The sequence below is a fragment of the Castanea sativa genome, chromosome 9 (genome assembly GCF_040712315.1).
Source record: "Castanea sativa cultivar Marrone di Chiusa Pesio chromosome 9, ASM4071231v1".
NCBI lineage: Eukaryota > Viridiplantae > Streptophyta > Magnoliopsida > Fagales > Fagaceae > Castanea > Castanea sativa.
This window is the reverse complement of record NC_134021.1, coordinates 37861372-37915690: the sequence shown is the minus strand read 5'-3', so window position 1 is coordinate 37915690 and position 54319 is coordinate 37861372. Positions and strand designations below refer to the sequence as shown.

The window sequence follows — 54319 nt, the reverse complement described above, 5'->3', positions numbered from 1 at the left end:
TTCATAGGTAATTTCTCCATTAATACGGTTAGGGAGGTAGGTGCAGCGTCTTTAATGCGGTGGTAACAGCCTTTTCTCCTATGATATTTCTCATACATTCTTCCTTCCAATAATTGTGTGGATCACGCCTTTACCCAACAGATCTTCTGGAATTCTCTCTCTAAACACCTTGGCATGTCTTATGACCTTTACTTGACCCATCCGAGGAGGTACTCCTCCTCGGACAGTTCCTTCAACCCTTGTAGCATGAACTGGCTTGCGGGCCTCAAAGGCTCTACTTGGACAGGCTTACTCCACCAAATTAGGCCCAAGGCCCAAATACATATTTTATTCATTTTACCCCCACAAGTGATATATTTTAACTTTTAGTTTTTGCAATTGTATTTTTTCATTATTATTATTTTATAACGATGCATATATATATATACATATAGAAACTTAATTATGAGATTTTGCTAATAATGATTTATTTGATAATTTTTTTGGGTGGATGAATTTGCAATTTCTGCAATTAAAGAAAATAATCTCAATAGATTATTAATAACAAATTGTTTTCTAAATCAGTCCAATTAATATTTGTTAAGTTTTATTAAATTTTTAGATATGTCTTTCGATGTTTTTGGATTGTAGGGTAGAAAAATAGGATTTGAGAAATTTTTTTTTTAAAACTAAAAAGAACAATTTACTCATTATAAGACTTGAAACTTTACATTTATTGAAAAGTCAAGCATCAACCTCATTAAAAAAAAATTTTTTTTTTTATTATTCTTAAAATATAAAAAAAGTACTGTAATGAACCTATGAAGGTAATTTTTATTCTAAATCACAAAACCGAATGGGTCACAACACCTATACTTAGATTACATTAAAACAAAGAATTATATTAAAAAACATGTGAAATAAGAGCATATAAAAGTGTTGTAAAATTAAAAAAGTGTCCCAAGCTTTTATATTCTAAATGGAATACCGAATCTCAATAAGAGCATGTCCAATGGTATATGTAAATGCAAAATATTGTGTATAATAGAGAATGAGACCATAAAACTAGCCTTCAACAGCTTCTCTATACTTGAATTTTTTTTTTTGCTCATGAACAGTAGCTCATCAAATCTGATGGGCTACTATTCATTCTTCAAATGTTTTTTTCTATTATAATAATCTGATATTGAATAAAAAAAAATGTTGGAAGATGTGTAGTTGTTAAAAAAAGAATAAAGAATGAATGAAGAAATAATATTTAAATAATATTTAATCGTTAAGCCACAGTAGGATGTAAACCACTAGACAAGGAAAGGATGACTTAAAATAGAACATTTTATAAAATTTAAGGGTCAAAATAATATTTTCTACTCTTTTTTTATTCAATTTTTTTTTTAAATAAAAAAACAAACAACTTCATAAATGAGAAAGCAAAGATTACAGCTTGGAGAAGAAATTGCTCAAGAAAGGAAGGACTTTAATCTAAGTTGAAAAATCAACAATGCAAACAGCATTTTTATTCAAATTAAATAGCAAATTCAAAAAATAATAGTTCTTTTGGATTCACCATTTCGGTATAATGCAAGGTAGAACATAAGACTATTATACGTAACTCAATATGAAATCATTATATAACTATAAGGCATTAGGGATTTAGAACTAGGGTAGGGAATTACCAAAATATTTTGTGAACCATTTTGGAAGCACAATATATATATATATATATATATATATATATATATATATATATATATATATATATATATAAAAGTTGTGTAAAGAACGAAATTAGGTTAATTAATACATGAAAAATTGGAATCAAAATAGACAAGAAGATACATGAAAACAGAACAGTGGGGGCAAAAACCACAGCTTTGGGGTTTAATTGGTATTGTTGTGACAAGGAACAAGGAACTTGTAGCAGGTCTTCATTCGTAGCTCTTCAAATAAGTGATGAGCAACGGAGTTTTCCCCATGATTTTAAAATGGACCAGGTTAACATCTAATTGGTCAATAGTCCAGTTTTTAAAATCAAAAAAATAATATTTTGGCTTGTATATTTTGTTTTAGATTTTTAATATATAATTTTTTTTATGGTCACTAAAATGTGGAAAATGCTAGAGTTAAAAACTTTTTATGAATCGCTGAGATAATAAGTGGTTATTAGTTGGTACAAATGATGTAAGTAGTGGGCTTATATGCAAACCAATAAGAATCTGCAACCAAAACAGTTCGTAAAAAAGTTTGTGAGTATAGCATTACTCTTAAAAGAATCAATGGTATTGTTAAGGGGAGTAAAATGTAATTTTATAAAATAAAATTGCTAAAATTTGTGCACACATACAATAATATTTATAAAGAAAAAAAATTAGGGGGGGCTGTTGCCCCCTAGTCCAACAGTGGCTCCGTCCTTGGGCATATCAGAAAAAAGAAAAGAGGGATGTAAAATATTGATCCTATTAAATAGAACTTGTTTTTAGTTCAAAGAAACTTAGTAACTATCACATTATCAAGAAGATAAACTAATATGAATATGAGTGTATTTACTTGAGCATACGTAGAGCTAATAAACACAGAAGTTTTTCAAATCTGGAGTCTTATGGATAAAAGATTGAACATAGACAAAAACAACGAGTATTATCACACAATTGATCTCAGAATACATATACAAATAGCATAAGATAGATCCGGCTAGTTATATAACAAAAAGAAAACAATAAAAGGCACAAAAAGAAAACAATATAAGGCCCTGTTGGGAATGAGCATAGCTTTAGATGTGCTTCTCATAAGTTTTGTGAAACTGCTTCCTTCTTCATATATCCCAGTGTTATATTCTCTTACTAACTTGAGGTTGAACATCATGTAGTTGATATAACCTGTTATATAAATGTAATTGAGAAATTAGATTTATGGTGAGTTAAATGAGACTATTTTCATCACTTTTATACTTCTACATATGATGAGGAAAATGGAAGCTTAAACTATAATGATTTTGATTAGTATACTCTTTTAAAGATTTTAACTTTTCTAGAATGTGATGTTTTGTTCTTATAATATAAGTATAAAATTAGAGCAAAATTAAAAATATTATGTTATACCAAATATGAATTTTTATATTTTATAGCAGTATCATTCAAATACTCTAAAAAGGGGATATAAAGGTCTCAGAGAAGCCAAAACATGAGAATGAAAACTATTAGCTCACAAGAAGTTAGTGCACAAGTAATTGTCTAATAATTAACAATATATATGTCTTTATATTGAACAAGATGCATTGGACTCATTGTTCATTAAATACTTTTTTTGAATGCCAACTGAGTATGGTAAATAGATTGGTTTCAATTGTCCAATAACTTGATAATTAAAGTCAAGTTGCATTGTGATTGTGCCTTTTTTTTTTTTTTTCCAAGTGTGCTGAGAATGGTTAAGAGATTTAGTTGGTAATAAGTATAAACATAAGGGCAATTGAATAATTTTTGATTGAATGGATGGTCAGAAGCTTGCTCGCAGACAACTTATATAGTGTTCGTTTTGATTCTTATTTGAGTCATTTTTTATGTGCACCACAACCCCACCAATGCATTGAGTTATGAAAACATTGGTTAGGAAATCACGGTATTAGTATATGATATTCTAGTAGATCAAAAGAAAGCCACATACCTAGATTTTGAAAATCATTGCAATTGAATCATATATAGAATCACTTTATCATTAAGCCTACATAATACAACTAGTTCTACTTCTAATTAGCATCTTTCTTTCTTAAATAAAAGAAAAGGAAGAGTGATCTTTCAAAACAACGTGGGATTTCTAATTCTACCAAACTGTAGATGATTGTTGACCACGAAAATAGTTCTTAACAAGTGCTTCAAATGGTGTGCCTTATATATATATATATATATATATATATATATATATATATATCTGTTTTTAATTTTTATGCATTTTTGGATACTGACTAAATACTAAACTGATATAGGAAAATGTAATGTGCTCGCTCACCTATTGTATGTCTTGCTCAGCATCACATATTTTTCTCAATAGTCTCAATTTGCTTCTCTTGTTGTGTCTCATGATTCGCCTGCTTTTCCTGTAAGAATAAAATATATTTGTGATTTAAGTAATCATACTATTTGCTATTGGAAAAAATGATTTTTACTACTATATTTGATCGTAAGTGAAAATGTTATTGTTCTTCAAGACATTCATTTTTTGTATATGTAAATTGTGTTTTGCCTTTCTTTCTATCTTTATTTTTTCTTTTTAATAAAACTGGGGTCTAATTTTTCTACTAATTAATAAAAGCTTAAAGTATTTGCAGATTATATGGTGCGATGGTTTATACAAAGAGTTAAAATTCACCCATTAGTGAGATATTTGTGGTGAGAATGTGCCATACCTTTCCTTTGAAGATGTGCTCTATGGTGGCATTCAGGTCTCCCTTCCAATAACACGTTCTTTCTTTTTTCCATGAAGGTTTATCGTATACTCCCTCTAGCTTAGGTGTGTTTAGATTAGATGGAATAAACGTGCTTAAACTAGGACATTCCGTCACCATTATTTCCTCCAGAGACGGCCACTCTAAAGCATTAGTTTCAGAGCAAAAACACTTCAGATTTTGTAAGTTATGAAGCGAGATTGAGTTCACTTTGTAGAACAAAACGTCCTTTTTTTCCTCTTCTTCTCCTGCTTTTGCAAGGATTTCTTCAATTTTCTCAGAGTCACCAACTTTAATTTCCTCTAACATCACAAGCAATTTTGCTATGGATGGTGAGAACAAATATGTCAGACTGTCACAGCGCCATACAGCTAACGATCTCAAGTTCCCAAAGCCCAAGATCCTTTCCGGACCCTTCTTCCATATGTGCATCAATTTTGATAAACCACTTAGATTCAATTCCCATAACTGATCAAGTACTGGGGCCATGTGACTTTCCTCAACATTTAGTTCCTCAAGTTGAAATATCACTTCCAGTGAACGGAGACCAGCCAATGCAATCGATTCTAGATTCTTTAGGCACTCAATTATATGAGATGGAAAAAGAGACCATATCTCTGAGGCATTCTCGCTATCACTAACTTTTGGATCCGTCGGCTTACTCAAAGTATCCTACAAAAAATCAAGTACTGATAAACAAGTAAAATAATAATTTCTTTTCAATTATTAATTGTATTTTTTTTTATAGAGAAAAAGATGGTATAAAGTATAAACAGATCAGGGGATAACTAAATTAGAAAAGCAATCAATGTCTTTTTTTTATCTAACTGCGTTGAATGCATTAAGGTTATGGCCAACAATTGATTGATTGGATATCTATATGACAGTCGGTGACCTTAGTCCACCGGGATAAGTGCATGAATTTAGAACTTGTACGTACCTCTTTCTTCACAGAGTAGCTTCTTTGGGATTTATTGGTGGTGCCTTGGTCTGACACAGCCATCAGACCATAATTTTTGCGACGTGGTACACACTCAAGGCATCGCCGAAGGAAACCAGGGGACCAAAGTTCATGCTCATTGGGTCTTGAATCCAATTCCCCATTGACTTTCTTTTGCTCTGAATTTCTGAACCAATTGTTTTCAATTTGCCACAATCTACCAAATAAATCTCCTTAATGGATGACCATTCAGAAGAATAAGCTTCGATACAGAAACTCATCATATTTGGCAGGTCTCGTAGTCTCAAGGAACTAACTCTAGGGAATAGGATGTTATCCGTTGCCTCTTCTTCTCCATCTCTTTGAACAATGTTTTCGATTGCGTAACATTCATTTATCTCAATGCTTTGAAGTTGCACAAGCAGTTTTGCAATAGAAGTTGGGAATAAATATCTTAGAGGATAACACTTACTTACTTTAATGGATGTTAGTTTTTGAAAGCCTTGAATTCCTAGTGGAACATTCTTCCACACGTATCTCAGCTGAGATAAATTTTTTAGCTCTAAAGTTTTCAACTGAGCAAGCACTGCAATTCTCTGGTGATCTGTGTTGGCCTTCGGTCCTTCAAGATCAAATACCACTTCTAGTGAATCAGCTCTCCCCAATTCAAGATTTTCTAAATTCGGTGCCCACAAGATGGTGTTGGATGAGAAGAGTTTATGTTGTTGAATGTCTGTCATCTTGTGCTTTTCAACATTGGTCACTTCATCAGTGCCGATCCTTCTAACCTGATGAATCCATCAAATTATTATTAGCATTAGCGTTCAACTTTTTCAGTTTTATTAGCATCAAATCCAGGCCAGAACGAAATGTTAAAAAAATTGATAAATCAATTTGATAAACATAAAACAACGAGCTTTTAAATGGTTTAAGTTAACTATACAACAATTTATTAAATAATAGTAATATTTTACAGAGAGAGAGAGAGAGCATCATACATACCTCTTGATTCAAGGACGGTTGGACAAGCTCAACGGGACCCACGCCTGTGCAAAAGCCAATGAGTCTTGGTAGATTCCTTAGTCGAAGAGATTTGAGGTTGCCAAAACAAACACGGCTAAAGGATCTCTCTAGGAATTGGCTATGATATATCTCTTTTAAATTAGGCAAATTCACCAGTTCCAATGACTCCAGGGTAGGGAAGGCAACACAAGGATTCTGATCTGATGTGGCGTCCATTACACATTCTAAATCATCACTTCCATAAACTTCTAGAACCTTCAAGCATTGAAAACCCTCTTTGTCTAACTCATACACAATGTTTTTTAAATATTTTATTCCTCCCAAGTTTAAAATTTCAGATTTCTTGAAAAGTTGAAGAAGTATCCGATTCTCCGCAATATCAGTTACGTCACATCTTGCTAGTTCCAAACCATTTTTGATTAAGTAATCATTGTGCATTTGTTTCTCATGACCAAAAAAATAATCTTTAAATCCCAGAGATATCTGTAATTTTATCGTTTCATTTTTGAAGGGCAAGTCTTTTGGCAAGACCTTAATATTTGGTATTTGAATTTTTAAAGCCACCAAATAGGACAAAGACATGAGTTCAGTAAGGCTTGCGTTTGCTCCCTTTTTCTCTTCTTCCTCTTCCTCGTCCTTTTTTTCCTCTTCCATAGGTTTCCACTTCACATCTACTCCGAACATGTACAATTCTTCTAGGTGAGATAAACTCGATAGGAGATCAGGAGGAATTCGCTCAAGAGCATAGCATTTTGTCAATTCTAACAACTTTAGACAACTAAGATTTCTCATTTCTCCTGGCAGCTCCTTGATTCCAGATTTAGTAAAGCTAAGAATTTCTAGTTTCCTAAGTTCTCCAATTGCTGACACATCTGTTATCTCACACTGATCAAATTGCAGGGTCCGAAGGTTTTGAAGGACATTGATTGATTGTGGTAGTGATGGCAAGGACAAACCAACCAGAGACAAAACCTTTAAACCCTTCATCCCTTTAAATAGATTGGGTGGGAGTGGGGGCGAAGTGTAGCAAGCGAGAATCTTCAATTTTCCGAAGTGTAGCTGCAAAAGCTCAAGTTTAGGACACTCCAAGCCATCAGGATGCCTTTTAAATTTTGTGGATGCAAGCGAAATTGCACTAGAACACTCGCATGAATCTTTCTCTGGCCATTCTTCCATTTTTTCATTACATCGTACCAGAAAACCATGATTTTCTGCAATTGAAATTGCAACATCACGTACAACATCATGCATTTTCACAAATTGTTCTCCTTCCTCACTATCCAATAGTAGAAATGATCTTTTGAGATTCTTAGCTATTGCATGGACTCTATTTCTTGCATCTGCCACAGTATCAATCTTTGCAAACAACCTTTGTCCCACCCCATACCTGACTAAATCTTCAATGGGAATATCATAATCTTCTGGAAATAAACAGCATAGCAAAAAGCATGACTTGGCTTCATCATTTTTTAAGTACTTGTAACTGAACTCTATGCCAGAATAGGCCTTTTGATCCAGACTGGGAATCCATTTTGGGATTGCATTTTTAAGCAATTGAAGTGCAGCACTCCACTCACATTCACTTTTGTTTTCTAGGGCTCTTCCAACAGTTACAATAGCAACAGGTAGACCTCCACATTCCTTTGCAACCTCTTTTGCTATTGGATGTAGACTAGGAGTATCGATACAATTACCAGCCATCTCCTTGAAAAGATTCCATGCTTCTTCTTCAGATAAGACTTTGATTGGAAAAATCTTCTGAGTTTTCATCTGAGTGCAGGCTTCTTCACTTCGTGATGTCAACAAGATTTTGCATCCATTGTGCTGACCTCTATAAGGAATTCCAACAGCCTCTAAATCAAATGCATCCCAAACATCATCTAATATTACAAGAACACTCTTACTATCCATTAGTCTTTTTTTTAATCGTTCTGCTCTTGCAAGTGGATACTTTTCATCAAATTTCAGTCCTAGCATCTCAGCAATTTGACCTTGAATCTTGCTCAAGTCTAGAGTCTGGGACACCACTGCCATCCCGACTTCATCAAATAACTTATCATCTTTTGCTCTTTTCGCTACCTCTTTTGCCATTGTTGTTTTTCCTATCCCCCCCATACCGCATATGGCAATCATATTGATCTTGTCAGCTCTTAGTGCCTCTAAAACTTCTTTCTTCATTTGTGTTCTTGACTCAAAATCCATAATACTTTCTATGGGTAAATATCCTATTCCCAGCGGAGGAGGAGGAGAGGACACTTCACTAAATTGTCCATCATTTAGTAGTTCATCAATTTCCAGAGTCTTCTTCTTAGCTTTCCTACTCAAGGAATAACGTGGACACCATCCATCTAAGCCCTTCTTATTTGCTTCGGCATCTTCATTAAGGATGTTGCGTACCTTTTCTACCCACCTCTTAACCATAGGTAAGATTACTTGTCCGTTCCTTTCTGCTGCGTCAATTTTTAATTGCACCCCATCTATGTTGGCATGAAGTTTCCCAATTCGATCTTCAAGATTCTTGATGTTGCTATTGTAGTGAAACAGATAGCCACAATGTTTTTTGATTGGGTCCACAAAGTGTCCTCCTATGGTTACCATAACTGAAACAACATCCATTTCTTTGCTTTATTCTTCTGGATTCTCTGCAAGAAAAGAAGAAATTTAAAGATTTAACTTTCATTTATTCAAAACCAAAAAAGACAAAATTTTAAGTATTATAACTTTCATTTATTCAAAACCAAGTTAGAAGTGATGGTCGCACTGAAGTGGACCTACTGATTAGATAGTTTTAGTGCTGCAATTACCGCCGATGTTTTTAGAATGGTGTTCTTTAATCCAATAAACATGTGATAAGTAAGTTGGTGCTACGTGCATTTAGAATTTTGTGAACAAAAAAGTTTGATGTAGAACCATTGGAATTGTCAATTGTTTTATATTAAGCAGAAAAATATGTTAAACCCAAGAAGATTAATTTTACAATTGAGATCAATCCAGAATATACTTAATGTGAAACTCACCACACACCCACATAATACACAATTATCAAATTATGTTCCTTGTTACATATGATTTCTATAAAATCTCCGCCTTGCTATCCTTCTATGAGCCAGCTATGGGTCCGCTGTGGACATCATCAATGTCTAGTTCAAAGGCTACGATTTGCAACACTTGGGTATTTAGTTTATAAAATACTAGCTTCATCCCTACGCAGGCTCTTTTTTTTTTTTTTTTTTTTTTAAATGTCAAAAATTTTCACTCATCCCAATTCATCAGGTTTAAGCACTTGCCAATCACCAAAATAGATAGGAGTGTGAATATAAATTGTTTTATTTTTTCTAGAGTCTTATTTTGTTTTTAATTCATTGGTATCAAAGCGTACTTGTGCTCATAGGATTTTTTTTCAAGTTTTCCAGTGAACTTTATGTGTTTACTAATTACTGAAATAAACAAGAGTGGGATGAGACATTGTCCTAAAAAATGACTCAATGCTATTTTAGTGTTCATTTCTTGAATTTAGGTCTCATCGTACTCAAAGCTGTAATTGGCAAACACAACAATCTCACTAGACAAATGCATAACCTCGAACTTGTATGAACATAAATTTGTGACATTTAAAAAAAAAAAAAACGTGTCTAATACCATAAGTGTGTCTAATGCTGTGGCTTGTGTGATGAAGCTTGAATACCATAAGTACAATCCATTTTTTCAATGGTGTCTAATTTTACCAATTAAGTATTTTTTTTTTTAATGTAATGGTAATGACATTATTTATGGTACTATATGTCTTTGGTTCAAACCCGTCCTTCCTCTCCTTCCTATTATTATGTATTAAAAAAAGTATAAAAGTATAATAAAATTCAAAAAAAAATTAAGAAAAAAACAACTTCTCTTCAGATTTTTTTAAAGAGTTTTTTCAAAGTATGAATTTCAAAACGAGTGTATGGGTATAAGATTTTGGATATTCTAAACCACATTTATCAGTTTATGTAAGTTTTATTAACGTATAATTCTATCCACATTAATAAATACATCAATCCTTTTAAAAAACAAAAGCTGTTAGTTTTTCTATACAATCCTCTAGTGTATAAACTGATCGGGTAAAGTCGTCACCTTTATATACGATATTATTAAAGACTATAGATGCATGCACAATACATATCTTTCTGAAAGAAACCTGAACAGCAAGTACGTAGAATAGTAAAAGAAAAGAATATCACGGATTTTTTTTTATTAAGAGTGTTGATGCCCAAAATTGCAAATATCTTGGGTCAAGAGGTAAATCCCAAGACCCAATGAATTCGGGCCTAAGGGAGTAGAGAATTGAGCTCAACGTACATAATGACATTAAGGGAAGGCAATTTGGTAATTACACTCACACCCCATGGGCAATTAAATCAAGACACATGAGCCAAAGTGTCACGCCCACCAAATTCCAATAGTTCCAAGCCTTTCTGTATAAAAGGAATAGAAGAATGGAGAAAAGTCAAGACTCCTTGGGTACTTCTACGGATAGAAAAAGAGTTAAAGATGAAAAACTCAACACATTTCTTCCGCAGAAAGACTTCAGCAGATTGGGGCAAATTGGGTCAAAGACCCTTTTGATCGAATAAAGAGTATTTGACCCATAAAGGCCCATGTCCTTTTGTATAAAAAGATACGAGCAAGAGAAGCCAAACATATCCCTAGCAAAGAGACATGAGGAAAGAAAACAAAAGCAGCAACAACAGATAATGCATGAGGGAGTAAGAAACCAAAATCAAAGAAAAGACAAAAATAGCAAGGCAGGTGAGTAAGGTAATGTCTAGGCTTTGCCCCTTCTACATCCTAGCCATGTAAGGGAGTAGGGCTCACGGTCGACGAGGTGCAGAGGGTGTGATTTGGTGGGAGGAGGGTGGGGGGAACCTATAGTTGGTATCTTGCCGAGCCCACTTTTTGGGAATTTGCCTTCTTTCTCTTATTCAAGCCCACAAAGAATTAATAAATAAAATAACATTATTTTTTTCTGCCTAATAAAACTTTGTGCTATTTTTTAAAAATCTAATATATATATATATATATATATATATAATTTCATGCATTTTTACTTACTACAACTCAAAAATAATGGTTTTCTTTTTTCCTTCTGATACTCATCCAACAACTATTCTCATACATTGCACAGGTTAGCGACTAGTGTATATATATATATATATATATATATATATATATATATATATATATAAAATGAAAATTGAGAAAAAAAATATAATTATATTTTAAATTGGAGCCTAATTTTAAGCCATGTGTCCCATCCAATTTTCTTAATTTTGGTGCAACTAATTACTATACTAAAAAAATTAAGGAGTCCAATATAATTTCTGTAATTTTGTTTTTTCTATATGAGTTATTAAGTGAGTAAACCATAAAATCAATTTAATAAACCTTATTATCTCAAAAATAATTAATAAACCTTAAAAAAAATGTTATATCTACGTCATTTTCACAATACTTTCATAACAAATCCTAAGTGTTAAGTTGTTATTGGTTGTTATGTGTGGACAAAAAAGTAATTTAAGTGATGAATTCATATTAAAACTAGTAAGAATCTACCACCTGAGATTTGTTGGTATCCTGCCGAGCCTACTTTTTGGGAATTTGCCTTCTTTCTCTTATTCATGCCCACAAAGAACTAATAAATAAAATAACATTTTTTTTTTTGCCTGACTAATAAAACTTTGTGCTATTTTTTAAAAATCTAATATTTATATATATATATATATATATATATATATATATAATTTCATGCATTTTTACTTTCTACAACTCAAAAATAATGGTTTTTTTTTTCCCTTCTGATACTCATCTAACAGCTATTCACATGCATTGCACAAGTTAGTAACTAGTATATATATATATATATAAAGTGAAAATTGAGAAAAAAAATATAATTATATTTTAAATTGGAGCCTAATTTTAAGCCATGTGTCCCATCCAATTTTCTTAATTTTGGTGCAACTAATTACTATAGTACAAAAATTAAGGAGTCCAATTTAATTTCTGTAATTTTGTTTTTTCTAAATGAGTTATTAAGTGAGTAAACCATAAAATCAATTTAATAAACCTTATTATCTCAAAAAAAAAAAAAAAATAAACCTTAAAAAAATGTTATATCTACTGTAAGTGCACAATTGCACTTGGACCCAAAGAAAATTATGGGTTCAGGCCCAATGAGCCTTAAACAATAAAATTTGTAGAGCGTGGGCTTGAAATCTAGATTAAAGGTACTGAGAATTTGATAACAGGCTTTGGTGTGCAAACACTTGTAAATAATGAATGATAATTGCCGATGGACCTCCTCGGACGTGAGCCGAGGACTACTGCTATATTATTTCTCTTTATTTCTTAAAGATTACAATTCTTAATCTCTTTCCTAGTTACAGACTGGGCCCCTTTTTCTTTGGCCTTCACCCCCCTTAAATACTTCTTTTCCTGATGCTTTATCCACGTGTTGCTCAAACCCCCTCTCCCCTAGATATTTCTTCTCTCAGTGCCTTTGAATAGTGACCAGAAGTTTCAGTTCTACTGTTCAGGGGTCACTTCCCCATCAATGCGGCCAGGGAGGTAGGTGCAGAATCTTTAATGTGGAGGTGGCAGCCTTTGCTCTTGATATTTTTCTAACACCGGTGTATCTAGAAGGTTCAGGGTTTCCCCCTCTTAACCAACAGTCTTTCCAAAGTTCTGCCTTGACCTTCATAGTGAAAACTCCGAGTTCTCTTGGGTCTATCCGAGGAGAAACTTTCCATCGAACATGTCTTCGGACCCTCGGCGTATGGGCCGATTCACAGTACTAACAAATCCTTAGCTCAAGAACAGATCGACCTATCTTACTAGAGCCCAAAGGCCCAAATGCCTACTTGGGTCCTTTACTCCCCACAATAGCCCCTCAAAATTCTATTTTTCAGCATCCGAGGAGAAAAATAGGGTTTTGATCCAACGAGAACTTACCCCACACGTTTTGTAAATAACTGCGCGTGTGGAGACCGTTTCGTGTTCCAGAGGATGCCACTTAGCGGTTTTATTTTCACAAACGTGCGCCTTTATTACCGTAAGTTACACCTTGTCTCCCACGTTCAACGGTGAGATGAGCATCCAACGGCCCTTGTAACCCCCTGAAAATTTGGGCGGGACGAATGCAATTTCGAGGCTGCTTCCCGCACGTTGTGATGCTTTGGGAACCTGCGCCTTCATTTATTTCTTGAGAGGCTAATCCCATCAAAACATCAGTAATCACCTTTTGTCTGTAGAAATCCGTGAAAATTCGCACAACTTCAAATTTGTAAGTTCTTATTCTTTTTCCTTAACCCATTCTCCTCGAATCCTGTCCTCGGCTCCCCTTTTAACCGTTCTTCCTCTAAAAATTTGATCTTTCATTCTTTTCCAATGGAAAAATTTAAGTGTCTAGTTGACACCGCCGCTGGGATGGAAGGTTTCAGAGCTAAGTATCACATTCCCAGCGACGTAGGTTTAAGATATTGCCCGGTGGAAGCCGTGGCTGGGTCTAGGAAAACGGGAGAGGTTATCATTCCCATGATTGCCTTCATAGAAGGTGGGATGACCCTCCCTATGAAAAGCGTGACCAGGGAATACCTCCGCAACCAACAGTTGTGCCCCGACCAGTGCGCTCCCAACGTCTTTAGAGTCCTAGGAAGCGTCGACGCTCTAAACGAGCAGATGGGTCTGAACCTTACTTGGCACGACGTCGTTTTTATGTACGAGTGCCATAAACTTACCAACGTAGGTTATTACATCAAATCCCGCTCTAGCGTAGTTAGGTTAATCTCTTGTCTGCCCAAGTCCAATAAAGGCATGAATGACGACTACCTCATCGCCTCAGGCAATTGGCACGACGGCCCCTACTGCCCAGTTGAGTGGGGGGATCTAGGTGCGACTTAGGATCTAACTTCCCACCCTATAAATCCATATAAGCATCTTAGAATGTCATTTGCATTTATAAACTATTTGACTTTAATTTACCAAATGTCTTAAAAGTCTGATCATGTTCGCCTGTCCTTAGTGTCTTTCTTTGCAGATAAACAACCCGTGCGCCCCCGCTTGAGTCATTGCAACGTTGCAGATTTGAACCGAGTGCTTCGCTCAGAGGCGTTAGTGAGCGCGGACTTACAACTGAGAGCGGCACATTTGATATTAGGGTACGACCCTATCTCCTCAGACTTCCAGGAGATTGAGAACGCCATCGTTGCGGGTGACCGGAGGGGAAGAAGGATTCACATGGCCAAACTGCACTTCTTAGCTGACCACGACCTTCCTGACGACCTCCACACAATACTGTACACACAGACCATTGCAGCAATCCCCCTAGCCACGCACTTTCAGGCAACAGTTGTCCCAGAGGAGCAAGTGTCTTCATCGAACACGTTGGACGAGGAGATAGATAAGTTCCAATTTGAAGACACCCAACGACCTCGTGGAAACCCGTTCATTGTTCTTTCCGACGAGGAAGAAGAGCCAGCCGAGACCTCTAGGATCACGGGCCTAGTGATAGCACGTCCAGAAGACAGCTCCTTTGAGGAAGACATGGACGAGCTTAAGGGCCTTATGACCGCAAGAGGGGCAAGAGTGGCTAAAAAAGGGACGAGGGGGTCTCAAGTTCCCCCAGCGTTGCCATCACCTCCTCCTCCAACCGACCCCAAGCCTCCGGCCGAAGATCCAAAGAAGAAGAGGAAAGTGGAGGTTGAGGGGGCTGGTGGTGAGAAGCAAAAGAAATTAAAACAGCAGCCAGCGCCGGCCCAGCAGCAGAAGCTGTACAAGGGCAAAGGGCGCTCTCGCTCAGTCGAGAGTAGGGAGATTAGAGACATGGCCGAAGTGCGCCGAGCACCGGCTACCTGGTCTCCTGACTTAAGACTGGATGGCGCACCAATCTCCTGCCACTCCAGTATTAGGGCAATCCAACAAGGCCACGCCTACCACTTAGCCGAGACATTGGAGTGCCCTCTTCTGCTGCCCAAGGACATGGAAACCTTGGAGAAGATGGGCCAGCCTCAGCTGTTCCTTTCATTAAAAAGGGATTTAGCTCTGGTAAGTTCCACCTCACACTTGTACTCTAAATTCATTTGTAAACACTTTACCATATTTAACCTCCTGACATTTTTTTTGCAGGCCATCCAAGAAGTTTTCGCGGCCGAGAAGTTCGTAGAGGATTCTCAGAAGCGCGCTGAGATGGAGCAAGAGCTACAGCAAGAGGCAGAAAGGTCCCTAGGCCAGGTCCTAGCAGAGAATGAGAGGATCACATCGCAGCTGGCAGATTTAAAAAGAGAGAAGGATGGTGCAGAGGCCAGCTTAAAGACGATGGAAAACCAAGTGGAGGCACAACGTAAACTTCTTCGCCAAAAGGACGAGGAGCTCTCTCAAGCCCAACGGGCACGTTCTGATTTGGAGAAGGAGCTTACGCGGGCGAAGGAGGAGGCTCGCGCCCACAAGCACGCACTAGAGGCCGCGAAGAAGGCCAGCTATCAGGAGGGAGTAAATGCAACGTAAGAACTGTTGACAGAAGCCTTTGCGGCCTTGTGCCGAAAGTACTGTCAACAGGTCTGGAGAGAGGCCATGAATGTAGCAGGGGTTCCTCAAGCTTCCGAGCTGAGGAAGCCTGAGAACATTTGGCTTCCTCTAGACATACAGAAGATAGAAGACCCTCCTGTTGTTTCCTCCCCTGCCCTTCCTCCTGTGGTGCAAGAACTCGCTCCTGATCCTACAGAACCTGAAGGTTCCCATAAAGAGAAGGACGAGCACGGTGGTGCCGAGAAGGAGCAAATTCAGAACGTGGAGCCCCTCGTTCCTTCAATAGACAAAGGGAAGCAAGTTTTGTCTACCTTTGAGCTGGAACTGAAGAGCACTGAGGCTGGCAGCAGCTCCCTCCAAGACCCCCCTCCCCAAGCTTAGGGCCTAGCATAGGACTTTCATGTACTCCCTTTTTTTTTTTGATGATATATATAATTAATGAAGAACAATTTTATTCAACTTTCACTCATGTTGTATTTGTTTTACTTTATTCTTTTTGTGCTTGTCATGAAAATTCTCACTAATACATAGTTAAAGGAAGAACAGAATAAATAAATCTAACTCTAGGAGTTGCACAATTATAACCTCCAAACAGCCATGCGCATATTTGCTTTGCAAAGTAGAATATTTAAGAACCTGACAGAGATTAACTTAGTTTGGATATTAAACAATGCCTTAGTTAAAAAAACTAATATGATGGATAAACTTTTGTAATTTGAGGTATTACTTTCAGTAGGATGTAAGGTCCGAGGGCCATTCCTTACAAAAATTTGTTTAACACTTGAAGATATAGAACTTAAGATCTAAGTTAATGAACGGTAAGATATTGATTTCCACAAAGCGTGTGATAAGAGTAAGAACAATGACTAAGGTGCTGTTTAACAAATGAGAAGATATCAATTTTCACAAGGTTTGTGGTTCGAGAACCATACTTAACCAAGTTTCTGTTTGACATTTAAGAATAGTAACTTCAAATGTTAATTTCCCCAAAGTAGGAGGTCCGAGGACTCGGCATAACTAAGGTTCTGTTTAACAAATGTCAAGATATCAATTTCCACAAGGTTTGTGGTCCAAGGACCATACTTAACCAAGTTTCTGTTTGACACTTAAAAATAGTAACTTCAAATGTTAATTTTCCCAAAGTAGGAGGTCCGAGGACCCATCATAACTAAGGTTCTGTTTAACAAATGACAAGATATCAATTTCCACAAGGTTTGTAGTCCGAGGACCATATTTAACCAAGTTTCTGTTTGACACTTAAGAATAGTAACTTCAAATATTAATTTCCCCAAAGTAGGAGGTCCGAGGACCCGACATAACTAAGGTTCTGTTTAACAAATGACAAGATATCAATTTCCACAAGGTTTGTGGTTCGAGGACCATACTTAACCAAGTTTCTGTTTGACACTTAAGAATAGTAACTTCAAATGTTAATTTTCCCAAAGTAGGAGGTCCGAGGACCCGGCATAACTAAGGTTCTGTTTAACAAATGACAAGATATCAATTTCCACAAGGTTTGTGGTCCGAGGACCATACTTAACCAAGTTTCTATTTGACACTTAAGAATAGTAACTTCAAATGTTAATTTCCCCAAAGTAGGAGGTCCGAGGACCCGGCATAACTAAGGTTCTATTTAACAAATGACAAGATATCAATTTCAACAAGGTTTGTGGTCCGAGGACCATACTTAACCAAGTTTCTGTTTGACACTTAAGAATAGTAACTGTAAGCCCCTGAGATATTTATAACTCTAAATTGTTAACTAAGAAAAGCACATTTTATTAATAGTAATACATTCGAAGGTTATTTACATTCCAGGGGCATTGTACAATTCTTTCATCTAGATCAGCTAGACGATACGACCCTTTGCCAGCTACTGAAACAATGCGATAGGAACCTTCCCAGTTTGGTCCTAGCTTACCCCAAGCCGGGTTCTTAGCGGTGCCCACAACTTTTCTTAGTACAAGATCCCCAGGTGCAAGTGGCCTTAGCTTCACGTGGGCATCATATCCCCGCTTAAGCTTCTGTTGATAATAAGCCATTTGGACCATAGCTGCTTCGCGTCGTTCCTCAACCAAATACAGGCCTTTCTCTAGGAGGCCATCGTTATTCTCCGGGCTAAAAGAACTTGTCTTTAGGGTGGGAAAACCAGATTCTAGGGGTATCACCGTCTCGGCTCCATAAGTCATAGAGAAGGGCGTTTCTCCAGTGGACCTGCGCGGTGTAGTCCGATACGTCCACAGGACGTGTGGTAGTTCTTCTACCCATCTGCCTTTCGCATCGTCCAACCTTTTCTTGAGCCCACTGACTATGACCTTGTTGACGGCCTCGGCTTGCCCATTTCCCTGAGGATAAGCTGGGGTGGAATACCTATTTATGATGCCCATATCACCACAATATTTTCTAAAAGCCTTGCTGTTGAATTGAACGCCGTTGTCTGAAATAAGCATATGTGGTATTCCGAATCTAGTGACAATGTTTTTCCAAACAAACTTCTTGAAATCAACGTCCCTGATATTTGCTAAGGGCTCGGCCTCAACCCATTTAGTGAAGTAGTCTGTCCCCACGAGAAGCCATCTTTTGTTTCCTGCAGCCCTCGGAAACGGCCCTACAATGTCCAATCCCTATTGTGCAAAAGGCTAGGGACTGGAGAGAGGATTTAGAACCCCTCCAGGTTGATGAATATTAGGGGCGAACCTCTGGCATTGGTCGCACTTTCTGGCATAGTCCTGAGCCTTCCTTTGCATATTGGGCCACCAATAACCCTGAGTCAGAGCTCTATGGGCTAAGGATCTTCCCCCAGTGTGGCTTCCACAAATCCCTTCATGCAGTTCTTCCAAAAGCGCTTCCGTTGATTCTGGGTGTACACATAACAAGTACGGTCCCGAGAAGGATCGTTTATACAGTTTCTGATCCTCGGACAACCAGAAACGTGGCACCTTTCGACGTATCTTATCTGCTTTAGACTTGTCTTCAGGAAGGATGTCGTTCTTAAGGAAAGATATGACCGGGTCAATCCAACTAGGTCCAGGCCTTATCAGATGGATGCGAGCTGCGTTGACAACGATAAGAGTTGGCTCTAGCAAATCCTCCACAAGGATAATCCTGGGCAAACCCTGGGCCAAAGATGTTGCTAACGTGGCCAAAGAATCTGCATGGGTGTTTCCACTCCTAGAGATGTGAGACAAGACAAAGGAATCGAATTTAGCTTGCTGACGCTTGAACTGGGCCAAATATTCCTGCATTCTTGGGTCCCTAGCCTCCATGGTCCCCGTGACCTGGCCGACCACTAACTGAGAGTCCGAGAATGCATGGACTTCATTTCCACCCATCCTGTGTACCATGTTCATGCCCACTAAGACTGCTTCGTACTCGGCTTCATTATTAGTAGCCGAGAATGACAGCCTTAGAGATTTTTCGAAGACAATTCCCTCAGGGGATATCAGGACAAGTCCGACACCAGACCCTCTCTGATTAGCTGCCCCATCCACATACATTTTTCAAGTCGGAGGTGCTGCGGCTGTGATCACACCAACTGATTTTCCATCCATGTGTGCTTCTTTCAAAGTTTCTTCTAGCAATGGTTCGGTAAACTCTGCCACCAAGTCAGCAAGGACCTGGCCCTTCACGGAGGTGCGAGGCCTGTATTTAACGTCAAAGGCTCCCAAAATGGTTTCCCATTTTGCCACCCTGCCAGAGTAATCGGCGCTGCGTAACACCGCTTTGAGAGGCAATTGGGTCAGAACTACCACAGTATGAGACTGGAAATAATGAGGAAGCTTGCGCGTGGCATGAACTATGGCCAGAAGTGCTTTCTCCAAGAGTAGATAGCGCACCTCGGCCTCATTCAAAGACTTACTAACGTAGTAGATCGGTCTTTGCACCCTGCTTTCATCCCTTATAAGGACCAGGCTGACCGCGTAGACGGCCACTACCAGATAAGCAAACAAGACCTCGTCCGCCTCGGGGCAAGACAAAATGGGTGGCCGAGAAAGATATTGCTTAAGCTGTTGGAAGGCTAACACGCAGTCTTCGGTCCATTGAAACCCCTTCCATTTATTCAACAACTGGAAGAAAGGACGGCACCGGTCAGCTGACCGAGAGATAAATCTGCTCAGTGCGGCAATCATTCCGGTCAATTTCTGGATTTCTTTTGGGTTCCGAGGTGGCTGCAAATTCTGAATAGCCTTGACCTGCGCTGGGTTTACCTCTATGCCTCTATGAGTAATCATATATCCCAAGAACTTTCCAGATCCCACGCCAAAAGAGCACTTTGAGGCGTTAAGGCACAACTTGTACTTTCTTAGCACCTGGAAGGTGTCGGCCAGATCTTTGACGTGTGAAGGTATTGTTTTACTCTTCACCACCATATCATCCACATATACCTCAATGGTCTTCCCTAGTTGCTGTTCGAACATCCTGGTCATCATTCTTTGGTAGGTAGCCCCAGCATTCTTCAACCCAAACGGCATGACCTTATAGTAGTAGTTCCCTGTTGGAGTAATGAAAGCAGTCTTCTCTTGATCCTCCAATGCCAATGGAATCTGATGGTAACCCTGGAAGGCATCCAAAAAACTCATACAAGGATGTCCGACAGTGGCGTCCACAAGCTGATCAATACGCGGCATTGGGAACGAATCCTTGGGGCAGGCCTTATTCAAATCCGTGAAGTCCACACATACTCTCCACGTTTCATTCTTCTTTTTGACCACAACCGTATGCGCCAACCATTCGGGGTAGAAAACTTCTTTGATAGCCCCAGCCCTTTTGAGTTTGAGCACTTCCTCCTTGACAGCCTCGGAATGTTCCTTAGAAGAACGCCGAGGTGGCTGCCTCCTCGGAACAATGGCGGGGTTGACATTCAAATGATGACAAATGAAGCTTGGGTCCACGCCTGGAGCCTCATAGGGGTCCCATGCAAAAACGTCAATGTTGTTTTTCAGAAACTCCAAAAGATCCATCTTCTCCTGGTGTGGCAAGCGTACACCAACTTGGAAGAACCTCTCAGGGTCCTCGGCTATCAAAAACTTTTCTAGATCCTCACAAAGAGCCTCCTCTCCTGTCACCGCATCGGGCGCATCCGGAGCTGTTAATTGCTATAAGTCTTTGGTGATCAAAGCCGAAGACTCGGCCTCTGTCTGGTGCAGCACTGCAGCCGATATGCATTGTCTGGCCACCGATTGACTGCCGAGGATCTCTTCAACATATTCCCCCGAGGGGAACTTGACCTTAACATGTAAGGTAGAGGAGACTGCTCCCAGAGCGTGCAGCCATGGCCTGGCGAGGATAGCAGTATATGGGGAGTACGCGTCAACCACAATGAAATCCACCTCAACCGTTTCTGAGCCAGATTGAACGGGCAAACGAATCTGTCCCTTCGGCACAACGGCTTTTCCTTCAAAGCTTATAAGTGGCGAATCATAAGGAGTAAGATCTTCCAGCTTTAACCTTAGCCCCTTAAATAAATCAGGGTACATGATATCTGCACCGCTGCCCTGATCAATCAACACCCTCTTCACATCATAATTCCCTATCCTGAGAGTGACCACAAGAGCATCGTCATGGGGTTGAATGGTACCAACCTTATCCTCCTCTGAAAATCCCAAGACGGGTAAATTCACCTTCAACCTCTTCGGCCTGGAGCCTGCCTTTTCGGGCTGAGAATGGGAAACCGCCATCACCCTAGTGGGACCTGAGCCGGTCCTGCCAGGTGTAGCAAAGATAACGTTAATTGTTCCCAATGCCGGCCGAGATGGATTATTCTTCTGATTGTTTGAGCCAGATTGACTGCCCTGCCTATTAGGTTGACACATGTGCTGCTTTAGTTTTTCTTCACTGACAAGCTGCTCCAAGTGGTTCCAAAGGGTCCGACAGTTCTCGGTAGTGTGGCCCACGTCCTGATGGTACTGACAAAAGAGGTTCTGATTCCTCTTCGCGGGGTCTCCTGCCATCTTACTAGGCCATCTGAAGAAGGGCTCCTTACGAACTTTCTCCAATAATTGGTGTACTGGTTCTCGGAACACAGTGTTCACGGCCTGAGGTACTGCCAAGCCGGACTGCCCAATGTAGTCTCTCCTCAGCTTGTTGTTGTGGTATCTGTCCGACCTGAAATCCCTTCTCTCCTGCGGGATAACCTTCTCCTTACCCTTTCCTTGCTGCTGGTCTTCCTCTACTTTTTTGTATTCATCAATACGATCCATAAGGCGACGTACACTACGGACGGGCTTTTTGGTCAAGGACTTCCTCAAATCGTGATCAGTAGGAAGACCTACCTTAAAGGTATTGAGCGCCACCTCATCAAAATCACCATCTATCTCGTTAAACATCTCCCAGTACTGGTCGGAATATGCTTTCAACGTCTCCCCTTCCCTCATGGTCATGGATAACAGCGAGTCCAATGGCCAAGGCACTCTGCTACACGTGATAAACCGCGAAGCGAATGCTCTAGTAAGCTCCCCGAACGAACCTACAGACCCCGATTTAAGGCCGTTGAACCACCTCATAGCAACAGGTCCCAAGCTAGAGGGGGAAACTTTACACATCAGGGTCTCGTTATGAGAGTGCACTGCTATCCTCTGGTTAAAGTGACTCACGTGCTCCACCGGATCAGTCTGGCCATTGTAGATGGTAAAGGTAGGCTGGGTGAATCTCCTGGGGAGCCTCTCCTTCTCAATCCTCCGTGAGAATGGAGATTTGGAGAGTTGGTGCAACGCCCGACTCATAGCATCGTTCTCCAAGCCCCTGGAAGGAAGTTTCTTGCGTCTGCGAGCTGGCGGGTCGTCCTCCTCACAAGAGGACATTGCGCTGGGGGGTGAGCATGACCTCGAGCTGTAACTACCTCCCCGGACCTCCGCTGAAGAAGGATTAGATGAGGACGGTGAGGACTTACGTCTGGCGCGGTGCAGCTTTCTTTTCAAACGATTAATCTCCTTCTGCATGGCTTTAACACCATGCTCGTGGGTGGTGCTACCCCCGCCATGAGTATGGCTAGCCCTAGGGTATTCTGTATGGACACTTCCCTCACGATCCCTTTGAAGCTCAAGATGCTCGAAAAGATCCTCCGGTTGTGATCCTTGAGACTCTGCATGGTGAGAACCTAGGCTTGCCATAGTATCCCAGCCCCTTTTCAGACTAGATCCCCACAGACGGCGCCAATTGTAAGTGCACAATTGCACCTGGACCCAAAGAAAATTATGGGCTCAGGCCCAATGAGTCTTAAACAATAAAATTTGTAGAGCGTGGGCTCAAAATCTAGATTAAAGGTACTGAGAACTTGATAACAGGCTTTGGTGTGCAAACACTTGTAAATAATGAATGATAATTGCCAATGGATCTCCTCGGATGTAGGCCGAGGACTACTGCTATATTATTTCTCTTTCTTCCTTAAAGATTACAATTCTTAATCTCTTTCTTAGTTACAGACTGGGCCCCTTTTTCTTTGGCCTTCACCTCCCTTAAATACTTCTTTTTCTGATGCTTTATTCACGTGTTGCTCAAACCCCCTCTCCCCTAGATATTTCTTCTCTCAGTGCCTTTGAATAGTGACCAGAAGTTTCAGTTCTACTGTTCATGGGTCACTTCCCCATCAATGCGGCCAGGGAGGTAGGTGCAGAGTCTTTAATGTGGAGGTGGCAGCCTTTGCTCTTGATATTTTTCTAACACCGGTGTATCTAGAAGGTTCAGGGTTTCCCCCTCTTAACCAACAGTCTTTCCAAAGTTCTGCCTTGACCTTCATAGTGAAAACTCCGAGTTCTCTTGGGTCTGTCCGAGGAGAAACTTTCCCTCGGACATGTCTTCGGACCCTCGGCGTATGGGCCGATTCACAGTACTAACAAATCCTTAGCTCAAGAACAGATCGGCCCATCTTACTAGAGCCCAAAGGCCCAAATGCCTGCTTGGGTCCTTTACTCCCCACATCTACGACATTTTCACAGTACTTTTATAACAAATCCTAAATGGTAAGTTGTTATTGGTTGTTATGTGTGGACAAAAAAGTGATTTAAGTGATGAATTCATATTAAAACTAGTAAGAATCTACCACCTGAGATTTGTTGTAAAAATATTGTGAAAATGTTATAAATGTAATACTTTTCTAAGAAAAAGTCACATTCATTTTTTAATATTATTATTATGCAAATAGTAGTTGGTAAAATTTTATATGCTTATTTGTAAATGTATTACATGCATATGCACGGATTATAAGCTAATATACTTAAAAGTTAAAATGAAATTAGTAGTGTCCTTTCAAAAAACCTAAGAAACCAAAAAAAGAAAAGAAAAAGAAAAGCCAAGCGCATGGTGATGATCTAACTGAAGTGAACCTATAACGTATTAGAAAGTTTTAGCGCAGCAGTTATTAGTTATTACCCCACTTTTGAGAATGATGTCCTTTAATCCAATGTGCATTTATAATTTGTATTAGAATGTTTCTCAAAAAGAGGAAAAAAATAATTCAATTAGAAAAGTTGCTTCACAAACTGATCGATTTTGACTTATTCTTCAACACCCACGAGTATCCAGTTGTCACACTTATGACTTAATTACCAGTTACCACAAGGAGTACTTATTAAACTAATTTGATTAGATTACTTTTTAAACTAGTTTGGTAGTCCCGTTTCTAGTTCAAGAACTTTTATTAGATTTTTTTTTTGTTAGGTACAAGTGCATTGATTAGATTACTTTCTTTTTCTTTTTATTAGAGTCCATTAGATTACTTTTTATAATTAGAGAGAGATTAGATTTTATTTTTTATGGTTAGCACATGTTTTTATTTTTTATTTTATTTTATATAAGATAGAAATTTTACTCTAATCTAACCTAAATGTGTATATGTGTAAAACTCTCTCCTGGAGTTTTAAACCTTGGCCCTTACCCTCAACATCTTACAAGTATTTATACTTGTTGGATTACTTAAATATTTGTTACAATAAATACTCAAGAATTACAAATATGATATGCATTCATTATAATTAAAGTGCCTTTAATTTCTCAGATTTAAATTTATTGGTATGGCTTTTGCTAAAAAATATGACCCAAAAAAAAGACATACTCTCGACCATGTATACCATTTATAGATGGTAGGGTTAACATTAAATTTGGTGTAACTTTTGATAATGTTACACTACTTAGTAAATTTTTAAGGTGTATATTTTGACAAATTTATTATTAAATTACATTTGCTCTTTTTACCTTCCATGCATACAAGATTTCAAATGATAAAAAATTTGGTAACTATTTCATTAGAGAATGTTTAAATTTCAAGTTTTTTGTATTTAAAAACTATACACAAAACATGAGTTTATGAATTAAATGGTAAATCTTATATGATAAATATGAATTTGGTAAATGTTAAGAAGAACGAATAAGTTTAATCCAACGGTAGAATATTTAAAATTTCAGTCCAAAAAAAAGTATTTTTTGCAACAACAGTTAGGTTCAGGTTCTTCTCCTTAATTTTTGCAAGATTTTTTTGTTCACATATGAAATCTTAGTCATTTTTCCAAATTCTGGTTCCTTAAAGTAATGCAAATTGAACGTTCCCTACCCTACGTTGCTAATTTTGTTCCTAGTGGTTGAATAGGAGTTGGGTAGTTGATTTTGAGGGTTTTTGTGTAGTTGCTATATTGGCCTTGGTCGTTCACGGTGATCTTGACAATGTGTGCTCATTAGTTAATGATTTTTTTTTTAACTTAAAATAAATTTTTGTAGTTTTATATATATTTGTTAAAATGTGAATCGTATTGTAAATCGATTTTTTATTTTTCTGTATTGTATTGTATTGTATATCATAAGATGCATAAATACTTGGTAAAATTTATAAAAAATTATAAATATTCATATATAAAGTGTATATTTATTATAATTTTTTAATATATTCAACTAATGACTAATATTTATTCATCACCTATGTAATAATATTTATCAAGCTAACTAAATAAATCAAACTAGCATGTGTTTATAACATACACATTCAAATTAATTAAACAACCCAAAATAATAATTTATTTTCATCATATTTCTTAATTTACTCCATCTAAGTCAATAGTATCATCAATTTCATCATTTTACAAACTTATTTCTTCATAAAATTTTCTTCAACATTTACTATTTCTTCTTGTTCTTTTATTTTAATAATTAAAAAAAAAATATTCTTCTTGGCAATCAACTTTCTTAGACTTACAACAATAATGACAAAAATAAAAAAATAATTATATTATCAAATAATGCCTTATTCAAAGTGTATAAAAGTAATTTGTAAATATAAAGTGAAGTGCCAGTGTGTAGTTCAAATTTTGTAGGAGAAAGATTAAAAAAAAAAAAAAAAAACTTATGGACATGTTATTTTATTAGGCTAAATTAAGTAACCTAATAATTTTGTGTTAAAAACAAGTTTAACAACTTGTTAGATTTGAATAAAAGTATAAATATTAAAAAAAAAATACTCATTTTAAAGCATTTTTTTATGTATCGTACGATATATCCGATTTTATAATACGATATGATTCATACGATACGCACGCTGTATAGTACAATACTAACAATTATGGTTATATATATTAAAGATATACATTTTAATGGTTCAAAATATAGGCTCTTAAACAGAAGGACCAAATTACAATGAATGTAAACTTTAAAGATAATTTTTTGAAACAAAATATAAATTCTACTCTAATCTAATCTAAGTGTATATGTGTGTGAAGCTCCCTTCTGGATACTTGAACCCTGGCCCTTGCTCCCTACACCCCGCAAACACTTATACTTGTGAAGTGATCACCGCACCAAGGATACGAGATGGTAATTTTAAAGATAATTGATAAAATAAATTAAAGATAGAAAATGAAAATTGACCCAAACTTATACAATGTAGTATGGATTTTAGTCTTATTATTACTATTATGAAAGATACCTAAATTGGACACACGACTAAAAAAGGAAGGTAGATGTGTGGAAGTAAGAAGGGGAGAGTAATAATTAAATCCCCCCTATCCATCATAAAATAAAATTTTATTTTTATTTTCTTCCTTTTTATGATTTTCTTTATCTTTTTTTTGTTCATTTATATCATACTAATGTTGAGTTTTGTGGAATTTAGTTGTGTTTGAACCAGATTATGACCTGACTCGAAATAATATTATATGGTTTTTAATGAGAGATTTTTTGAGACTTAGTCCATGGAGTGGAGGCTTGGGCCAATAGGCCCTGTGCGCAGAATAGAAAAACTGTTATTTTGGAGATTAGAGTTTGAGATTGTTTTAGAAAGAGAAACCTGTACTGCCGAATCTTGTATTTTTTCCATGAGAATAGTGAAATCTCTGCAACTCCGTGGACGTAGGCAAATTGCCGAACCACGTAAATATTGTCTTGTGTGATTGTTTTCTTTGACGTATATTTTTCTCTATTTTTTACATCTCATAGATCTGGGAATTTCGTTGTAAATTCCCCTTCAACTAATATATATTTTTATGTAAATCTCATTCAAAAAAGAGAAGTAAAATATTAATATGTGAATAGGAGTATTAGGTGTAACACTAAAGCCTTCATAGAAAATTATGTGCAATTTTGATGGAAATTCGTATTATTTGGGTTGTGTTCATGTCATGTCTAGTGAGAGATATTCATATATGGGCCAACCCAAACATGATTTATTTTAATAATCATGTCTCAAAACCACTTAACACTAACATGACCCATTTATTAAGCTAGTTGACACAAAACAACCCAACCCACATAACATACTTAATAAATATGTTGTCTTGGATTGACATAGACATGACAAATTTGACCCATTTATTAATATAGAGGGAGTATTAGATGAAAGGGAGTCAATTCTACACCAAACCAACTAGTACAACTGGTATTTGTCATACTGATAAGTGAATTAGTACAAAACACTCTTATAAGTCATTCTTACTAGCTAGACCACCATAAAAGTGGTCATTTCTCCGCCATGGCTCAAGCCATTTACTTTCCTTGGCACCAAGCCACTAGAGTAGATCCCACACTCCACTTTCAAGAGTGGGATTTGATGAACACTGTTCATCATCTTCAACCTTCAACCATAATTTTTCCTAATATCATTTAATTTGACCCTAATTTTTAAAAGACCATAACTTACTCATTTGAAGTCCAAATTAACTTGTAAACTATTGTTTTGAAGCTTATGAAATATATTATCAATCCTTGTATACAAACTTTAAAGGAAAATGAGTTTTAGCGATTCAAAATTGGCCTACAATTTGGGGGTTTTTTACCAACTTTCAAAACTAGGTTTTGGATTTCTCTCTCCACATGCCATAACTCGCTACCATATTTTACAAGCATGCTATCATCATCATTAGAAACAATTTCATATGATTGAATCATTCATTTTCATGCCATAACATGCCTCTTAATATTCATGCATATTGGATTTTTTAAAATGAAACAAAGGTCATGGAATTTTTAATCCAAAAGGGAAAACGAGCATGCATAGCTTTGATATCAATGTTGAATATATTAAATGGGACATATATTCACATACCTTTTTAGAACTGATTAATCAATTCCCAAATTGTTGTCCTCCTTGCTTTACAAACTCTCCTCCACACGACCTCTATTGTTTTTGGATTACTTTCTTGTCATTGGAGAGGCTACCAAAGTCTCTTCCAAGTCTCTTCCGAGATTCCCATGTTCCAAGCTCCAAAGTACTCTTGATGGTGTTCCTAGAAAGAAATGGCATGCTTGAGAGAACACTTAGGAATTATATGTTCATTTTTCTTCTCACAATTTCTTAGTTGGTCCCTTTTTTTTTCCTTAATTTTTGTAGGATTATTTAAATACAAATAAGAATAAACCCACTATCAAGATAAGTGGTCTTATAATCACTTAACCCATCGTATATCACTCCACTACTGATCTTGACAACTCATATCCAGATCAATTTAAATTTAAACTCAAATTTAAATCCACTTATCAGATAGTCCATGGATAGATACCCATGTGGATGATCTATGATCCATGTGGATAGATAGTATTAACAATTATAAACAAATAAATTCCAAAAAAATTTATTCCACGATAACATCAATTAAAATACAAAGAGAATACAATCTAAAAGTTTTGATTTCAATCAAACCAAACTTAATCGAGATATAGAAATAAAAAATCTAAGAATAATACAATGAACATGATAGCTTTAGCTTTATTTTGGTGTTTAAAAAAATTAAAATAAGATTAGTAATTCTAGGGTTTCAAATGAAGAATTAATTGTATAACCATTAAAAATTCAAACTTATGTTGGATAAAAATGAGATGCATTATTATATGGGTTAAATTGATTTGTTAAATTGGGTTAACTCATCTTGAAATAAATAATGAGCCAGATAATTTTTGGTTGATTATGAGTAAAAGAGATTAAGAAAAATTTGACCTATTTGTTACCTGCATTAAACTGGGTTGACCATAATTTGATATGAATTCGTTTATACTAAACATTAATCTCGAAAAAATTGTGTTGCAATTTTGGGTTGAGTTATCCATTGCAATCCGTACGGCCACCAAAGATTGAGTATTTAAAGACAAAATAATTTATTGGTCCCTACATTTTGGGGGTTATTGTCAATTTGATCCCTACATTTTTGTAGCAATTAATTTGGTCCTTATTATTTTTAATTTGCAGTAATTTGGTCCCTATTATTAACACACTAACCGAAATTGACTGTAAGTTGAAAATAACATGGATTAAATTGATAGTGATCTTAAAATATCATGACCAAAACGGTATTTTCACCATATTTAAATTATTTGAAACTTGCACTTACAATCTCACTGTTCTTATTCTTATATAGATTTTTTTGTACATCTATACTATATATAAGAGGATTCCTCCCTTTCAACTGGACTTTTATGCGGTTTAAAAATACTCTCATTAATGAAGGGTGACTTCATTTAGAAATAGAGTCATAAATGTCAAATAATAAAGGCATAAATGCACTTTTAGTCCCTATATTTTGGCGTTTTTTCATTTTAGTCCCTATATTTTATTTTTACTACTTTTAGTCTCTAAACCAATTAGCGCGTCTCATTTTAGTCCTTTTCGTCAGCCAATTAGCGAAAAAGGCTAACGTGGCTGATGGAGCGAATAAAAAAATAATATATAAATGCCATGTTAGCATCTAATTTTCTTTTTTAAATGATTTATCAATTTTAACTAAATTAAAAAAAAAACAGAATTATAAAAAATAAATTCATCAATTTAGATATAATTAATCCTGAACAAGAACACATTAAACATCAATGCAAGAACATAAGAACACAAGCCCAGAACCAAACACAAACTCAAAATACTGAGAATGAGAAAAAAATAGAGAAGTCAAATCCATAAAATCATACACAAACCCATCAAGAACACACAAGAGCACAAATCCAAAAAAATCATACAAACCCAGAAATCAAACACAGAAAAATCAAATGCACATCATATTAAACACGAACACATTAAACGTTTGAACAAGAAGACAAACCCAGAAAATTTAAAACCCAAAAAATTAGCATTGGATCCACATCAACACAAAATTAAACAAGAACAAATCCAAAAAAATGTGGGACTTGATTATTCTGTGGTACCCTGCCATTGATAATCATATTTTGAGGTTTCCTCAACCTCCACGGGATGCAAAGCAAATAGGAAAATCTTATTTGGGAAATCCTGATTGAAGACCATAAAATTTAATATCTTAAGACACTTAATACAGTAGAGAAAGCTTTCATGTTTTTGCTCATTTTAGGCAATAAAGTAGTTCAATGCTGAATTATCTCTCTTCATTCAAGGCCAATCCTAGCTAACTAACACTTCCAGTTCAGTGATATATTGTTCTATTACCCCATAATTACAATCTTATTCTTCCTTTAAATTTGTTCTCTGTAATAATGGTTTTTGAACTCTTTAAAACTTGTTCAACCTTTTGACACGAGACCAAAAATTATCAGTAATCATGTTCATAAGGACTTAGACAAAGGACGAGGATCCCAAGTAACATAGTGATATAGTTTGATGCAACTCTTCATTGGTAATCTAAGTACATAAGTGTTGTAGTAGTGCCTTTTTCCACAGAGTTGTAGATTTTAAGCAAACTATTTTTAATCAAAAGGAACTATGTACTTCATTCTTCATTTGTTGTAATTACTTCTTCTTCTTTGTTTCCTCCATTTATTTAAAACCTCATTAAACAACACTTAGCCTTTTTTTTTTTTTTTAAGGAGACAGGATATGTATTCACAATTGATAAGACTATAGGAGAATGACTGGCAAGAAAAAAAAAAGTAGTACGAACTCAAAAAAAAAAATGTATTGTAAATATATTTGTAAAGTCATTGGCAAAAAAAGGAATATATGTAAAAAGTTTTAAATAATAAATAAGGAGAGAGAAGCAAAATTGCTATTAATTAAGTGAATGAGGTGTAAGTCAATTAGTATTTAATAATATTTTTTTAACCATTAGATCAATTACAAATCTACGGTTTACAAATGGAGTTGTTAAAATAATATATATATATATATAGACACACACACAGATATATATTAGTATAATCAACATTAAATTTTTCTGCTATCTTCCTGAGGTTGTTGAAATAATTTGTAAAGCTTCTAATTATAGATTTCAATTATTTGGATCACTAAATTTAGATTAAAAATATATGATTGAAATTAGTATCTCTTTACCTATCCATGCAAAGTACATGATTTGTAGAGTTTGTTATGAAAATGTTATTAATGTTACTATTAATGTGATTATTGGTGGCAAATGTATTATTTGGGGTTCTCATTCTTTGGATGGCCAAATACCTTTTGCGACAAACTAAGGTTGTTGTGATTATTGATGGCCAAAACGCAGAGTAATTGTTCGGGATCTTCAAATCATTAGGGACTAATCCATTAATTTTTCTTAGTTATAGATTACAAATGCGATCACTAAGACATGATACAAGGTCCAAATGAGCTAAAAAATTACAGACTTAGATGACTATTTAAGCCTCTAAGACTTGCAAAGTTTGAATTCTTTTGAATCCAAGTATGTATTGTAATGGCTGTTTCTAGGATACCAGGAGATATTCCCCTGTTTTCCTTGAGTTTTACAGAGTTTTCTCTCAATGATTCTACATGATTTTCTTACTGCTGAATGCCCCTTAACGTTGGCTGCTCCCCCCTTTTATAGTGTCACATTAGGGTTTCGAGGTACCATTGATTCTTCCCCCTTGGCCCCCTGGGTACTAGAGCCCCCTGTTCATCTGAGCTCTTCTGACGACTGCTACATTCCTTATTTTCCATAACTTCCTTCTTTTGATGTTTTTTTCTTTGAAAGTGTCTTGCTGACTTTCTACTCTGAGACACTTTTGCCTTCCAAGTCCCCTTTTTGTCTGTCTTCTCTTTTCAGGCTCAACCCCTTTTAGCTGCCCCTTCCTTTTGTCATTCTCCCAGTAAGTGAAGTCTTCTTCTAGGAAAACCGAAGGTTTCCCTAACCATTTCCTTTTGTGGGTTTCTTATTTAGGGTTCCCAAGACACCGACTTCCTACCCTTGAGCCGTTGCTTTCCAGATCTTCAGGCCTTGCGTTGTATTAATGGTCGCTTCGAGAAGAAGGCCCATCTGTTTCTTGTTTTTGGGACCTTCTGAACTGTCTTAATCCTCCTTTAGCCATGCTGTACATCCAAAGGTCTCAGGCAATCCCCCCGGTGTCCTTCCCCAACTCATTTTCTTTCTCTGGTCTTGGCAGGCTGAATTCTTTTCTTTCCCCTTTCTGTTTTTCCTAGGGGCTTCTTGCTCCCTTTTGGGCCTTAGGTCCATCATCCCTTTTTCCTTTGTAGCCCCAATCTTTCTCTTCCTTTCCAATTTTTTTATTTCTCACGGATTGGCCGAATGTACCACCTCCTTTGGCCTTTTACCATGCTTTCTGTATACATTTTAGACCTCAACATTTAGCCCCCCGAGTTTGTGAGTTGCTTGTAGTCCACGCGTGAGTAATGTGGAGTTTGAGTTCCCGTGGGGTTTCCCTCTTTGTTCTTTCAGAGTCCCGACTTCCTCGACCTTGGAGTACCCTTGTCTTCTTCGCACGTTGTAACTCTCTTCCTCTTCATACGGGATGTGGCAGTTAACTTCTCCTTCTTCTCTCTTTTTTTTTCTTTTATTATTTTTTTTAAAAGAGTGGGAAAGAAAAACTCCCCCCCCCCCCCACTTTTCTCATTTCCTGTAACTCCCATTAATAACTGCCAATAAACTTTCTTCCTTGAAATTAAATTTGGCAACTGGCGCGTCTTTCCATACATTGTCTTCCCTAACTGCCTTTGGTGCCATTATTGCAATTGCTTCATACATATATACATTGTCTTTTTTCTTTTTAGTCTAATGAATAAGTGTTATGTCCACAACATTTCACAACAAATTATGAATAGTTAGTTGTTATTAGTTCAAATTTGTATCTACCATTGAAATTATTTTTTTACCCTAACAATAACAACTAGTAATAATCTACCACCTATGATTTATTGTGAAAATATTGTGGACATATCATTTCTCATTTTATAGTGATGTATGTTTTGCAGTTATTTGGCTGCGTTTTGTTCGCTGGGTAGCTGTGCTCAGGGGTTTATACACTTTATATACCTTTTTATATATCAATAAAGTTTCTATCCTTTATCTCAAAAAAGAATATGATAACAAGTGCTAATGAAATCGCATAATTAATGAATTGGTCTTAAATCTTAATTGTTCAATCAATTAAAATTTGGAAGGAATCCGATTTAGGGTTTAAACCGTTAATCCATAAATTACGTCTATTTGGGTTTTTCACCATCAATATTAATTTTATCAATAGGAAAGTTTTTATTTTATTTATTTTATTATTTTTTTAGAGCCTTCACAACACATTTTGGCCAAATCTTCAACATCCACAGGTATCGAATTTTCAAATTGTCTTATGCTTGCACTTACATTCTCACCCTTCTCTAGTCTTCTTCTTCTTTTATTTTATTTTATTTTTGTATTTTTCTATTTTCTTCTTGTGCGTGTATTTTTGTAAATAAAGCTTCTTGTTTAAGATTTAGAACTTCAAGTCCACAACTACTTAACTAAAACAGAAAAAATAGAAAAGTAAAAGGATTGTGAAATTAATGTGCAAATTAAAGAAGCATTACCAGCCGTATCAATGAAACGTACAAAAGGATCCTCTGTTAAGTTGCGGGATATGCAAATATATGGTGGCATCTTCCTTTCGGTGTCTCATTTGGTCCCCGAGTGATTACTGATTAGGCCTGCATTCCTTCCTGCGTTTTGTTTCCTCTCTCACATTTGCATTTTTTTTAATACCCACTACTTTGTTATATTACACTTCTGTACTCACCCTGTATTTTTTACTGTAACAACAAAAAACAAACAGACAGAAACATCATGATCGAAAAATATAGCAGCAACTTCAACTTGAGGTCAAAAGATGTTCAAGAAATGTATATTTTTTTTAAAAAAAGGAAAAGTTTTTTAGGACATACCTTAGTCTTGTATAAAAAGAAAAGAAGTGTATTATTTAGAAATTCAGCAGTAGGATGAAGTAGCAGAGAGAGGTTAGCAAACAGAAGAGAAGCGCCACAGCAAGTATAATCAAAGAAGAATCACAAGGAAGATAGAAAAGACAAGAAGCAAGTAATGTTATTAAATGAGTGTGGGAAAGGAAGGGATGTTATTCTTCTTTTCGCCATTGATGTGGTTCCTTATCCAACAGCAGCATGTGGAAAGAAACCATTTCATTATAATCAGTCAACCTTTTGGAAAAGAAAACCAAAAAAAGAAAAAAGATATACGTAAAAGAAAAAGGAAAAAGCTCAGCGCATAACAATAGTGATGGTGTCATTTCATTCATTGCCCTATCAATAATGCAGTTTTGGTGAATACTTGCCAAAAGAGAAAAGTAAGAGGTGGGTTTGATTGGTCTGCAACAGGACTAAAGTAAAAGCAGATGACATTAGTGGTGGTGTCGTGACTCTCCTTGTGATGCCACACAGCTGGATTGAGCGGACCTACATTATTATTGCCATAACAATAATGGAAGATTGCCAAAAGATAAAAGAAAAAATAAAAATAAAAATAAAGTCTTTCGGCACTTCAGTATCCGTTTAGTAAAGATTATTTTTGTCAACTTATTTTACTGTTCAGTCAATTTTTGGAAAAAAAACCAAAACAAAGAAAAAAGATATACATAAAAGAAAAGGAAAAAGCTGAGAGCATAACAATAGTGATGGTGTCATTTCATTCATTGCCCTATCAATAATGCAGTTTTGGTGAATACTTGCCAAAAGAGAAAAGCAAGTGGTGGGTTTGATTGGTCTGCAACAGGACTAAAGTAAAAGCAGATGACATTAGTGGTGGTGTCGTGACTCTCCTTGTGATGCCACACAGCTGGATTGAGCGGACCTACATTATTATTGCCATAACAATAATGGAAGATTGCCACAAGATAAAAGTAAAAAAAAAAGTAAAAAAAAGTCTACCGACACTTCAGTATCCGTTTAGCAAAAATTATTTTTGTTAACTTATTTTACTATTCAACTTAATTTTGTTATTATTCATGATCCCACTACACTTTTTGTTACTATTCATAGTTCTACTACACTTTTTGATACTATTCATGAGTCCTACTGTACTATTTTAACTAACTTTTACCTTTATCAATGGTACTTTCTTCAAAAAGTTTTAAATTTTAGCAAAATAAACGGATCTCAAATAGACCTTGAGAGTTTCACATTTTTTTTTTTTACCTTATACGGTAAGTCTATGTGAATAAGGTGTGAAAAAGTTGTTATTTTTTGGTGCTTGGGGTAAGACTGGAGAGATAAACTAGAGGAAGAAAGGCGGATTAAATTGGTTTGCAACTAATAGATGAATATATGCATTTTTATCAAAATGGATTAACCTTGTCTTGACACGAATAATGAACTAGATCATTTTGGGATGATTATGGGTTAAGGAGGTCAGCACAAAATTGACCTATTTATTAGTTATGTAAACTAATTGAACTCACTTTGACGTGAACTCATTTATACTGAACACTAATTTGTAAATAATTGTTTTATATTCATGGATCATGTCATTTATTGCCACCCATACCCACAAGAGATCAAATAATAAAATTGTTTTATTCTTGCATTTACATTGTTTTCACCTATTTTTTGGGCCAAAATGAAATGAGACACGGTATGGTCAAGGTTAGTTGCACTTTTTGTATTATTGATCTATGAGATTTAAGAATTGTCCAAATTAATGCCTTTATCTTAGTTCTGTTAACTGTAACTAATAAAAAATTATCACACGGTATGTACATGACTACTTCACTATAAAATTTATTTTAAAATAACCACTACAAAACACGCGGGTCTTAGGCAGTGTTTTTTTTAGCCGCGTTTGCAAAAATGCGGCCTAAGACCTTGCTTGAGCCACGTTTCAGTGAAACGCAGCTACAGCGCCAGACCCTCAACCGCGTGCGTTAAACGCAGCCCAAGATCAAGTCTGTGGCCGCGTTTATTGGTGTTCTAGCTGCGTTTTTTTGGGTTGGGCTTTGGCCGCGTTTTTAAAATGCGGCTTTAGACCCATCTGAAATGTTTTTATTTATTTATTTAAATATGTTTTGAAGCCGCGTTCAAAAAATACGGCTATAGGTCTATCCTAAAGCCGCGTTTATTGAAAAACGCGGCCATAGTCACCCCTGAAGCTGCGTTTATATAAACGCAGCTTCAAGCACCCCTGAAGCTGCGTTTATGTAAACGGGGCTACACCACCGACTATAAATAAGAAAAAAAAAACCCTATGGCACAAAGTAATTTTTGCCAAAAAAATAAGAACTCCCTGTCTAAAGCCCTTCAAACGTACCTAAGCGACTCCCAACAATCTCCACCACCGATCCTACACACTGGTGCCGACAAAGCCCAGTCCTCCATCACAGGCACTTCCTTGGGTCTATCCCTCTCTCTCTCCAACTTTCAATCTCACTCAAGACACTGACTAACAGTAAGTTTTTTAAATTGATTGTTTTGATTTTTATTTTAGGGTTTCCATTTTTATTTTAGGGTTTTGATTTTGGGTTTAGGGTTTCAATTTTAGGTTTAGGGTTTCCATGTCTCTCTCTGTAAATCTCTTTTATTTTTTGTTCTTATCGATGTTTAATTTTTATTTTTTGTTCTTATCAATTTTGGGTTTAGGGTTTGGATTTTAGGTTTAGGGTTTCCACGTCTCTCTCTGTAAATCTCTTTTATTTTTTGTTCTTATTGATGTTTAATTTTTATTTATTTTCCATGAATGGCCAATGCATCTGGGTTCTTTACTCCTTCAGTTCCCAGCTTCAGAAGGAGGATTCAACCTCCAAAAGGGATTTCCAATCTCAGTCTCGGGTACCCAGGTATGTTTCATTTTTTTTTAATTTTTCTGTATTTTGATGATTGATCACTGATTCTTCAGTTACTTATGCAAATGGGTTAGTTAAGTTTGTCAATTGGGATATGTTTAAGGAGTAGTGGTTGGGTATTGATTGTACTATCCATATCTAATATTTGTGCCAATCACTTCCTTCTTGTACGATTCCCTATTCCTCTTTTTTCAATTCCATCTTTTTCTTTTTTCTAATCCGTCTTTCTTACTTCTAAACTATCGATCTTTGTAATTGCTTATCATTCTTTTCACTTTCTTTCTTTGCTTCTTTGATTCTCTATGCTTCTGCTCTGTTTGCTTACCGATAAAATGTATTAAAAGAAGACAGCTAAGAATTTGGAAGTTTGTGTCTTTAGCTTATTAATTTGATCATCGCTCACTGATTGTGGGGTAAAGTGTAAATTTTTAATTTCATATTTGGGAGCAAAGAAACTTATTAACCCTTTTCACTATAATTGTTCTTATTGGATTTTTTTTTTAATTTCAAGTTGGGATTTAAAAGAATTGAAAAAACAATAGGATTTATTTTATTTTATTTTTTTCCTGGATACACTAAATAGCAAGTTTAAGGAAAACAATTTCTTGATTGAATAATGTAAATTTTCAGGACTGCAAGTGGCACATTTCATGATGGAAATTTTTTCTTGAACCAGAAAGGGTTGCGGCTCATCTCTGAAGAAAAGGTGTCCCGTGTAAGTATATCTTGATTCGGTTCCTATCTTGTGGGCACTTGTGTTTTGGCTAATCCAACTATTGTTTATTGGTTGATTCGTTTGATGTTACCTTAAAGCAGGTACTGAATCATATGTGCTTGTTTTAGTTTTATCAGTAATATATGATATATTTTACTTTTAATGTGTGTGAATTAAAATTATCGGAATTTGGAGGAGTTCTGCAGTGATAAAGAGTCTCTTGATGAGGTCAAAGTGCTAATGAGTCTTGTAATGAGGTCTAAATTATACAATAGTACTGCAAACTAAGTTGCTACTACTAGTTCACTAATCCTCTAACTGCCTTTTGCTGTCCCAATATTTTGTCTCTTCTACCTTGGCGAATTACTTTCCCTTATAAGTCATCAACTACATTTCCAGGAATTTGAACGGGTCATGTTGAAGTTAACCCTGCAAAACCTTAATCTTGGAGAACTGGGAAAGCCGCCCTATTGGTCCAAATTTAAATTTTTACAGTTCAGATACATTTTTTTTTATTGGGTAGTTTTCTTGTTCTTTTTCCAATTTAACCTTTTTTTTTTCATCCTTTAGGAGGTCATGCCAGCCTTTCTCTTTTTGTAATTATTTAGTGAATAGGTATTGCAGATTAATTAGATCCCAGCTGCATGAACTACTTAACTGTTTTGTCTTGTATTTCCATATTTCATATTTGTGCTTTGTGTGTTTGTAATAGTACATTGTACTTTAAGTTGTTTTCTCCTAGTTTAAGATTATGTTGTGGCTTTTGGCATATATTTGAATTCTCTGCACTATCTATTCCATTGTTCCACATCTAATCATCTATGGAAACTTGCAGGAAGCTGGCTTTTTGATCTTATCTATTGTTGAACTTTATATAATTAAGAGAGAAATCAGAGATGTCTTTTATGGCCAATTAATTGTATGGCTGTTACTTGTTTGTCTAGAGTTACCAAATATGAGTTGCGCTATCACGTGTGGACAAAGAGGGTTCCTTTTTGAAATGTCCAGATTTTTAATTTAGTTGCTGTAAGTTTGGGTTGTCCCATTTGGTGATAGCTTTCTTAAATGTTTAATTCTTATTCAATAAATCAATCAATGGTTGGAGTATGTGCCTCTTTTTGTGTTGTTTTTATTATTCTCAGCACTTGTTCATTACTGAAAGGTTTTTTTGAGCGGTAAGTGTTATAAAACTGATGCTAACTGCATGTAACTTGTTTCAAAAAAACAAGTTGCAGGTACGTTTGTGCTTAGACTGCCAGGATTATGTTCGTGCCCAAATCCTGTCAAGGAAGATCAGTCCAAGGGGTTTTGATATTGATACTTCAAAAGAAAAGAAAAAGCCTAAAGAAGGCGACAATCTTGTTGAAGAGGCTCTTGCTGATATACCATTTCTATTGGAGTTGAAGCGGATTTGATACCAAAACTGATGCAGAACAGTGAGTGATCTAATGCAAAAACATTGATGCAGTGAATCAATTAGAACTGAAAAATAAAAATAAATCTAGAAATCAACACCTAGGGTTGTTTGGAGTTAGCACCAAGTGGGGGCAGAAATCTAGGAATCAGCACGAAGGCATTGAAATAATTCCAATAGAAATGTTACTCATTATAAACTTGTCTCCATTGGAGTATAATAATGCACATATATATTACCATGAAAAAATCCAATGAACCAATGAAATTAAACTAATTTTGTCTTTGCCAGTCCTACATCAAAAGTTCATTAAATTATACTCAGTATTAAGCTCCCTCCCCCTCTCCCTCTTTTATTTTAGTTTAACTTATATCAAATTTGTGAATAGCCAAAGCAACTATTTCACAGAAAATGTCTTAGCATTAATAGTGAGGCTTTGGCTGGAACCCGTGGTAGAGGTAGATCAACAACTCTAAATCTTCAAGTAGAGCTGGACTTGCTTTCCAGGTGAATATTTAATTACTTTAAACTTATTGGTTGTTCATTTGAAGGGATGTTTATATCATTGTCAATGATGGATGTAATTTCAATTGCGTGTGACTAGCTAACATCCAACTTGTATTAAGTAGCTTATTCTTGTATTGATTTTGCAGTCCCAAGGACCACCTTGAGTTTACAATAGTGCAAGAAAGCATATGAAAAAAATTAAAGGCAAGTTTAATTTTGCTGCCTATTTAACTTATTTGTTGCATAGATTTTTTTGTACATTGTCTAATTGTCCATTAGTTGTATGTAATTGAACTACTTGAAAAAAACATAAAGGTTGTTTGTAATTGAGTCCAATAAGAGGAATATTGGGTGGAGATTGAAGTTGACATTGGAGAAGTACAGAGTGTTGCAAAGGTTATTGCTTGTTCTAGCTTTGATTGGGACTTGTATGGTAATTGGGGATGGGGTGCTTACACCAAAAATTTCTGGTATTAATTCGAAGGTTATGACATTTTGATTTTGGTTTTGAGTTCTAAGCTTGGGATGCCACTAATCGAAACTTCTTTTGGTTTTTTTCATTGTGTAGTTTTTCCTGCTATGTCAGGGATGCAGTTTCCCTTTCCAAAAGAGTGGCACAGATGTAAGTACTTCCTTATATAATGGGTGGTGTATTATGTTTAATTTCATTAATCCATAGTCATTAGTCAACAATCTATCATGTTGTTTGAGGAAGATAAATTACTTCTATTTGGTTGATCTTCTAGTTGAGTTGCAAATAATACTTCTACTAATAATCATTGTTGCTCTTTAGAAGAATAGATTTGGAATTCTACAGATTTGAAGATGGCTTAGACAGAATTCTAGTAATAAGTTTTTTTTTGATAAGTAGAATTCTAGTAATAAGTAGTGGCCACTGAGTGATACCAAGTTCTTATGGGTTCTCTTTTTGGGAGAATTTATTTATTTTAGCATCTATATCACATGTAATCATATATTCTGTGAAGTTAGTGGCCAGGTTAGGAGCATGCATTATTGTGGGTCCCTACGAATATAATTAAAACAAATTACTTGCTTAAATCAAAGTCAAATCACTATCAAGTTAATAAGAAAATTAGATTAATGATGTCAAAGTTCAAGTCGATGACGCCTTATTTATATTAAAGATACTAATTGTGGCTAAAAAGAGGAGCTGAAACTGATAAATTAGAAGATTATGATATAAAGTTTTACATTTTATAAAGTTAAGCTGTCAATGTTAGGCCAAAAAAAATCAGTTGAGTTTGGATAGGTCTCCAAATAATAGAAGATTATATAGAATAGTGTAGGCTACAACGTATCTATTATATTCTTTAACTGGAATTATGACTTATATTAGACTAGTCAAATTAAGTTAGAGCTATGACTAAATTCCCCCATGAGGCTGCATAATCACGACCATGGTGTCAACCAAGCCTTGACTTACTTGATGCTGTCCCAAGCATTTTAGTGGGTCATATTTCCCTTCTGCTCTAAATCTCCCAAATTTCGAATCTGTCTCCATCGAGGGTGTCCAAAGAAAATTAGAAAAGAGGAAAGTTTTTCCCTTGGGACCGGGCCACTCGTTTAGATTGTTCATATTATTCGATTCTCAACACACAAAAAAAGGTAAAATTTTATTAATATTTTTTTAGGTTTGAGCTATTTTTTAGGTTTTGATGTAGTAGGTATTTTTGTGTGTTGGTTGTTAAATTGGCTTTTTAGCATTTTTAGCATTATTGATGTGAATGATGATTTATTGTGCCTTAGTGCTAATTGCATTTTGGGCTCCTACATTTTTAGCGGTGATAATATTGGATTAAGTTTTGAGTTTTTTTACAGATGAGAAGGAATAGTAAAGGTTTGAATTTTTTTAATGGGTTTATGGTGGATTTTGATTCAACTTTTTACATGTTATGGTTTGGGAAGGGTTTAGATCACCTTAGGTACTCAAATGCGTTGATGCATTTAAATTATTAAATTGTTTTGATTATAAATATTATGCAACAAAGTAAGTGTTCCTCTCTTTTACTCTCAAGAAATATATATATATATATATATATATATATATAATAATAATAATAATAATAAAAACCCTAGGATTTTATACCACTACCTCCAATTTGACCCATTTGACAAATTTGACCCAACTTATAGTAAGATAAATGAGAGGTTTGGTATGGATTTAGATTTTTCAAATATAAATGGAATGTTTTGTGATAGATTTCTAAAATTTAATAGGGTTGGCCAGTTCAGTGTGTAAATTATTTAGAGGGTTTGAGGTTGGAAAGACTTTTTATTATCTCAAACTTGAATAAAATTTAGCCTCACAATGAAACTTCTCCTTTTTTATTTTTTATTTTAAAGATGAAGTAATTGATAGGATGATCTGATGAATAGGTTAACTGCCCACAGTCCAACAATCCAAATAGCTCTCAGCTCCTTCACTTATTTATATAAGTTCACTACAAAAAAAAGGTCCTATATGGTCACTAGAGCTGAAACAGGGCCATGTGCTGCCTAGAAAATAGGTGAACTTTTGAATTTGACACCTTCAAATGAAATTCACCAATGGGTATTGGCTTATTGCTTTGATTGTGAGATTTTTTTTACATTAGAATGTTGATTGAGGATTGGCTGAGAGAACCTTAATATATTTAAGCAAAAATCAAGACCTCTGCATCCCGTTTGATCTGTGCTTATAGTGTCAGTTTCTGCAATATCATCATCTAAAGGGTTTACAGCCTCAGTACTCACTTTTAAGTTTGAACCGATCTTCAATAAGTTAAGCTATAATTGAACCCATCTCAATTAGTTTCTCATCCATCTAGGCCCCTTAGGCATTTGTGCTTAATACCTAATTAAAAATTCTGTTCTAAGCTAATTTTGGATTAATAAAGTACTAAAATTACAAGCATGCTGCTATTGCTATCAGATATAAGACATTTTATTCACTCTTATTATCCTTTTCTTTTCTCTCATGTAATTGCAGAGGAAAGTAAATAAGTTTCTTGATTACAAGAAAGGTGGAAAAAGCTTCAATGCAGAGGTACGCCATATAGGAAGGATTACAGGAACCCTGACTTCCTGGTGCATGTAGTGATGTATCAAGATATTGATCAAATAGGGTCTTGCTTTAGTAAAGATGTATTTGACCCTCATGGATATGACAAAAGCGACTACTATTTTGAAATAGGTTAGTAAACAATTTCTTTGCAACTCTTTGTCTGCGTGCGTGTGTTGTGTCCTTTTAACAATCATGAAAGTTAACAACTTTTGTCTTTCTAGCATTAGGGTCATGCAATGCAAGAGTTATTGAATTTTTACTTATAAAAAATAAGTTGTTAATTTTTTTATTCCATATTGTGGTTGATATGTAGAAATGTGAAGAGTGCACTTCCTCAGCCTTGAATATCTTAGGTGTATTTCTTTTCATAATTGACGGTAAAATTTTATTAGTCTTGGCTTGCCTAGTTGAAGATCTGCAAGGTTTAGGTCCTTTATTTTTTGGGCGTGTGTGTTAGGGGGGGGGGGGGCTGCTTTTTGTTGATCATCTTTCTTTCATGTAGTTTGTGGATAAGTACTATAGTTGCTTCTTTTGTGGATAAGAGGAGAGGGTCAGAATAATGGAGCAAGAGTGAAAGGGAGAGTGGGTTATGGAAATTCTTCGGAATTGGATGATCGGAAAGAATAACTCCTTGTAGAAACATTCTTTCCAAGTCCTCCAATTTCATTGGTTTCTTATTATTCCTCCCTTTCACTTGCTTTTCCTACTTTGGTTAATGGGTTTCTTGGACATCTTAATTGGTCAGGTGCTCTTACTTTGTTGGTCACCCTTTCATGTCTCTGTGACCATTCTTGTACTTAATAGTTCTACTAGTCTCTTCTCCATTAAAAGTTATTTGGGTGCTTATCAAATTGTAATTTTAACCCATATTTGCCTAGATTTTGAACCTTGTGCAATCTTAGTTTGAGTCTTTACAGTAAAGAATTGGTGTGGTGGCTGTGTATCAGTGTATTATCCATATATGCATTCTGAATTGGTATTTAATCTGTGTTTGTGCTTTTTCTTTGGCTAGGTTGGATTACACAAAATTTATTAAGTTATAGACTTAGAATATATGTTAGATAATTTTAAGTCAATGGAGACAATGATATAGTTCACAATCCTATGTGACTTTGCTTAAATCAATTTCATTTTATAAATTATGTGACTTATGTGTCTTTCATACTGGAAAAGAATGGGGTTGAAGATTCATGGCCAAAGAGAGAGCCAAAAAAAAACAAGGCTATAGCTGCGTCTTTAAAATGGGGCCATAGTAATGGGCTAAAGCCGCGTTTTTAAAAACGCGGCTAATCTTTCTTCCAGACAATCAACATTTGACCTATAGCCACGTTTTAAATGCGGCTATAGATTGCCCCTATAGCTGCGGTTTTCAAACTGTGGCTAGAGTATGTCCTATAGCCACGGCTATAAAAACGTGGCCATTGGTCCCAGCCTATAGCCACGGCTATAAAAACGTGGCCATAGACCCCTCTAGGCTATAGTTACGCATTTTAGGCGAGTAAAAACGCGGCCTAAAAAAATGTGGCTATAGACCAAATCGACCTATAGTCACGTTTTTCTGACCTATAGCCACGTTTTAAAAACGCGGCTATAAAACCTTTTTTTTGTAGTGAACCCTTGTATAACATATGACCATTTTCAACAGCTAACGAAATAATACAAGATTGATAGCATAGAGTCTCAGACCCTAACCCCAAGGGACTTTTTGAATTTTGCCCTTCGTTTTATTTCATTTTATTATATTTATATTTTTTTATTTTCACTATCTTACCAAAGAGAGCGTATTTTCTCCGTTTTTATAAACTATGTTCTTTTTGTTTTTTTTAAAAAAAAAAACCAATATTCTATGTTCTGTTTTGTTAATGCCCATATGAGATGTAGAACTACAAGTTGACAACCAATAACTAAACAACATAATAAAATAAATAGAAAAGTAACAGAATTGTAAAACAATGTGCAAATCAAAGAAGCATTGCCATAGAAAAATTTCGGAGTAACCAGGCGTGGAAAGATATTCAAAAAACACCAAAGAGATGGAAATGTTTTTGTTACTTACCTCTGCCTCCTATACAAAGCAAAGAAGTGTACCACAGAAAATCACAGGTTGCAGTAGAGAGACTTGCAGAGCACTTTGATCGATGATCGATTTTAAGTGTAATTAAGGAAGAATTGAAAGGATGATGGAGAACGAGCAAGTGTATGTTTTTTTTTTTATAAGAGTGTAAATGCCTTAAGAAAAAAAATGAAAAGGTAAAGGTATCCAATTCTTGCTTGACCATTTTGACAATGAATCAATGGTGATTTATTTATTAATAAGCATCTGTACCTTTCCTTAAACATCAATCTCAAGGGAAAGCAAGTCTAGATTCACTTTTGTTAGGGTTATGTATTGTACGTATTGGCAAACTGTGTTCAAAACGTTGTCGAATTGTACTTCTTGATGATTCAATTTGAAGTTTAGTTTGAAGATCAATATGAAGACTATAGAATTGCATCAAAAATTGCTTAAGAAAGTTGTTGTAACTGCTAGCTCAATTTTAGGCGTAAAAATTAGAACGTATTTTTCTCTCTCTCACTTCGGCGTCTTCGTAGTTTGTATTGGTCACCGATAACATCCTTGATAAGAAAACAATTTCAAATATATTAGGAAGTTGAAGATAAATATTGCACATACAAAATCAAATTGACAATCAAGTTGAAAAAAGCTTCAAGTGGGTACTTGAAGTCATGAGCAAGAAGTTCATGTGCAACAAAGTTCTTATATAGAAGAGTTTACAGATTTGGAGCTTCATTGGATAATGTCAGTAAGTATTATAGGTGGTATCAGATTAGAATATGATTAATCTATTTTGTAAAACTTTAATTTTATATAGTGAATTTGTTTTATGCAATATTGTGTTTGTTTACATTAACCAATGCCATAAGCATGATTGGACTAATTAAATCACTTGGCTTAATAATTGGTTAATTGACGTTAACAAGGTCTAAATTGCCCAACAAAGATGTAATGAACCCAAAGCAAAATAACATTTTCAATTTTATCAATTTCATCATAGAACTAATAGCGTGAAATATTCAAATTAAAATACACATTCTTAAGGGTTTTTTTTTTTTTTTTTTTTTTTGAGGGGAAACACATTCTTAAGGTTTATAGTATTTTAAGTTTTATGTCTTTTTTCCTGGGATGTAAAACCTCAATTTTCCCAATTATTTTCAGGTAAATTTTTTTAATAATAAATATTGTAGTTGTACTGTGTAGGGAAATGATAGTGTGATGGACCATCGAGAATCTTTTTTCCTTTTTCTTTTCTTTTTTTAAAGAACAAATCATATTGCAATAATTCAAATAAAAAATTTACATCCTAGAGTATTTGGCTAGCCCCTCCATTAGGTAAATTCAACCAAATAGAAAAAGAACTAGCCCATTTTATATTTTTATTTTGTTTCTCAAAAAAAAAAAAAAAATTCCTTTCATTTCATCACCGTCCAAATAGCTTACTTTACCAGTACAATACTTAATACCATTCGAAAGGGTTCAAGGAACTATTGTATGAGCACGGCAACACCCGAAGTCTAATGTGATGTCCATTTACTTCTTTTTCTGCATAGTTTTTATTGGTTTCATCGAAGGTTTCGTATCTACATACCATATAAATACTTCAGTTCTTTCTAATTTTTGGATGTTGTACTTTGCAGTTGTTGATTATTGCACTGCATATAATATGTGTTTGTATGTCAGATAGAGGGGTTTTTTTGCCCTAGGATTTTAATTTTTTAAGTTTTTAAGTAGAGTTGTTAATTCTTTTTCCACTGGCTTTATTTTCATATATAAATTTTCCGAGTTTATTGTTTACACATATTTTTCGTTAGTGAAAATCGAAGCACATGTATTTAAGAGACAGAGTGTTGAGGGATTGAAAAATGTGTGTTTGAGATAGACAGGTTTGGATCTGAGATTTTGAAATAGATGGTGTTTGTTTGTTAGTTTTTGTTTTTTTTTCTGTTACATTGGTGTTAGTTTGGCTCCTCCAGTTAGATTGTGATTTCTAGAATCCAGATGGAGAATAATTTTCATTTGGGGAAGAGGATTGGGAGTGCAGAGATAAGTTGTAGATTAGGATTTAGAAATAGAGAAACTTGACAAAAGAATCTTCCAAATTTTGAAGTTCTAGAGTTCATACCTGAAGGAAATCTTCTTAGTTAATTAGTATGGTGATTTTTGAAGAAGTTCTAGAACAATAGAGACTAATCTAGTAGAAAAGAAAGGTTGAGGGAAAGAATGATTGGAATTGATAATACTATGCTTGCATTGATTAGAAAGAGAGATACAATATCTATATAGGGCTGGGTGAGACGGTCAAAGCCAATAACCATTGCTCACGTCACCATAACAGAAATAGAAACAGATTCTGTTACAACACTATGACCTCTATTATCATTTCATGTGTCCCTATCAGTTAACTTAGGCTTCCATTGATATGCATGTGTTGCCGTATTTGCAATGTCATTTGTTTTATTACTGCATATCCCTTTACATCCCTCTCAAACTTAGGGGGAGGTATCAGCGTGAGTTTCGAACGAATAACAATAAATCGAGAAGAAGACATTTAGTGAAAATGTCACCAAGTTGATCCTTTGTAGAGATAAATTGCGCTTGAATATCCTTTTGAATGACACACTCTCGCACAAAAAGGTAATCCACCTCTATATGTTTTGTGCGAGAGTGGAAAACTGGATTAGATGCCAAGGCCAATGCAGATAAGTTGTCACACCATAATAAGGGAGGCTTCAGAAGATAAATGTGTAACTCTTACATCAAAATTCTCAACCAAGAGAGTTCAGCTGCAGTAGAAGCTAAGGCCCTGTATTTGGCCTCGGTGGAACTTCTAGAAGTAGTGGGTTGCTTTTTAGCAGCCCAAGTAATAGGATTGGAACCTAGAAAAGCAATGAAGCCTGATGTAGCCAAAGCTCAGTCTTTGACAAAATTAGACTAATCTTGGTGCGGCTCTTTCAGTTACCACTTATTAGGCACTTATACTGTTATACAATGTTTTGTTTCTTTTCATCCATTTTTCTTTTTCTTTAACTCGTATAGTACATAACGAGTATTCCCTACTAAAGTCTTGAATAGAAAGTATTTTTTTCCAATCTCTCATTTCTTTGCCATATAGCTTGATAAAATGTCCATATTGTATGTTGCAAATAAGCTTATAGATATAAATTGGCTGGTGGTTTTCCTCACAACTATGCACTTAACCCAATATCCATGTGCATAAAATCCTATGGCCTTATAGCCTGGTATTGTAGGAAGATTATTGTGTACCAAACCCATTTTATGTTTTCCCCCTATGCTAAAAAATATCTCCTTTAGGATTCATTTTGACCTCCTGCATAATTTTCCTAGTTCAACTTTTCTTAAGCTTCCCCTGAAGTCATAATTTTAGGATGTATAGGAATTAGAATTGTAATTGTAAAAAAATATCATCCATGGTTTCTGAGTTGCTTGGATTGCAATTTGGTAAGGCAAGTGATAGTATGTATAATGAATCTTTAAGGGTTTTTTTTTTTTGTTGAAAAATACATAAACAGGCTTGATTTATGCAAGGCATAACCCAAAAAAGAAAGAAACAGGAGCCTAAAAGATGAGAAAGTAACAAGAGCGAACAAGTTCAGGAAATGGAAATATGAACAGGGCATAACCTAAAAAGGGAAGAGAACGGAATGTTGATGTTGAATAATCGTTTGGCAAAGGATTGATCCTATTGAATATTATCAGGTGGTGTGACATTCTAAAATATCTGCATGAAATATAACTTGATTCTATTTCAAAGAGACTAAATAAACGTAAAAATATCAAGAAGACAAACTAGTATGAACATGAGTGTACCTCTTTACTTGAGCATTTAAACATGGAGATAATTGTATGACATTCACATATGGAACTCACAAACACATTCAGTTTTGGGGTCCTATGGAATAAATGTTGAACATAGACAAAAACAAATAAGAATATTTTCACACATATCAATGTTCCCTAAATACATATACAGATAGCATAAGATAGATCCAGCTAATTATACCATAATAAAGAAAACATTATAAGGCCTTGTGTGGAATGAACATAAGCTTTAGATGTGTTTCTCATATGCTTTGTGACAATGCTTCTTCTACATATATATACACCAACATCATAGTCTCCTACCAACTTGAAGCTGAAAAGCACGTAGTCGACACCGCCTGTTATCATATAACTGCAAGTGAGACTTTAAATGTACAATGAGTTTTTTTGTTTTTTTTATTAATTTTTTTTAGAGATAGTTAGAATACAATGCTAACCCCACACCTTGAACCCTTTCCCCCCTTACACCCCCAAGCACTTTGTGTATGGAGATGTATCAATTAAGTTATAAGGCTCTTGGCTACATGCTTCTATATATGAGTTAAATGGACTACTTTCATCACTTTTATACTTCCATCTATAATGAGGAAAAAGGAAACCTATAATTTAACAAGTTTAATTAGTATCATCTTTTAAAGATTTCAATATAATTTCTAGAATGTGATGTTTTTGTTCTTATAATAAATGTAAAATTAGAGCGAAATAATCAGGGTGGACAGAACAACAAAGTTTTTGTGAAGCCAAGATCTTAGCAAACTATCAATAATTTGCCAAATATGGTTTTCCAGATTTTATGAAACTATCATTAAAATACTTCTAGATGGGGATATAAAGGCTTGAGCACGGCCAAAACTCCTTCCTAGACATGCGAATAAAAACTATTAGTCCACAAGTAATTGTCTTAAAATTAGAAAAATATGTCTTTTTTCTGAACAAGATGTATTGGACTCATTGTTTATTAGATATATTTTTTATGAATATCAGCTATTTATTGTAAATAAATTGGTTCCAAATTGTCTAATAATTTGATAACTAGAGTCAAGTTGCATTCTATTTGTGTGGTTTCTTTTTGCAAATGTGTTAGGGACCAAAAATAGATTTAGTTGGTAATAAGTATAACCATATGGGCAATGGAATAAGTTTTGATTGAGCATGATTAGCAACCTGCTTGCATACTCCCTTAAACAAGCTCACATTTCTTAGATGGCTCGTATAGTGTTTGTTGTGATACTTATTTCTGTCTTATTGGTTGTTCACCACAGCACCACTAATGCAGTGAAATATGGATACTTTGGGTAGGAAATCTCCCTATTAGTAGATGATATTGTAGTAGATCGAATGAAAGCCACATACCTAGGCTTTGAAAATCACTGCTCTTCCATTAGGATGTGATATTCTGTACTAGGTGAGCAATTGAATAGTGTGTGTGTATATATATATATATATATCTTCATCAGTGACCCTACATAGTACAGGTATTTCTAAATAGCATCTTTCTTTCTTTGGGAAATAAAAAAATCTTTTTTAACAATGAGTAACACCTAATTCTACCAAACTCTACATGATTTCTTTATTAATAATCTGCTGCTCACAAAAATATTTCTTGGGTCTTTTGTTGGCTAGAACTGTTTCACATATTGTGCCATATATATATATATATATATATATATATATATGTTTGTGTGTGTGTGTTCATTTTTATGCATTTTTGGACACTGACCAAATACTTAACTCATATCGGAAAAGGTTATATGCTCACCAACAGTATGACTTGCCCAGCATCACATATCCTCCTCAATCTCAATGGTCACAGTTTGCTCTTATTGTTGTGTCTCGTGATCCCTTTTTTTTTCCTGTACGAATAAAAAATATATTTGATTTAAGTAATCATTATATTTGCAATTGAAAAATGACAGTAGCTATGTGATTACTATTGATGCTTCAATAATTGATTGTAAGTGAAAAAAAAAAAAAATACTCCGTCAAAACATTTTCTTGGTATATGCAAATTGTTTTTTTCTTTTTTCTTTTTTCTTTTCAATAAAACTGTGGTCTAATTTTTGGTATTTAATAAAATTGAACTATTTGCAAATTCTATATTGTGATATTCTACATGAAGGAGTAGAACTGTCAAATTAGAGAGATGATGTGGTGTGAATGAGCCATACCTTTCCTTTAAACATGTGTTGTATGGTAGCATTGAGGTCTCCCTTCCATTGACAATTTCTTAGTTTTTTTTCATCCCATGGTGAAGATGAAACTTGAACTTCATCATATACTCCCTCCAGCCTAGGTGTCTTTAGATTAGATGGAATAAACATGCTTAAAGTAGGACATCCAATTACCGTTATTTCCTTCAATGATGGCCACTCAAAAGCATTAGTTTCAGGGCAAAAACACTTTAGATTTGGTAAGTCCCTTAGCAAGATTGAGTTCACTTTGTGGAACAAAACTTCCTTTTCTTCCTTTTCTTCTCTTGCTCTTTGAAGGATTTCTTCAATTTTTTCACAGCTAGTAACTCTTATTTCCTCTAACATCACAAGCAATTTTGCTATGGATGGTGAGAACAAGTATGTCAGACTTTTACATCCACTTACTTCTAACAATCTCAGGTTTTTGAAGCCCATAATTATTTCTGGACCCTTCTTCCATATGTGCATCAGATTTGGTAAATTAAACAGATTCAATTTTCTTAACTGATCAAGTACTGATTGCACATGACGTTCCTCAAAATTTAGCTCCTCAAGTTGAAATATAACTTCCAGTGAATCACAGCTACTCAATTCAATCGTTTTTAGATTCTTTAAGCACTCAATCAAATGGGATGGAAAAGTACACCACATCTCAGAGGGGTTGTCGATGTCATTATCTCTTGGATCCTTCACCTTAGTCAAATTACCCTACAAATAATCAATTGCTTTTAAAGAACTAAATAATCATTATATTTATATCCACGGGCTTGACAGCAAAACATAATATATCCATCTACAAAAGAAGGTGGTATATACAAATAGAAAAGCAATAAATGTTGATGTTTATTTATTTTATCACCCTGTTGATTGACTTAAGGTTTTAACCATGCTTCATAATACAGGTGCATTAATCTAGAACTTTCATTGTGTTGTTTTCTTTAAAAGTTAAAAAATGGGGGGGGGGGGGGTTGGGGGGGGTGGAGTGTGGATTGTAATTTGTGAGATACATACCTCTTTATTCACAGATGAGCATTCTTCAGATTTCTTGGAGGTGCCTTGTTCAGACACAACCATTAGACCATAATTCTTGCCAAGCGGAGCACACTCAAGGCTTGGCTCTTGGGGTATCAAATCCAATTCCCCTATAATTTTCTTTAGCTTTCTTGTGCTTCGAATTTCCGAACCACATGTTTTCAATTTGGGACAATGAGACAGATAGATCTGATTCATGGATGACCATTCAAAAGAATAAGGTTCGATACAAAAACTCATGAGATTTGGCAGAAAACCTAAATGGAAGGAAGTAAGTTTAGGGAACAAGATGATATCCTCTGCCTCTTCTTCTCCATCTCTTTGAACAATGTTTTCGATCATGTCACACCACCGTATCTTAATGCTTTGAAGTTCCACAAGTAGTTTTGCAACAGTATGTGGGAAAAAATATCTTAGATTGTAACATGCATTTATTTCAATTGATGTTAGGTTTTGAAAGCCCTGAATTCCTTGTGGAACATTCTTCCACACAAACATCAACTTAGATAAATTCTGTAGTGTTAAAGTTTTCAATTGAGCAAGTACTACTACTATTCTTTGGCCATCATGGTCGACCTCTTGTCCTTCAAGATCAAATATCACTTCTAGTCCTTCAAGATCAAATACCTCAAGTTTTTGTAAATTGGGTTGCCACAAGATGGTCTTGGATGAAAAGAATTTATGAGAGATGGGGGGTGTTGATTCAGGAAAGGATCTAGTAATTTGCTCAATGTTTGTCATCTTTTCACTTCTTATAGTGGCCAATTCATCAGTGTCAATCCTTCCAACCTGATAAATCCATTAAATTATCGTCAACAATTTTCAACTTTTCAAGTTTTTATGTAAGAAGCATCAAATCCAGACCAAAGCATGGAAAGTTAAAAAATTGATAAATCAATTTGACAAATGAGCTTTTGAAAGGAATGATTTATAAAAATACTAATAATATTTACCAAGAGTGAATCATACCTCATGATTCAAGGATGGTTGGACAAGATCAACGGGACCCTCAACTGTACAAAAACCAATGAGTCTTGGTACATAGGATAGGTCTATATATCTTAATTTTGGAAACATTATCCTATCAAGTGCCTTCCCATCTTCTCCTTCCTTACAAAAAATTTCTTTCATGTCACCACATGAAACTATGTGTAACTGTTGGAGTTGAACCAAACCTCTTGCTATGGACAACGAAAAGACATTTTTCAAATGGTTGCATTCCAATAGTCGAAGAGATCTTAGGTTGCGAAAACAAGCAAGCTGTGAGTGTGCACCACTAAAGGATTTCTCTGGGAATTGGCCATGATATATCTCTTTTAAATTATGCAATTCCATCAGTTCCAATGACTGCAGGATAGGGAAGGCAACACGAGAAGTCTGATGAGATGTGGCATCAATTACGTACTCTACACCTTCACTATCTGAAATGCTTAGAACCAACAAGCATGGAAAACCCTCTTTGTCTAACTCGTACAGAATGTTTTTGAAATCTTTTATCTCTTTCAAAATTATAATTTCAGATTTACGTAACAGGTGACAAAGCATCCGACTCTCTGCAATTTCACTTGCAGCAAATCTTCCAAGTACCAAACTGTTTTTAAATATATACTGAGTTGTGTCCCAGAAAGTAGATAAGTGGTCATATCTCCAATTCATTGGCTTGTCACATGCACATATGCGAAATTTAATCATTTGATTTTTGAAGTGTAAGTCTTTTGGCAATAACTTGATGTTTGGTATATGAATTTGTAAAGCCATCAAAGAGTGGGAGAAAGATGTTAGTTCAGCAAGGCTTGCGTTGGCTCCCTCTCCTTTGCCATCCGTAGGTTCCCAATTCACAAAGACTTTTCCCATGTACAATTCTTCTAGTTGAGTTAAATTTGATAGTAGACCAGGTGGAACTTGCTGAAGAGTAGAGCATTTTGACAGATCTAATAACTTTAAATGACTAAGATTTCCTATTTCTTCGGGCAACTCCTTGATTTTAGAACCAAGAAAGCTAAGCATTTCAAGTTTCCCAAGTGATCCAATTGCTGACACATCTTCTATCTCACAATATTCCAGAAGCATTGTCCGAAGGTTCTGAAGGACCTGTATGGATTGTGGTAGTGATGGAAAGGACATACCTTGCAAAGCCAAAA

General features: G+C 35.4%; 2 protein-coding genes and 1 long non-coding RNA gene across 6 annotated transcripts in view; 1 reads left to right on the top strand and 2 right to left on the bottom strand.

Annotated features, from left to right (window-relative positions):
- Positions 1-4968: 4968 nt before the first annotated feature.
- Positions 4969-34812, bottom strand: LOC142609859 (putative disease resistance protein At4g27220). 3 transcript variants are annotated; one of them, XR_012839702.1, is made up of 6 exons: positions 34453-34812; positions 34102-34320; positions 28456-28636; positions 6360-9022; positions 5358-6145; positions 4969-5089 (listed from the first exon to the last, which is right to left on the bottom strand). XR_012839702.1 is itself a non-coding variant. In XM_075781580.1 (4 exons), exons 3-4 carry the CDS (start codon positions 8994-8996, stop codon positions 5420-5422), a joined length of 3363 nt encoding a protein of 1120 aa, XP_075637695.1. In that variant the 5' UTR covers positions 8997-9022; positions 28456-28636; positions 34102-34427; the 3' UTR covers positions 5108-5419. The 3 variants fall into 3 exon arrangements, 1 of the variants encoding a protein (XP_075637695.1); XR_012839701.1 differs by lacking the exon at positions 34453-34812 and having other exon boundaries at positions 34102-34427; XM_075781580.1 differs by lacking the exons at positions 4969-5089; positions 34453-34812 and having other exon boundaries at positions 5108-6145; positions 34102-34427.
- A 1893-nt stretch (positions 34813-36705) lies between these two features.
- On the top strand, positions 36706-43207 carry LOC142610948 (uncharacterized). 2 transcript variants are annotated; one of them, XR_012839907.1, is made up of 8 exons: positions 36706-36961; positions 37284-37349; positions 37986-38070; positions 39306-39506; positions 39893-39991; positions 40138-40195; positions 40560-40613; positions 42981-43207. It is a non-coding gene; the product is annotated as an uncharacterized LOC142610948 (long non-coding RNA). The 2 variants fall into 2 exon arrangements; XR_012839906.1 differs by having other exon boundaries at positions 39300-39506.
- A 7882-nt stretch (positions 43208-51089) lies between these two features.
- LOC142609171 (disease resistance protein At4g27190-like) overlaps positions 51090-54319 on the bottom strand; it is a 4875-nt gene continuing 1645 nt past the window's right edge. The window contains exons 1-3 of the mRNA XM_075780786.1: positions 53177-54319; positions 52158-52873; positions 51090-51854 (exon numbers count right to left, since the gene is read on the bottom strand). The exon at positions 53177-54319 is cut by the window's right edge and continues 1645 nt beyond it. Coding sequence (XP_075636901.1) covers positions 51090-51854; positions 52158-52873; positions 53177-54319 — 2624 coding nt within the window. The remainder of the gene's footprint in view (positions 51855-52157; positions 52874-53176) is intronic.

Excerpts from the sequence above, each read along its gene's own strand:
- LOC142609859 (XM_075781580.1), bottom strand. The coding sequence starts at position 8,996 with ATGGATGTTGTTTCAGTTATGGTAACCATAGGAGGACACTTTGTGGAC. Across the intron at positions 6,146-6,359 it reads AACCGTCCTTGAATCAAGAG|GTTAGAAGGATCGGCACTGA; the intron begins GTATGTATGATG and ends TGGATTCATCAG.